At 30.5% G+C, this 60948-nt stretch overlaps 1 protein-coding gene across 2 annotated transcripts; it reads left to right on the forward strand.

The window, feature by feature from the left end:
* Positions 1 to 6728: 6728 nt before the first annotated feature.
* LOC107437772 (MICAL-like protein 2) lies at positions 6729 to 59676 on the forward strand. 2 transcript variants are annotated; one of them, XM_016049873.4, is made up of 6 exons: positions 6729 to 7263; positions 47842 to 48012; positions 49480 to 49528; positions 57363 to 57510; positions 58442 to 58539; positions 59030 to 59676. In XM_016049873.4, exons 2-6 carry the CDS (start codon positions 47861 to 47863, stop codon positions 59033 to 59035), a joined length of 453 nt encoding a protein of 150 aa, XP_015905359.1. In that variant the 5' UTR covers positions 6729 to 7263; positions 47842 to 47860; the 3' UTR covers positions 59036 to 59676. The 2 variants fall into 2 exon arrangements, with proteins under 2 accessions (XP_015905359.1, XP_071034774.1); XM_071178673.2 differs by lacking the exon at positions 6729 to 7263 and adding an exon at positions 42131 to 42328.
* Positions 59677 to 60948: the final 1272 nt, after the last annotated feature.

Raw genomic sequence — 60948 nt, forward strand, 5'->3', positions numbered from 1 at the left:
GAAAATGTACTTGTACTTTGACTTATAATAATATAGACGGTATGTAGATAGCAAAACAAGACCCAAGACTGTCGCCTTGTCTAGTTGATCAAAGTAAATATATAAATGACCCGATGATTGATTGTACAGCAATTTAGTTGAAGTTCGTATCAGAGTCCTCTTCTAGTTGTAAAAAATAAACGGATTTTTTTTAACTGAGTTCTCTAATGAATTCCAATGAAATCAAAGCACGGTATGATTAATTCAAAGATTTTTTTTTTCGCTTGTTAACAAAGTTTGAAAACCTGAAAGAGATAAGATGAGTTTGAAGAAGGATATATCATTCTACTATTTCTGTAGCTAGTTGCAACAAATTTTTTTTTAAAATTGCTCATTTAAGATCTGATTTAATGTTAGCTACTTATATGATCATCAAAAATTTCCTAGTATTTTGAGAAGGGTTTAAAATCATGAAAACAGTGGAGATTTTTCTATAATATTAATTATGTAGTACAATGAACCCGTTCATAAATAAGTTATTGAACCTCTTTTTTTTTCTTCTTCTTTTTAATAATCTAAACTATTGTGCAGTTTTTATTAAAATTTTATGAAGAATGTGTAAAATAAATACATATACCAAGCATTTGAGGATCGTACACGTATTATTCAAGCAAATGTAATTAAAAGAATGCATTTTTTTCTCTTGCTGAGAAGGTTAATTTAATTATATTTTCAATAATCTCTTATAAATTTAAACTGTAATAAAGTTTTAGAAAGAAAATTACGTTTAAAAAATTCCATGTTCAGTCTAGACTGTCAACATATGATGTTCAGGGTAAGTTCAACATATATAAATGTACTTTAAAACGTATAATCATTATTTTCTTCCTTTTTCTGACACGATCCAAGAACATGGTAAGATATTTGAATAGCTTTTTATCGCATTTAATTTTTAAAAATATTATAAAGCGGTATTTAGGTGCATTATGAAATTATTTGTTTCTTTTCCTTTTGAGATACTGCTTTCTGTGAAAGATATGATCAAGATAATGCCATAAAATTTGTTATAAATATCTATAATGTTCAATATTATTCTTGTAGGCAATCAAATTTTCATTTATTACGTGTAAAATAAATTAAAGTTTAGGAACTTTAAATATAGTCATCTACACGACGAGTGCTGCGACGCCTTTTTTCGCGACAAGAAGAAAAATCATTTAAAAAATTTCCCCTTTCTTATGGTAGGAATTAATGTTCCGTAGTCACTGCCTGTGACATATATTATTAGAATCATTGACGTAAAGAATGAAAACATTAAAAAGTATACATTAGTATTTCAAAATAATATTCAAGGTAAAAAATAATAATAACTTTATCAAAAATTGTCAAATTATTACAGATGTAAATGGCGTTAGTGAGTTCATCAAAATCAATGTGAAGCATATAATGGCATCATCCATGATAAGGTATTAAGCAAAATATCCTCATGGGTTGGAATCCTCTGGCCGTCAAATTAACCGCTGGTTTTTGTGGTTTTCCTCTTCATGTAAAGCAATTATGCGTTAATTCCATTAAAAAAAAAACCTTCCTCAAAGTTAATTTGTAACAAAGTTTGATCCAGGAGTTCCCTTGTCTTCTGGATTGGGTTCAAAACTACAAGGCTACGAAGTTGAAGATTGACAGAGGTAAACTGTCGGCTGTTCAATGTCGGTTAAAAAAATAAAATAAAATAATGTATTAAGTAAAATAACTGTAGTTTAGAAAAAGTGATTGCGGGAATATTTTTTGGAATTTATTAGTTATTTTAATCTGTAAATATTTTTAATCTATTATATGCGTAATTAAATTAGTACATGAAACTGAGATTCGAAGATAGGACTAAATAACCGTTGCTAACGCCTTATAGTCACTGGTTCAACTCTCAGCGCACACTGTCATTCTTCTTCTTATTCGCTTCTTTCATATTTGTAAATTTTTTTCTCCCTTTCTTACTAAATTCATATTTTGATAAATTGCCGATTATCTTTATAGTTAGGACTATAAGAAGGACGATAATCTATCAATTACAAGGCCGAAGTTCGGATACCCGGTAAAGCATCTATCAGCATTTTATTTTCAAATCGTGTTTTCTAAAAGATATTATAGGCAGACTTACTGATTAAATGGTGAGCAATGTCAGGAACACTCATGAAGTGTTGGTGATAACTGTTATTTTCATTTATCATTATTTTCAATCATTATTGAAAATTCTTATTTACCAATTAATGAAAAGTTGTACAAATAAAAAACAAACATAGATGCTTCTTTTTTTAACGCCAATGTGCTGAAACTAAAAAAGCAGATTTCTATAACATTATTCTCACTTTTTTTTTTACCGTTACTCGATACTATTTTTTAAGTGAAGAATTTTTACGGGACCCCGCCCGTTTACAGGCAATGCATATCATAGTCTTTATAACAGGTAAATATAAATGAGATTACAAAGTTCGATATTCTTTCCCGGAAAAAGGATATTGGTCTATTTACCATGTCTATAAATTTTAACGGAAATGTTCCATCTTCGTTCGTGAATCGATCATTTTTAAATTGAAATACACGGTAACAAATAAATTCTTCTACTGCAGCTATTAAATGTCATTTCATAATTTTCTTGTTATTCGAAAAATATTCATAAGCATTTAATTATGTAATACCATAAGGATAACAGAAATATTAATTAATTTACTAGGTAAAAAGTCCCAATTCTTGGAACCATTGTGACACTTCAGGGGAACCCCAGGTTCCACGGAACATTCTTTAGGAACGCTGGTAGCAGATAACATTTGTGAATACACAAGCACAGGACTGATTTACAGACCTGAGGCGAAGGATGCAAGACTTTTTAATCTCGTATTTTCCATTAAAAAAAAATTTTTTTTTTAATTTTATATTACTTCATGAATTTTTTTTCTAAACATTTTCAAGTGAAGTTTTTAAACTTTATGCGAAAAATATAATAAAATATTTAAAATAAATTGATAATTGCGACTTTATGGAGAAAGGGGTCCCAAGCACGTGCAACGAATGTCTCTTATAAAGCAGTCTTTGAATATCTAAAGTCGGGAAAATAAAGTTTTAGATTAGTAATATTGTGTTTTTAGAACAATTTTAAATCCTCTCAACGGTCCGCGTCATTGAATGTAATAGAATTCATCTATTGCGTAATAAATATACTTCTTAACTTCTTTTTCACAATATTCTTGGAAAAATTATTTCTTGAAACTGAATGAAATTTATGCATGATATTTTAATAAATCCGCTCCTGCTTTCTGCTCTTGTTGCTAAAGTATTAAAAAATAAATAAATCATGAAGATAATGAAATAATTTTGTTATAAGTTATATTTTATGAAGAAACAAGAGTTGTATTACATTGTACAAAAATTTGGTGTATAGTTGTCACCAATTTTGATCTTGAGTTAAACTAAACTCTTTTACAGTTTATCACACTTTTCATTTGATTTTTTACTGTTATGGTTTTATTTACTTATTATTGCTCGTTTGTTTATTGACTAAACATATTTTTTTCCATCCGCATTAATATTAATTCACGGCTCCATTTCAAAAAACATTTCGTTTAAAAAAAAAAGCGTATTTTTATTAATATGTTCGCACTGATTTTTCCAAAACAATTGTTGTTTCGTCCCTTTTATAATTTTTTTGCACTATAACTAATCTCTGTACCTAAAAATTTAAATAGTTTACCTCACCACCAAAAGGGTGGTGAGGAAATAATGTAGTTTTTAACGATATCTTTCCATAGCTCGTAGAAATGTAGTTTGCCATGATTTGCTCCTCTCGGCCATTGTGGTTTGTTTTGTACTATTTTCTCGGCTTCTGTGGTTTCTCTAGTTTTGATTCTCACCTTTATTTTTCTTTGGAAACTTTACATTTTATATTTCAGATCAATTTTCCTTCTTGTCAACCACGTCTGGCAGGTCTTGAAAATGGGTGCCTGTTTTTGAGCTCTAGAAACAATTCGAACGTTATTTTCCATTCATGTATTTTTGAAGAGAATGAATTTTTTAACCAGGTAATATCTTACCGCTTCAGTTTCCTGTTATTATTTATTTAATATCTCGATTTTATAGTATTTGGAGTGACGAAAATGCGTACAATTATTTGTAGTCATTATGACACTTATTAGCATCCACTGCAGGAAACATGAGTCTCAATACATTTTAAACACAAATATCATGTAAAGAGGAATAATGGTTTTTGGATACTTTTTGAAAACAAAGAAAACTTCATATTTCCTAGAAAGTTCCCAGATACTTTTTTACAAGATTTTAATTTTAAAAAAGGAAATAATAATAATAATAACCACTGCAAGTTTATGTGAAACGAAATGTCAAACCGAAAACTTATGAATCATAAAACTATACTTAACTATATACTTAGATCATAAAACTATATACTGTATTAAATACTTAAATGATCATAAAACTATATACTGTATTAAATACTTAAATATTGTATACTTAAATGATCATAAAACTACGTACTGTATTAAATACTTCAATATTATGTACTTACATGATCATAAAACTATAGACATGTACCACTCAACTCCATAACCAAATCTCTAGGCAAGCAATCTCTAGCAAAATCTTCACTATAAATCCAATTAAAAAAAAGAACTTGAAATTCCTCACGGAAAAAATAAAAAATATATTGTCAACCCCACTTAAAGGAATATCATTAGTTTCAGTCTACTTTATTCAAATAAGGGGTTATAATTTTTTTGTTGTTGTAGTTAAAATTTGACTTTGAAATGGTATGTTATAATATTTGAGGAGACAAACTATTTTAACGGTTAATAATTATTATATTTAGCTACTAGTGTAAGTATCCTAAATAAAAATGTCATTTACATTTATAAAAAAAAATTATCAATTGCTAATAAAAAGTATTACACATACGTACTGTAGTAAAAGTATTACACTGATAAAACAAAATTAGTTTTTGAAAAAAAAAATTTTTTTGCGATATATGAAGCTTATTATACGAAGATACTAATTATACAAAGGAAATTTAACATCGGTTTCGTATAAAATAAGTTCGTTCCATTAAATTTTATTCATATAAGCGAGTTAGATGTCGATTCTGCGATAGGGACAGTACAAACATTACATTAGTTTCATTAGCATATTTTTGAACTTTTTCCTCCCCCTTGTCAGCAAAAGTTAGCAAATCACAAACCTCTTTCCATGTTTACATAAGAAAATTGCAACCACCCTTAATTTTCTTTCTTTAACTTTGACTGTAGTAATCTAGTTTTAAGATTAAATTCAAATAAAAAATGTTACTTAGCATAAAGCAAAGTTTACGTTTACTTTATTTCACAAAATTTTGAGTAAAATATTTTAAGAATCTTTTAAGTTCAAAGCTGTAGGTCTCTGAAACTTCAAAAAAATTTTTCTCTTTTCTTCTTCTAATTTCTTCTTTCCCCAAATTCAACTTCCATTCCAGATTTGTAATTTTACCAGCAAAAATAAGATGTTTTTTTTTTTTTTTTTTAAATAAGATGATTGGCTTACGTGATACTTCTCCTCCTTTTAAGCAAGAATAAGCAAATCATCGACCATTACCCTTTGTTAGATGCTTATGCAATATTTCAATGAGCCCATTATGTAATTAAGAGGGGACGATAATATTGTATCTCCATTTACTTTTTTGCATTTAGTCAGAACTAGGGCAATATGATTTGAGTCACGATTTCAAATTTTTTCTTTAAATTAAAATCAATAAAATTATCTACTGTGAGGATATAATTCCGTAGAAGATATTTCTGACTTTTTTTTGACACCTGTATTATTTTAGTCATAAAATACATCGAATTGAAAAAAAAAAAAAAATGCTGTTGGATTAAGGTGCATAATAGCGTAATTTAAAATTAAAAAGGAAAAAGTGAAATACCGCGTTTTAAAAATTTAAAAAAAAAAATATGAGTGAGGCTATAATTAACTATGCCAAGCCTAGGCTAGTTCCGTGTTTCCAAATTGTTTAATTAAAAGTTGAGCGTTATGGGCGAAAAACACCACGATTTCTACGAGAGCACTAAGGTATTTCTGTAAGTTTATCTTGTGAAGATTCTGGCCGATACATACTTGGAAATAATACCAATGAACAGTACGATGTAACCCTGTCATCTTTGGAGGGAAAACACTTTATCATCCCAAATGTAACACATACTTATTTTTATATGAATATATACGCGTAGCATAGAGTATTTGAAAGACAGGGAATTGTGTGCCCGGCACTTAAAAGACTTCTACATAAAAAAAAAAAAAAAAAAAAAAAAAAAAAAAAAAAAAAAAAAAACTTTTTTTTTTATTCCTTGAAGTATTTATTTCAGAAAACGTCTTCACCAATTTCATGCTTGGTCGAAATTTTAATGAACAACTTATTCCTTAAGTGTCACTTTTTTCTCATCACTCCCCCCATATCGAACAAAAGAATACCAAGAACTACCAAACTTATCACCCACTTTCCAGTTTCCTCTTAATCCCACGGACATTTGCAGATCCCCTTTCCCCCGTATATTCTTCTATAGTTCCCCTGCAGATATGGGGTAGGGGATTTTTATGAAGGTAACCACATCCAGGGGGTCTGAGACAGGTAAACCAATGAATATTGCCCATAAAGAAGTAAATAAAGAAAAATGGTGTCCGCCCCACCACGCTGACACCCCTCCTGTCATTTACCTATTGTTGCTACGAAACGCACTGCTTGCAACAGCCCCATCATTTCCCCTCCCCTCACGGTAGGAGTTTTTATTATTGAAGAGTCGGCTGAGCAACAAGCTGCCTGATAGCGAAACACCCGCGGGCAGGGTCAACTTTACCAACTTCCTGTCTCAACCAGCTTTTTTCACAAAGAGAGCCAACCGTAAGCTCTGTTTGCGCTCATAGTAGTCCCTGTAGTTGTGGGAAAAATAGAACTGGCCGGACAGGCTGGCGTTTTTTGGCTCTCTTTTCCTTTGCCCGAGCGCCGATTGTTGTGTTTTCATCATCAGTCACTCTCTTCACTCCAATTCATGCTCTGCACGGCTTCATGATCAGTCGCTTGTTCGAAATCGTCTGCTCTTTTGTGTGTGGCCCTTTTTTGGAAATAAGTTGATTTTATTTTTTATCTGTTGTGGATTTTCCAAGTAGTTTGCTAATTTAATAGAGGAATTTTTTAGTATCTTTTATCGTCTGGTTTTCTGTTGAATTATCTTCCCTGGATCTTTTCATTTCAGTTTGGTAAGTATATTATTCTTTTATTTTAAATTCTATTAGTACGGTATTTATTAACTAATATTTCACAGATTTCATTTACTAGTTCAACTTGTAAGATTTATTTAAAATCCAAATTTAAAACAGGCGTCAATAAAATATCTTGGATTATTATTAAATATTAGTACCTTTGCTACAGTTGTATTAACCACTCGATTCGACAAGAGTAAACAGAAAAACTTGAATAAAGTATGACATTCCGTTACAAAAATTTTCAGCTAAGAATTATTTTATTTTAACGACCCTAAGTCACAAGTTTTATATATTAATTCTTTGTATTTATAAAAAATGTCAATTTGCATTGTTTAAAGATGAAAAGTTTAGTCTTTAAAATTGAGAACTCAATCTGATTTATTTTGCTATTATTTAAATATGAATTTCCTTTTTGGGATTAATGCATTGATGCAGATTATTAGTTATGAAATAATGAATTTGATTTTAGTATTAATTAGAAATATACTCCAAATCAACTCGATATTTCTTCATTTATACAGATAATATTTTCGTATGTTGTTAGAGTAAAAATTATTCCATTTTTTGCACAACTGAAATTAAATGTCAACTCGTCGAAGAATAAACAGGATTAAGGGGAAATGATAACAATATGTGAATAACTTTCATTCTGGTGATCGGATTTTCATATACCAGGAGACTATCTTAATGAAAGGGTATGCTTATTATTTAAGAAAACTAATTATTACCTATATCTTTAGGTATACCTATTAATCATCAGGTATGCTAATTAGTTAATACTAACTATTAAGCTGCAGAATCAGACACAAAATTACACTTTCTCTAAATATATATACTATTCATTTATTTTTTTGACGGATTCGTATTCTTGTTTATCAGAATATAGGGGATAGCCGCAATCTGGAAAATATAGTCTTCAGGGGGGGGGGCTGTCTTAAGTTTGGGCTTCTTAATATTGATTTAACTTTTTGCGATATCTTAGAAACTCTAAAGGACTTCAAAAATTTTGCACACAGATATAAAATTCGTTTCCATGTAAAAAATATTTTTATCTATCATTTATCTATTTTTCTATCATTACTTTATTTAATAGTTTCAAAAAAATTACTTGTGGGATCATACACAGATTTTTACGTAATTTTACATGACAAAAGGCAAACTTTAAACGAAATCGGTGAAAAAATTTTTGAGAGATGAAAATTTAAAAATGCGTATTATTTAAAAAATAAAATACTCTGAATCAATTAGACAGATTTTTTTTTTAAACAATTTTTATCTTAACATTTAAAATAATGTCCACACTTATGTATACCTTACAATTGAATATGTTTATGACCATTCTTAAATTAGACGATCGATACGTTATAAAGAATTATCATATTTCATGGAAATATTTTTAAATAATTAAATGTTATTAATTGTGTATAAAAAGTTTTTTGATTTTTTTGAAAAAGATCTTGCTATATAGCAACAAAAACAAAAAAGAAAAAAAACAAACACTAAGGATCCCTAACTATAGACCATTCTCTTAGCTGCTGGGACCACATTTTCTACATTGCATCCAAGATCTGCAGAAATAAAGACATGTGTCTTGAGATATAGCACGTTTTTTTGTGATTTGATTAATAGTTAATATTAATTACTTAGCATGTTTTAGATCAACTCATCGAACCATTTGAATTAGTTTTTAATACGTAAAAATAAAACTGTTAGAACGAAATATATTCAAGATTATATTTTTTAGGTACTTTATCTCTTTTGGCATGGTCATACATTTTATTTTATTTATTCATTTTATGTTTGAATTAATACATGCACAAAGATGTGAATGTATTTATTTGTATCTAGACACATGTGTGCGCTTGAAGTGAAACATGGTATGCATTGCTTCCCGTTATTTTTCACTAATTCCCATGAAAAATAAAGGAAATGTAGTTTGGATATCTGTTTATTTTATGGTTTCAAAATAATAACCTTATTATTATCATTACAATAACCTTATATTTTCATAATAACATGATATTTTTTCATTATAATAACCTTAATATACCTTAACTTCAAAATAATGTCATAGTAAAAATTATTATATGGTGTTATTTGTTATATAGGTTTAAAAAATATCTTCCGCATAACGACTTTTTAACTCGAGCTTAATATTTTTAGTTGAACAATGGGAAATTTAGCTAAATTTATTTAAAAGAAGAATTCTTTTATCGGCACTTACTTTTAGTGAGAACTGTTTGTATACAGATATTTGTGTGTGAATACCTGGAGACTAATTATTACTTTAATTTCTATCAATGTCAATTTATATTAGAAAAGCAGCAGTAGTCATCAAAGTAAGGAAGAGAAAGGGCCGTAAGATCGTAAATTAAATTTTATTTTTTCAAACTCAAGAAATTGTTGTTTATTATTGATCGCGAGGAACGCTCATATTTATGTATATTTCGCATCAATGCCTTCTAAATTAATCACTCTTCGAAATAATGCCTTAACTTAGGAGAAATTTACGTTTTTTGAGACTAAGTTTTTACAATTGTCAATTTTTTTTTTTTTAATTGATGCTCTACACTTTGATGTTCAAGTTCAGGTTTGTCTGCAAATGATAGTTGAAAGTAAATGTTAATGGCAGTTTTAAATAATACTAAAATTAAATTTTTTATCGTTACTAAAGAAAGTTTAGAGATTAGGATTAGCATTCAGAAGCTTATATCTTAAGCTCCAAAAGTGATGATCCGATCCTACTACTATCGAAAAACAGTATAAATTTTCGTTTTAGATTTTTTTTTTGAAAAAGTAATTACTATTTGATGAGTGTACAGTGGAAAGCGAATCAGTAAATGATATAATTTGATACCTAAATTGTTAGGGATGTGTTTAAATAATCCTAGTTGTCGAAATTTTGCTCATGTTTCGATTCTACGGAGTTAGTTCTTTCAAAATAAACTGCGCGTTGTTTTGAAGGCTGCGGAATTAAAACGAAGGAAAGGAGGCTAATCTTTTACGATGTGAAAGGGTGTTTGCGTAATCTTGCGATGCACTTGAACTGGTATAAAATGTCAAATCCGTTAGACGGAATACCCCGTTTGATGCTGACCGAAATAAACAACGCCCAGGAAACCAGTTTAATAAACGATTTGTTACTACTCATCGCAACTTTTCTGAGATCTTAATTGAAAAGGACCTGCCTTCCACCCGAATTTTCTTCTTTCTTTCTTTTAAGTGATATCCATGTCGGTTGTGAGACAGTTTTAAAAGGGCGTAATCGATAAGAATTAGAGGGCAATCAATCGAATAAAAATAAAGAGAAAAAAGTATCTCCACTTTCATTTCTGTTAAGTTTAAAGTCCCAACGGGGCAATAATTCAGCTAAATATTTTTTTACTACGTATACTTTTGCATCCAATAGCAGAAACCTCTGTATTAACCTGCAGCACTACGATATTTTTTTCTTCTTCTTTTTTATAACCGGCGTTGAGCAGCCGACCCAATAATGAGTTTACGATTATTAATGTTCATAGTCTTCAAATTTGGAACCCAATTCAAAAGACAAAGGAATTCCTGGATCAAGCATTGAAGTAAACTATTCTTCGTGGAGGACTTTTTGATGGAACTAATTCGGTTTTACGATGGAGGGGAAATCCACGAAAACCTTCCCCTGTTAGCCCGAAGACAAGGGAATTCTAACCCATGATCTGTCTACCATTGAGGAATTTTTACGTCAGCACTGTGGTCGTTGCGAAACGGGAGCAGAATTTGTATCAAACAGCCGCCGTTGGGATTCGATCCTGGATCATTGGAAGGCGAATACTTTCACCTCAACAGCCGCGGCTCATATGAAAATATTTTAAGATTTATCTGCAGATTTTGTTGTCAGTTACTTGCATTTACTAAATTTTGCAGCCGTGCAGTAATTCTGCTTTCTGAGTTTCGCCATGTTTGAGGTTCAAAGTCAGTATATCAATTTCTACAAAATAGAGATTTTTTACAGTTTCCTAAATGCAAATTTTTTTTCTCTTGTCTGAGGTATAAAGCACTGTGTTCGTCGCTTGGGAAAGGCACTATAGCAATAACAGTAGTATTAAACGTGTAAACAACTGGTTCTCTTAAAAAAGTTACATTCGTGACCTGGTGACTTATACCTCTATTAAAAATTTTCTATTCGGTGAAATTTTTTCCAATTGTGATTGTAGTTTTCACAGTTTAATGCAATCGCGTATCTAGTTTCATTTATATTTTTGTCCCTAATAAACAAACATTAATGAAGTAAAAGAAACGAGCATATTATTTTTTCATTATTTATTTCAAATTATTGGTGTTCCTATTGTTTAACGCTGTATTTTATAGTCATAATGCATTTAAGTACTATATGAAAATGCAGCCTACGAATTATTATTATTATTATTATTTTTTTTTTTGTTACTGAATTCTGTTGTATAGTGGTTTTTTAATTATTGACGGACTTAAATTTATGCTTCAGAGGAACAGCTTGAGCCTATTTTTAAAATTGACTACTCTACTGATTTTAATGACATTTTTTATTAAACTTCATTAACCCTTTGTGGTCATATTTTGTTGTTAAAAATTTAAAATCGATGGTAGAAATATGGTTGATATGCAACCAAAAAGGGTTAAAATTATTTCAAAAGAATGATTTAGAGTAAAAATAATAAGTTTTCATTTCATTAATTAAAAATATCAATTCATCTTTATATATATTTCTCTTACACGGCTACAAAAAGGTTCTCATTCTTTTCACATTGGCAACAAAGAATTGACATATCAAGCGTGAGAGCTGTCATAAGCATAAATATTCATGCTAATAATTAATGATGATTTCAGTGTATTGGATAAGTACCGAATGTTATAATAATTATCGAACTTCATTTTTGCTCATAGTTATTAAAAATGTCCAGATAATGCATGCCATTTAAGCATTAATTATTATTACATTGAAATGATTATTATTAATAATCATCACTTATTATCAATAATAATGAACTTATTAACGGTTCGTGTAAACGATGACTGAGTTCTCGTTTTTTAAAAAAATCAGGATTTGTTGAACTCTCTACTAAAGTTTTTCCCAACAAATTTAAAAGAAAGTTTAAGAAGCTTATATATTCACTATAAATAAACACTCGTAATGCCCAGAAATGTATTTTTAAAATAAATAAATAAACGTGAAATATCCTCTTTTCTTAACCGGACTCTTTTTTGACAACAAAAGGTACCCATTGTTTGTTGTCGTGTCTTTTTTTGTATTCATTGACTAACCGGTTTTCGACTGCAGGTCTGCTGCCTGTTTAGAGAGAGAGAATAAAAAAAAGAGGACTTGTGAACGTTTTCCTGTGTTGTAGTGTAATAAGCGGGAAGTGAGGCGATGCGAAGCCCAGACTACTTTACCTGCTACTTTTTTTGACATCTTCCGTTCACTGTGTGTCCCAATCTTGTCGTGGATGTAATTTGGCGATGTCTGAATGATTGGTGGGACAATGCATTGGAAATAAACTGGTTTTTTATTTTGGAATATTTTCCACTGGGATGAGTTTCTTTTTATTGCTATTAGTTGTGCATAGATTAAAGTTGCTGTGTACCGTTAATTGAAGAGTTTAGTGGATGAAGGTTGTGTGTAATATTTATAGTAAATAAGATTTCAAGTTTATGCTTGGCTCGTTTTTATGTGAAAGGTAATCAACGAATACCGCACTACAAACTTTTAGCGATAGTTTAGTAATGGAACAAAGGTGAAACGCCAGCTAATTTTTTCGAATCTGATTGATCAAATCCATCAGCCTATTTATTTATTTATTTTTAATACTTGTATGCAAGTATGGGGCCGTTCAAATATTATGTAAGCATATTTTTGGTAATTTTGTACTTATTAGCAAAAATAAGCAAATGAAAACTCCTCTCCCAATGTGTGTAAGAAAGTCGCGACACCCCTTTGGTTTTTTCTGCGCTTTGTTAGGTGTTCAAGTAATATTTGAACGGACCCTGTAAATTGAATCCTTCAATCAAATTCGAAGTTTAAAACAAATTCATCTCCTAAAAAAAGTAGTGGCCAGAGTTCATAAGTAGTTAGTAATCACTACATTTGAAAGATAATTAAATAAATTTAAAAAGAAACAGTTGTAATGGAATGCATTCATAATAAAGTAGTAGTTACAAAATAGTTTCTTTTTTGCCGCTAATGACAATAAATGTTAAGCCTAACTTCTTTTTTTTTTTCATATCCGATCTCTATTTGGCGAATTGTTCGTTCGAATGTTAAGCATTCCCACTATTCACTATTGACGTTTTCAATTTAACTATTAATTTCCATCAGAGACATTTATAAGGTTGTCGTCGAATTTATTTTTTTTCTTTTTCAAATGCACTTGGAACAATCTTCTTCCACTTAGTAAGCACTTAAAAGATAAGTCTCTTAGTACCCTTATCCACTAGATCATCTGCTAGAAATTTAATGATTTAGCGAAATAAATCCATGTGGGCAGTCAATTTGAGCGGATCAACTGACTTAAAGTAAATATAATTTTTAGAAAATTGACTACTTTTTTAATATATGTCTTTTATTGTAGATAATATGGAGAAAATTTATTATTTTAAATGTTTTACGTCAAGTTTTACCATTGGTTGATATTTCATTGCCTTCCATGCCATATAAAACTTCTTCCTCTCTTCTCTCAAAAAATCTGATATTGAATTGTAATGAATGCCTTTTATTAATTTTAAATTTTTTTCCTTTACCAAATCTTAAATCTCTACATCATATACTGTTAATCAATATTTAATTCTCCTTTCTATTCGGTATTCAGTTTCTCAGTAAAAGAATTTAAAATGAGCTTCCTCTAATTGCTCATTTTTCGAAAAGTTTTCTATCAAATCCATTTTTTTATTTATTATAAAAAAGGAGGAATTAGTTTTTCTGTAACCAAACTCTTTTAATAATTTGATAACTTTCTAAAAGATTTTCTCTTATAAAAGCCGATATTTTTTAGCCTAAAAAAGGATACTGTAATGATATCGTATGAAATTTTAGCATAATCCACCCCCCCCCCTCCAAAAAAAGAAAATAGTTGTATTGAATTAATTGCCTAGAATTTGATTTAGGTATCGAACAATCCAATAGAATTTTTTATGATTACGTAACAGTCATGCGGAATTGATTGTTTATAAGTTCTTTTGTAATAATGAATTTGAATTGCATTTGAAGAGCTTGGGACATTACAAATGAAGGTCAAAATTTTTCTGAAAGTACTATTTTCCGATGTGTAATTTTATAACCGTCGTTGAACAGCCGACCCAATTTTAAGTTTAAGACTAATGCACAACTCCGTATCCTTGTAATTTCGAACCTAATCTAGAAGACAAGGGAACTCCTAGATCAGAGGTCGCCAAAGTGGTCCATATAGACCCCCAGGGGTCTATTTAACCAAAGCGGGGGTCGATCTGAGACAGGGGGGCGAATGGGGGTCTATCCGAATCGGAAGGGTCAATTGTGGGTCGAAACAAAAAACAGTGAGATGCAGGATTAAAATCCAAAGCCATCTATCTGAACCTTTCATTACCGAAAGAGGCCTGCGCCAGGGAGACTCTCTTGCTTGTCTGCTTTTTAACCTGGCATTGGAGAAATGCATTCGGGATAGCGGATTAAACCGAGGAGGATCTATTTGGAACAGATCTCTCCAAATCCTCGCTTATGCGGACGACATTGATATCATTGGAAGATCAGAACGGGCTGTTAAAGATGCCTTTCAAGCCCTTGAGGCCTCTGTTATAAATATGGGCCTTTCCATTAACGAAGACAAGACCAAATTCATGGAGTTTTCAAGCTCAACTGTAAACTATAGTGAACCTTTGCAGATAAACGGACATTCCTTTGAAAAGGTTAAAGAATTTTAGTATCTTGGTACAATTATCAATGATCAAAACAAACTGAAACCTGAAATTGACAATAGAATCAATATGGCCAACAGATGTTTTTTTGGACTAAAAAGTCAACTAAGATCGAATTTTATTAGCCGAAAAACAAAACTAAAATTATATAAGACACTTATTCTGCCTGTCTTGCTATACGGAAACGAAACCTGGACTTTAAACCTTGACGTACAACGCCCGATAGAAACGTTTGAAAGAAAGATACTTAGAACTATCTTTGGTGCCATACCAGAGGGGGGATGTTGGCGAACACGGTACAACTTTGAACTTTATGGACTCTATAAACATCCTCAAATTATGCAGATAATCCGAAGCAGCCGACTAAGATGGCTCGGACATATATGGAGAGGCTCTGAAGATAGCCCTGTAAAAATTGCCACCTTCAAGAACCCTCAGGGGTCCCGCTCTAGAGGTAGACCACCTACTCGATGGCTCAAAGACACTGAAAACGACCTCAAAGTCCTGAAACTTAAGAACTGGAGGGGAGTTGCCATGGACAGAGGGAGCTGGAGAAGGCGTGCTGTTGAGGCAGCCAAGGCCTGCAAAGGGCTGTTGCGCTCCTGAAGAAGAAGAATACGCAAATCACACATACCTAATTAAGTATGTGAAATTTGTGATTTTTTTTATAATTGACTCAATATCAGTTTCTTTATAAAACATAAATTAATAAACGTATATTTATTGGGGTGAAACAAGTATTTACGTACCACCGCGCAGTGGCACGAACTCAGTACAGTTTATAAGTCATATGCATATGTGCGCTTGTCCAAATGTCACGTGTGACGAGCATTGACGTTACAAATGCAGATATCATACGCAGTTTCAGCTATCTTTGCAAACTGTGTTGAATATTTGCAGTGTCATTATTAAAACTTTTACAGTTTTGGATAATTAGTTATTGTTTCGATAAAACCATTCGTTTGGTTTAGATATCAATTTTAATTATCAATGCACAAAAAAGGGTAAGCATTAATAATATGGATTAGTACAGCCCGCGACAAAACTATAGCACACTTTGTATTTTTTTACAAAAATTACAAAATTGACCAATTTTGACGAAAATTAAAATTGACCAATTTTGAACCCAATATAGCGAACCTTGCAAAAAAACACCAGGCACACCCATCTCATTGATGAAGAAGCAGTAAATCTTTAGTTACTTTACTTATTATATCTACTTATGCATAACTACTTATTATTTAATAATAAGGTATTTAAATTTCAATATTAATGTATTTTTCATGAAACTATTGTTACACAATGTACTATTAATTTAATAAATGTTTAAAATCATAAAGTAAATGTACAAACACAGTATCTAATATTGTTTTATTTTAATTAACAGAAAATTACTTTTGCGGGGGTCGATGGAGATTTCGAAGAATTATATGGGGGTCGATGATCAAAAAAGTTTGGCGACCCCTGTCCTAGATCAAGTATTGGGAGAAATTTGCCTTCGTGGAGGACTTTTTAGTAAAACTAATCCGTTGCTTTAAATGGAGAGGAAAACTCCCATGGTTAGCCTGCCTGCAAGGAGACTCTAACCTATGATCCATCTGCCTCTGAGGATATCAGTACGAGCCGGGTGCGGAATTCGTATCAACCAGTCATGGTTAGAATTCTAACCCGGTTCACCTCATAAGGGGGTAAGCGCTCTATCCCCTGAGCCACCACATCTACCAGTTAACGGCTCCTCGATGTGCAACTTATAATTTTCTGAAATTGCCTCTAGATGACAGCGTTGAAGAAAGATTCTCTTAAACAATTTTAAAAAAAAGCTTATTAATATATTGTCCCCTTCAAGCCCTTAAATTGTATGGAATTGAAGACTATATTATTGTTTACAAATCGCAAGTGTGGTATGGAAATTTCCGCAAGGAAATAAATATTAGCGCAAATATTTGTGACGGTGGAATTAATGCCCGAATCCGCCATAATAAATTATTTCTGCTATAAATTTTGATTAAAACTCTTTTCAACAAGCTGGATCATAGCATTCTGCCACTCAATAAAAAAAAAAGAGAAAAAAACGCTGTCTTTTGCACGTGCCTGTCAACGCTAAAGAACTGGTATCATAACTTCCATGTTTATGTTTTCCTTATAGCTGCTTCTCTTTAAATTATAAATCCCTCTTTAAAAACTCTTCCTCTATTTTTTTTTCTCTGAATAGTAATGAATTGTATTTTATGGGACTTAAAAACGTCATATATTTCACCATGAAATACCAATAATAATAGCATACTGTGTGGCGAAGGTTGCGACCTCTGGGCCGCGAGGCTCATCCCTATTCTTTACCACTTGCTTCGAGATATTGTGTTACCTCTACCTTCATCTTTATAATACCTTTATGAAACAGCTCTCGGTCAGTTTCCTTAAAGAAACGCTTGGCCGATCAAGTTTCTCGCATCTCGGTTATCTATCGGACTTCGAATCTTTATTGTGGTATTGGAAGCAATTTGGGGATTTGCTGAGATCTGGTCTTCCATAAAACATGTTTGGCAATTGAAGAAATGGGCCTATTAAAGTTGATTTCTTTGAGGAAAGGCAAAGAAATAGTTATATCTTCGAATTAAAGAGTTCCATTGAGAGGGTTGTATTTTTTTTTTTTTTATTGTTTTAGGAAAGGTGCTTTTTATGGGGTGGTAATAAAATAACTTTGTTAACTTAAGGTTCCCTGGTGAGCATACCGTTCGAAAGAACGGAATAAAATTGCGAATTAAGGTTTCGCTTAATAGGTTTTGCGGAATAATCGTTTTTAACACTCATTAGTATTAAAAACGATGATTCAAGAATAGAGTTAAAAGCTTATCTAGCTTTCACAGTTACGGTTACAATGAATAATTGCTTTTAACACTCAAAGGTGTTCAAAACGATTGCTGTTACCGGAACGGAATCTTGATCTATTCAAATGGTAATACATACCTTTACCGAAACGAGGTTTTAATTTATATTTTGTTGACGTTGTAAAAGCATTTTTAGTATAAAAAAGACGCCAATGTACCCTAATGAAGAAAATGGTATGTTAATTTATTTTATAACCATCGTCGAACAGCTGACCTAGTTTTGAGTTTACGACTACTCTATGTTCAACTCTATTGCCTTGTAATTTTGAACCCAATCCAAAAGACGAGGGAACTCCTTGATCAAATATTGGGAGAAATTTCCCTTCGTAGAGGACTTATTGATGGAACTAACCCACATTTGCGTTACACGGAGCAGGAAACCTTCCGCAGTCCGCTAGACTGCTAGGGGATATTTTACGGGATTAGGGGATCTTCACTGGTAGGTGCGACCCAGGTGCGGAATTCGTATCTATCAGTTGATCTGTGATTCAAACCTAGGTCACCTCAATTGGGAAGCGTGAGCTGTATTCCCTGATTCACCGCGGCCCAGAATAGGATATTTTATAAATTTTGGACATGTCAGCGATACAGCTCTAAGCAGGCTTCGAAAAACGATGAAAAAAGAAGAAAGCCTTGGTATTTTGCATCTTGCTAAACATCAATTCTACTTTCATTTTGAGTTTTTCACTTTGAGAGGACCTTGTTACTATGGAGAAAAAAAAAGTAGGTGTGATGTCATTTAAAACTTATGAAATTTAGTAACTGTAACTTTAACCGTGAGAGCTGGATAAATTTTTTAACACTACTCTTGAGAGCGTACTTGATAAGACCTTCAGATAAAATTCTTTATTCCATTCCTTTAAACAGTTTACTTACATTCGGGACATAATTTGTTAAAACTGTTATTGCTTTACAGTTCTATTTTTGGCACATTTCTGCTTGAATAATTTTGAGTAGTGATTAATTTGTACACGAAAAATAAGAGACAGTTTGTGTATTCTGACAACCTATTATCAGCTTATGTAAGATTAACGTGACTGTCACAATACTGTCAATTGAATGCCATATTTTATATTATGGATTCATACAATCAAATCCGTAAACTTCATAGTATTTGTAAGTGCATTTTTATCTTTTTCTTGCAACTAAAAAAGGAACAATAACTTATTTCTTAATGATTAAATTTCAGAACACTGAAGCATCCTGTCATACATTTTAATATCTTATTAATTCTAATATCCTGTACGTATGGCATGCATTAAAAAACAGCAAGGACACATTTTTTAAAAATGGAATTCGTGCATTGCATGCAAAATAACACATTTTTTTTTGTTTGTTTAAAATTTTTTTTGTAAACTTGTATCTCACCCTCATTGGAAATTTTTCCAGACTGTGACCACTCTGAAACTACGCCTGAAACATCTTGTTTCTGAATGTGAAATTATAAAAATATATAATGAGTATTTAGAAATTTATTGTAACCTAAGTTCTACTCGAAAGTTTCGTTTCGAATGAGAATGCGTTATTTACATTCTTTTTAAGACTATTATTGATTAACAAAACGTCTCTTTTGTCTTAATCAAGTACGACAATAACACAATTCGAAATCGGAATTTAAACTCAAAATGGTACCTGAATTCGAAATTCATAACTGAATCTTAATGCTGTGTCTTAATCGAAATCTAATTCCGGATAATTTTTACACTTGGTTGAAAAACCGGGTTGCTTTATGACTTTAAAGTTGTGAGAGATATCTAATCGAGCATGAAATATATTTCGTTATTTAAACATAGTCATATCCGATATCCATCTCGTAATTCAGTGGGAACTAAGTATTTAGGACAAAAGCGGATGAATTTCAATTAATGCAATCGGAAGACATTTATCCGCAACAAATACTGTTTTCTGAATAAATTGAGAAGTTAGTGGGAGCTGTCTTAGATGTTTTTAATTCAGATTTTTTTCAGCTGTTTTATATTCAGATATTTTTATAAACTAAAATGTTTCCCAGATCTCAAGTACAGTGGGCTAAGAAAAAGTGTAGCATCCTGAATAACTATTTTTTTTTCTTCTTCTAAAGAGTGGATTTTCACATACTAATTGCCGATTTCAATAATTCAAAAGGTTCAACTGGCCGAGCCTGGTTGGTAGGGCACTAGGCCCATGTCCAAGAGGTCGTGAGTTCGAACCCTGCCGGCAAAAGACTCCCGTGTAGTATATGGTGACTGATGCACGTTAAATCTGTCGAGGCACAAAGTCCTCCATGTTCCCATAACAAATCATACCTCCGGAGGTATTGATCTAGGAGTTTCCCTGTTTTCTAGATTGGTTCAAAATTACAAGGCTACGGAGCTGGGGCATTAGTAGTCTTAAACCGAAAATTGGGTCGGCTGTTCACCGACGGTTATAAAAAGTTTTTTAAAAAAAAGGTTCGACTTCATATATGCTAATTAATTAGAGCTAAATATTAAATATTTTACGCGAAATCAGACACAAAATCTAATTTTACTATCTTAAACATACCTTTACTTACTTTTTTCACAGCACATACCCTTTTTTTTTTTTATCGATTTTTGACAAAAAATGAGGGAGTAGCCACTACTTCAGCCCTTATAATTTACTTTTTCTAAACATCTATGAAACATTTTAAGCGGATTAAAAAAATTTGGTCTACTATTACGATATTTGTTTGTTTTTGCAATTCAATTTTTTGACCATTAATAAATTAAATTATAATAAATAATCACTAAGAATTATTTTTTGCTAGGAATTAATTATCTTTGTATAAAAGAGTTGTACAGTTATGTGGAAAAATTACGTTAATAGAGCATCTAACGTAATGTATAGTAATAACACTCTAAATTATTGGAACCATAGTTTCCAGATCGTATCTAATCACATTTAATTTTGATGTTAAAAGATCCAAATCCGGCGAAATAAAAGGTGTGTATATTCGGAGAAAATGCTTTTTTAAGTCTCATTTTGTAATATAATTCATAGTTAGACCTTATTAATTGGCTTATTTTAAGTTAAACCATTGAACCAATTAAAATTTTTTTTTTTTTTTTTTTTAGTTCGAGGAAATCTGATCATTTAAACAATAAAACAATAGTTATTCTCGGGGAATTTCTTTCATTTCTCCCCCCCCTCTCCCCCCATTTGCTCACAGTGCACACAACTAAATGTAGATAAATAAAATTAGTTTTAAACTAAAATTTATCTTTTATATGGGAAGCTAATTTTATGGATGAATTTAGTGTGCGATGATTTTCTTAGTGACATTCGTTCAGTTTTATTCTTAACTAAAAAAATTTGCATTATATTTTAATATGCATGCATGTCGCCAGACTATTCAAAATAAAACGTTCTAATGTCGAAAGTGATTTTTTTTGTGTTTACAGTGTGTCGAATTTCATTGAGATCGAAATAAAATAACGAAATAAATAGTAATATAAAAAAAAAAGAACAAATAAACATTATCATCGGGTTGTGGGATACATAAGCAGCACATACAGTTTTATAGTACTTAACTATAAAATTTTGTATTATATTTTTATATGCACGCATGCGTTCAGGCGATTCAAAATAAAACGTTCTAATGTCAATAAAGAAGTTTTTTTTTTCGTGTTTAGAACTATGAGTGTGTCGAATTTCATTACGATCAAAATAAAATAATGAGTAGATTAAAAAAGCAAATAAAAATTATTATCGGGTTGTGGTATACATAAACAAAACAAGCAAACAAAATTGTAATATTTGTTAGTTAAATCTTTTATTTATAACTCCTTCATTCAATTAAGACGGATGTTTAAAAAAAAAAAAAACTTCCCTCATATTCTGCGAAATTTTTTCCAGACTGCAGAGTGCGGTTTCTTCAGAAAGATCAAAGGGAAAAAACACGCCAAATGCAGCAATAAGCGGCCAATTAGAGTTTTGTTTCGTGTTTTTGGGTGCAACGGTCTTGGTTTGTTGACCGACGAAAAAAGAAAACTTCATGAGAAAAATGCCATGCCGATTTTCTTTCCTCTGTTTTAGTGGTTATGATATTTTGTCATTCAAGATTAGCCTTTTTCTTATCTGTTTATGGGTCCTCGGGGAGATTTTGGAGTGATGGAACGAGATGTCTTTCATGAAGTCGAAGTGAATGTCACTTCCAAAACTCTGTTATCTCTCACGTCCTTTCTGTTTGCAACTCAATACGGACATTTTGGAAATTTGATAGTGTTATTTTTCTAAGATAACATACATGTGCATTATTTCTATAAAAGAGACTTTCCTTAAGAGAAATGTTTCATTATTATTATTATTTGTTCATCATTTCATATCAGTGGACTCGACACCGTAGAAATTTTTTCTTGGCTAATTCTGTTTTATCTCGATTGGTAATTTTAAAATTGGAAGTATAGAAAAAAGTGCGCTCAGATAAATCAAGAGTAAACTATTAAGCTGCTATGCTGATCCCCCCCCCCCCGTCGAAATGCAAACTAATCATGGCAGGATTATTTTCCCACTGAGTAATTCTGTTATCTGCAATGGGATACCTGAATGTGACGTATTGTGGTATCTCCATAGAGTTGAAATACCAGTCTATGGGTATCTCGATCCCGATTGGTTATTGAAACATGGCATTTGTTTACTTTGGCAACTGTTGTCTCCATTCTATTTCGAGTAAGCCAAGCCTGCCAAGTATCAATTCTCTACAGTGACACATTCTCTAGTATATCAATGCATGTACTGAGAATTTTTGCATAATACTAAAGTACCATCAATGGACTACTATAGTTTTCAAGAAAATGTTTGAAAAGTCTAATAATATTTTTTTTAAAAAAATGTCTATAGCAGAGTATAATAAACTTCAAAATATTATTTCTGAAAATTTCAAATCGTCAACCAAACAAAACTAAATCACCATCCGCACAATAATTTAGACGCAACTAAAATTATGGTATATGTTGAATCGCTTCAACAACTCGGTTTTTCAAACTAAGAAAGAAATATAAATTCTATTTCAGATTATATACTTTTGTCTATTTCATATTTTTCAGTGATGCACACTTTCTAACACAAATTACTGACTTAATTTTAAACCAAACAACTAAGTTAAAGAAATTTTAATGTGTCTGCCATTCGTCATAATTTAATTGAACTAATCTTTTGTTACTAATATCCTGACTAAACGACTCGTTTAGTTGCAAAACTCCATGGGCACTATCTAGATTTCGATATATTGCTAATGTGGAATTTATTTTTACACAAAATAAATAATAGTAATAAATAAATAAATAATCAATTAAAATGACCAACTATAAGTAAGCGAATTATAGTATATTAACTAGTCTAGGCATACTATAATAACTAGTTAATGATATTGATGTATGGTAAGCAACAATACCAATAGTGGAGTTAAAGATATGATAGATTATTATCTCCTTATTTTAAGGTCTATAAATAATCTATTTCAATATTCATACTGTCCCCCAAAAGGAAATATTTAGGTATAACTTGGCTGTAGGTCTAGCTGGATATAGCATATAGAAAAAACATTAATTATTTTTTTTTTTATTAATACAAAAAGCTACTTCATTTAATGATTAACTACAGATTCTAAACATTGTAAAAAAGTATCTTTTCGAGTCTTTTAATACTTGACCCTTAACTGCAACCTTAAAACCCGGAATTAGGAAATATTTATTTTATTTTTTCATCCTTCGAACACGTTTTTCACATAAATCTGTCATCTGAGCGTGAGAACTTCCATTTCAACTGTAATTGAAGTCTCTTAATGTCCGTAATTATCAAATAGTAAGTGTCACATGAAGTACCCTTTTATTGGTGACTCAAAGCGCAGCATTAACTTTTATTTTTTTTTTTCTTCGGTGAATTTACCATTCATAGACTTTATGATATCTGTTGAGGTTGCGTGTCTAGTCAAATGTTTAATGTCTCTTTTTTTCTACTTCGCCAAGAACCTGTTCGCTCTGTTTCTTGCGTTTGATGGAGTAAAGATGTCTAAACAACATGTATTTCAAAAAATTTTTCGTCATTTTTGGACAGAAAATGGAGCAATTGATTTGTCAAAATTGATATTTTCGTGACGAGAGTAAAATGTTAAGAATTCGGGATAACTATCGTTACGTTCACTTGCTTCGTTTATTCTTTTTTCTTAAATTGTCGTTTTCAGATAATAAACTAGTATCTATAAGTAATCATTTAGAAGGCTGCCGTTTCCATTGTGCGGAAGCGGCCAATTTAAAATTTTAGAACATTTCTCTATAATGATGAGCTAACATACAAGCAACAGAGAATTATATATATTTTTTTTATTCTATGACCCGTTAACTTTCAGTCCAGATCAGAGCCATGGTGAGTCTGTCGAAGATCGATTAGTTTTCACAAGCTTCAAAATCTGTGATTGGTGCAAAAATTTATGTTTGACGATTTCATTTTTGACTGCTCCAATTTCCAATAAGCATTGATTTAAAAAAAAAAACAAGCAAATGTTTTCTTAAGATTGTTCACTCATTTAAATGTTCTAAATTGTTTGTTACATTTGTGTTTAAGATTCAAACGAATGTTGGTACAATATAAATCTGTACTACAGCGTGTTTTTTATTTATTTTTTATGACTTTACATTTTTTGAAGTTGGTTATAAAGATCATGTTTTACATTGAAAAGATTCATAGCATTTAAAAAAAATCTCGAAACTACTCTTACATAGAACCGATGAATTGAAAAATCAATCAAAAATTAAGTAATCAGAAAAAACAGACAGTAATCACCATTCGCTGTTTTCTGCTTATGAAGCAAGAACTCCTTCTAATTAGGTTTCAAAATTAGTTTCAATACAACAGATGGCGTTCCTAATTAAAAATTTATATATTAACTACAGCCATCAAAATGAAAACAATTTATAGGAGCAGACTAATTGGGACAAAAATAATATACCCATGTAAATACGGTTTAACATGCAGCTAAAAACATATTCTAGTAACTAAGTTGCGAACTTAGATGCTATTTTTTCAAACGATAGCTAATAGTTCCTTGTTGCATAACAATATTATGATGGTCTTTATTATTATTTTTTTAATCAGTCAAATTGCTTAATAGTCAATACTACTTTGTCTGTGTTTCCCAAACTTATGACTTTTGTGTACCCTTTCTAAATTTTTAGTAAAGCTGTGTACCACTAATAAAAAAAATGAATGTATTTTTTACTATAAAAAAATTACACAATAGTTAAAAATCACAATTGGCTGTTGACACCACTAATTATTAACTGTTAACTCTGTAAAAAATAGCCAATAGAAAAATACATAATCGTAAAATTTCATGGCTAGCTTTGTTTTTAAATAAAAGTTTTTGAAATTTTCAATTGTTGCAAGATATTTCGCATAAGAACGCGTATAACTCCCCCCCCCCCAAATTTTTCGGAAAATATTGCTATTAAAAGTGTTTGCTATTATTGCTATTATTTTTTTTCTTCTTAAATGTTATTTTCAGAGAAGAAGAGAAGATTTTATTTTACTAATCCCATTAAACTATACAGCTTTATTACGCCAAGTCTAAAAATTTCACAGATTTTAAGAAGTGAAGACGAACTAACTTACTAAGAAAAATGATTCTAAGTGCTTTAATTAACAAGTAATCGATGAGTAACCTTTTCAAAATCACTTTTTTTAGCTGCATTTTTAAATCGCCAAGAGTGAGAACTCTATATTTGTCAATGGTGTTCAGATTCCGTCAAATGGAAAATTGCTGATTTTTAAACTAATTTTTTTATCTCAATAATTTATGGATTTTTTTATTTATTTATTTATTTTCATCGGCAGTGATGCATGGTGCAGTTAATTGGAGATTAGGGGTTGAGAGACATTAGGAAGAGTGCTCCGAATAATTCAAGCGTTGTGAGGATTTCCGACCGCTTTTTGGAAGGGGTCGTGTGAAAAGTACATAGTAATTTAATCTGCTTAACAATTGTTAGCATTGGTCACTAAAAACTATAGAATTAAAATGTTTATTTTTAGCATTTCCGTTAAATAGTGCGTCTCAAATAAACACGGTACCGCGTGTAATACGGAAGCTATATTGTAGTTTCACGCTTTTTGAGTAGCAAATAGAAAAGAATCTAATAAATAAATTGAAAATAACTTGTTGCTTCTAACAGACTATTAAATCACAGAATCAACCAATTATTAGTAAAAGCTATATAACATCGAGATTCCTGAGGTAATTTCTTTTTAAAATGAGAAATGCAGATAATTATATCTTATCCTCGAAATTTCTATATCACCATCAGAGTGAAATTCCTTGGAATTTCACCGTGTCTTCGTATCGTTTTACATTATCGTCAAATTATTTAGTATCTACGTTTTGTTTACTATGATGTTACTACCTTTTGTTTTATCTTCTGCCCAGTGTTGATTTTTCTTTTCATTTTATGAACATGTTAGTTTGTTGAAATAGTTAGTTAGAGGCAGGAAGTATTAGCAGAATATTTATCCTGAAAATGATGATTAACTGTAGTTGAAGAATTGGTTACTCGTGAGTAACGGTGCTGGAAGAACTATGCTGATAAATCATTGTAGGAAATTATTATTGTCCTATTTTTCCAATATTGAATTTTATAATTACAATTTTTTTTAAGACTCGAATTCTCAGAAACAATTTGACCGATTTTACTAAAATTTTGTATTTTGCCGTGTAAAATTTGCAATACTTAAAATAATGTAAAAAAATGTATACTTTACAGTTCAAAATTAGGACTGTTATTGAATAAATAATAATAAATATTTACTAAAAATTATTTTTTGCATGGGATTATCTGTGGATAAACGAATTTTCTAATTGTTTGCAAAAATACTTCAATTCGCTTAAAAAGCTCTTGAAATATGACGAAATAAGTAAGAATAAAAATTAACAGCAAGGGATTCAAACTTTGAACTGCTTTCCGTAGACTATTGGGACCATATTTTCCTGATTGTGGCTATCCCCTATATTTTGGGGGTTAGAAATCAGAATCGGTCTGGAGAAAAAGGTATATTTACTGAGAAAAAGTACGTTTTTGTGTGTTCGTAACTTAACTTAAAATGTAATCTGCTCCAATTAATTAGCATATTTAAGGTCATTCTCTCGAATCATTAAGATTGAGCCCTAGAACGTGAAGATCCGATCATTAGATCAGAAGTTATTCAAAGTACTCCATTCTTTTATTTATCGTACTGTACATATCTTTGCAATGTATGCCTATTAAGCATAAGATATCTCATAAATGGAACTGATTTGAATAGTTGAATCGAAACTCAGTAGCTATCTAGATAAATTGATAGATAATACTAACTGCATCGCCATAACAAAAATTTTATTATTCTTCGTTGGAACTAATCGTATGTGCCTTACAAATTTACTTGCTTTAATCGATATTGAAGAAATATTCTTTAAAAACATACAAATTCTACAAAACAACTTGTATGATATGTTCACCGTATGCCTGTTTAATATCTATGGCATGCCACTTCCATATATGATATACTATTCGTTAAAAGAAGCATCATGCTATGCAACCTTGATTATGCGATGTAAGTTAATTAATGTTAAGCAATATTTGAGTATACTTTAGCGACTCCCCTTGTAGGTGATTAAAACTGGCTAAAATAAATATAAAGCTTTTCTTGTTATAAAGTATTTAAGCTCAAAATTATCTAGAATTTATGACTCCTTCTTGCTTATTTTTATTCCCTTTTTATAAATTGACAGCAATGTTCGTTTAAAATATTGCAAAATATTTTTAAACTATGCTATGCACACGTGTTTTGAAACAGATGCTTTGATGTGCTTGTTCTTATTATTTGTTTATCTATTGCACTGAAATTAAGTTGATAAAAATATTATGTTGACGAAACACGGCTATAGTTAGTAATCTTACTGTCAAAAATTTATTTGTTCCATTTAAGCATTGAATCAAAGCTAATAAGTATGCTACGAAGCATTAAATAAGTATTTCCCCTATTTGTCAGCCAAATATGTATAAACGACTTATAAATTTTCGTCATAATTAAAATTCGGCGAATACTGATCTTTGACATACCTAAAGCCAACATACCTTGACTAGTACTGGACGATGAGATAAATATATTATCTCGATACATATTTCCAAGAAATATCGATATATTACGATACATCGATACTTATCGCGATATTTTTTCACTAATTTAATTAATTTTATAAGAATTTTTTCATAGCTAAATAATATTTATTAACACGATAACGGAATCGATTATGAATTATTTTCAAGATATTATAATAGTCGATAATATCGTATTCGATAATTATGGATAATATCCGCGATAGTATCATATTGAATGTTTGAAATAATATCGTATTCTACGGTTATCGTTATCGATAATACTATAGTTTATAAATACCGTTTTTGATAGTACTCGTGAAATCAATTGGATATTTATTGTTACTGACTATGAATGTTTACTGTATTATCGTTGGTGATAATTATTCTATTTCCGATATTTATTTTATTTTACAACCGAGGCTGAAAAGTCGATCCAATTTTGAGCATACGACCGTCAGTACCCAACTCCGTAGCCTTGTACTTTTAATTCCAACCCAGAAGACAAGGGAATTCTTTAATCGAGCATTGGGACAAATTGGATTTTGTGAAGGACTGTTTTGATGGGAAAAAATCCACATTTGTGTTATATGGAGAGGAAAACCTACCTCGGTTAGCCTGACGAAAAGGGTGTTTTATTTTATAACTGGAGTTGAACAGCCGTCCCAATTCTGAGTTTATGACTATAAATGTTCTACTCCGTAGCATTGTAATTTTAAACCCAACCCAAAAGACAAGGGAACTCCTGCATCAAGCATTGGGACAAACTAGTCTCCTTGGAGGACATTCTGATGGAACCAACCACCATTTACATTTCGTGGAGAGAAAAACCACGTAAACCTCCCATGGTTAGCACGACGGCAAGTGGATTCTAACCCATGATCCGTCTGCCACTGAGGATATTTATGTCAGCATTGTGGACGGTGTGAGCTGGCTGCGGGAATTGTAGAAAACAAATCAACGCTGGGATTTCAACTTATTTTATATTTAAAAAAGATATATGATTCCGGAGAAGTTATATATCTTATTTTTTAAACAGTTTATCAAACATAACTGGAAACTTCCCACGCCTAATGTTAAGAAGCGGAAATCTTGAACTTTTTTCTTCCCTACCCTTTTTCACCTCCAGTTCATTAAGAAGAATAAAAAATGGCCGGATGGAAGAAATTAAAGAGTTCCGGTATAAAGCGAGAACTCGATACATCTGAAGAAGCTGCAAAATTGTTCAGATAAATTAAAGAAAGAAAAGAAACCTGAGAGAGAATCAGTAAAAAACCAGTTATCCTTTTGTAAAAGCTGCGTGATCGGAATATTTGATTAGAGAAACGCATCTAATGATGTCGACATGATGCCGAAACCATTTGAACGTTTTTGTAAATGATAAAAAGATTTCTGTTATTACTTGTGAATTTTTCATTCCGACTTCCGATGAACAGGAGTTTATGGTTTCTTTATGTCATCGACGTCTGATTTAATGTGCTGATAATTTAAATGGAAATTTACTGAATTGTCATTATTTACCCCATCGCTTTATTTGATTACGTATTTTCATACTCGTTTTACGTACTAACGTAGTGAAATGTTATCTAGTTCCGGCTCTTAAAGTTTTCTGAACTTTATGAAAAGATTATCCTTTCTCTCTCTTTCGATTTATTTATTAATTTCAGAGAAATAACATTAAGGAAATATTGTAGGTTACAGTTAAATAATCGGGTTATTTGATAATAGAGACAGGCAGTGCATTTTTATAAATTTAAATACTATGATTCCTCGTATTTTTAGTTTAAAATAGTTAGCGATATTTTCCTTTACAAATTTGCTTTGTCTTATTGTGTAGCCATTTCTCAGTTTTTTCAAAAACCATCCGTACAGTGATGGAACTGTTGTTAGGACTGGTTCAACCCCCAATGGTGACTTGAAGTCCCTCTTAGTGTATCTGTGAAATAACATTTTTGTATGAAAGTTTCTGTATAAAAATAAATTCAGCATATAGTCTTGCATATTAAATTTAATAATCCAATTTATATCATCCTTATTTTAAACATTAAATTGCATATTTTACATCGGTGAAAAGTTTATTGTCCTTTAAGTAAATCCATTGCCCAGTGCAGGGGGGGGGGAAAGGACCACCATGAATAACTTTTGATTTAATGATCGAATCTTAACGTTCCAAGTCTCAATCTTAATGGTTCGAGGGGATGACTTGAAATATGATAATTAATATGTGCTGACGCTATCTTAAATTATGAAATCAGACTCAAAAACGTACTTTCTCTGAATAAACATACCTTTTTTTCCCGATGAATTCGGATATTTTGACCCCCAAAATATAGGGGGTAGCCGCAATCTGGAAAATATGGTTCCAATAGTTTGGTCAGGAGAGTGGTCCAAAGTTTTAACCCCTTAATGTTAATTTAACTTGTTGCGTCTTTAATGTTAATTTTACTTATTGCGTAAAATTTTTTAGCATCTTGAAAAAATTTTAAGTGAATTGAAAAATTTTCTCACACAAATATAAAATTAGTTTGCTCAAAAATAATTCCATGCAAAAATAACCTTTATTAAATATTTATTATTTTTTATTTTATTTAATAATGGTTGAAAAATTTTGAATTGTAGGGTGTAAAATTTTTCGCAGCATTTCAAAGAATATAATTTTACATGGCAAAATACAAAATATGAACAAAATCGGCCGAATAGTTACCTGAAATATCTGACTTTCTAACTTCCCAAAAAATGCAACTAACTTTTTTCTTCTTTTAAGAAAAAAAAATGCATGTTTATTGAGGTATGTATTAAATGTTTGTCGCAATTTCCCCTATCATTTATCTAAATGTTTAAAAAAATTTTTAGAAATTTAACTGTTCTCCCTTGCCATTAAATAAATGAATAAATAATAATAATAATAAAATCTGAAACGAATAGTGTTAAGTAGTTAAGAAAGTAACTTAGTTCTAAAATTTTTTAAAAAAACCTATTAACAATGAAAGTGCTGCCCTTACATTTCATACAATAATGCAATTGTTGTAGTTATGGTATGTTGTATAATTACTAAGTGTATTTGGTTGAAATGAAACCAATTCCTAATATCACAATTTAATTTCTCCCCCCCCCTACAAATTTGAAAATTATTGGCATTACAAATTTGAAAATTATTTGAATATCTTTTTAAAAAATATTTTATCTTTTTTTTTTCCTTTAGTACTAAACGTAATAATTAAGTATCGTTTCACCGTCTTTAATGTATTACGATCGGCATTTGTTTTTTGCATAGTGAATATAATCACGACCTATCTTATTAAAATAATAAATCTTATCTAATTGCATGCTTAGTTTTTGGTCTCTACCATCGAATTGCTTTCAAAATAATTTTTCAACCTCATCTAGCGTTTTTTTTAATCGTTTATTCAAGTTACAATTAACAGCTAAACGAAAACTGGCATCGTTTCCTGTTTACACAGTTTTTCCACCGATGCCATCTTTTAAGAAAAATAAGTAATTAATAATCGAAGTCAGCGAACTTGATCGCTGACTTTGAATACAAATAGGGGCAAGGCTGCCAGTTGAAGGGAAGTAACAAAAAATTAATAAACACTTTTCGCTCTATATTTGGTTATGGAAGTGTTTTTTTCTCGCTTCATATAATCTATGCAAGCTATATCTCACTTTTGTCCTTGGCCCTTACCTTGTAGAAAGAAAAAAAGGGTTAACCAGTTCGATTATCGAGTTCGTTACACTCTGTAATCGACCTTGCCGATGTATCTTTTGTTTTAAGTTATTAAATAAAACCTTAAATAATTACCTTTGTTGGAAACACTCCCTCGAAAAATGCCCTTGAGTCTAGTTGCTAATAAGATTTTTAAAAAAAACATTTTTTTTACCACTTAAGGTATTTGAGGAAAGAATGTAATTATTTTCCATCAAATATTTTTTTCTTAAATTTTTAATTTAGGATTTTTAATATCCTAGCTATTATGCTTTCATGAATATTTCAACGATCACAGTAGAATATTTCAGCTATATTAGGATATTCCAGTATCGGCATCTGTTCGCGCCAACTACAATCGCCAAAGAATTTTAAACTTGACAAATTTTTTAGAAAAATATATATATGTACACGTTTGGTCGTAAGTAGAGGCGAGTTGTACCCTTGGAACTGCTGTGCTGCTTTGTGCTGTCTGTATTTCTATTTGACAAAGGTTTAAAAGCCTAAATTGAGCACACAAGCTCAAAATTGAGCCTGCAAATGTATGAATTCCAATAAAAAAATATTTTGGCGTTGGTGCCGATACGGAAATCTTCCACTGTTTTGAATAAATTTAAGATTTTAATATATAATTACTATATCAAATTTAAATAAATTATTAAATTTTAATATATAATATGTATTTTAAATTTATTTGGAATATTGCTTCCGGAAAAAAGCGCTTGTAAACTTAAACTTTAATAATTTTTTCTTTTCATTTCTCTTAGAAATAGTAATTTTAAATAAAGTGTAGAACCCTTGGCATATTAATTTCAATATTAGGACGACTAATAAAAAACATTATTTTAAATTTTTTTTTTTTTTTTTTACCAGTTTCTACGTTATGAAATTCTATTTAACAGTAAAATCTAAAAATTGAAAAAAAAATTCACTTTTTAATATTTAATTGATGGGCAAATAAGCCTTACTTTCTTTGAAGTTGACAATTTTGCACTAAACTGTTTCTCAGTTTTGTTTTTGATACGTATTTTACAATTTTTGAACATTTCAGCTACATAACAACAAAATATAGAGAACCATTTTGTTTTCTACAGTGGGGCATTTATCTCCCAATTCATGAATTATTTATTCAATAAATTTATCAGTTGAAATTTGCCGACGTTTTAATTTTTATTTAACATCCTTTCAATTTGGTTTTTCCAAAATGGATTTTAAAAAAACATATTCAAAAAATTTATGAACATGTTGGTACACGGTAATAACAGCCTTTAGTTGTATAACCAGAGTTATTTTCTTTTGACAGAAAAAGTATTGTCTTATGCAGAGCGTTTTCAGTGACTAAGAAGAGTTTCGACTCATGATTATTATGTGCAATTAGGCATTATATAAGGAATTTTGTCATGAGCCAAGTGACTTTGAGTTCCGCTTTTACAACGTCTTGACGATTAGGAGAAAAAACAAAAACAAAAAAACTTAAAAAAAGTTGTTCCTATCCGGTATCTTATCTCCTTTTGTGGGAAATGACTCTTCGGCCCTCAGTTTTCATATCTACTGTAGTTATAAACATCTTCTTTTATCACAAGTTTTATACAAAGCTGCACTGGGTGAACTGACTCACATCAGCTGTTTATTTTCAAATCATTCATTTCTCTCATCATCTCATTCTAGCAATATTATGTCAAAGAACGATAGCTGTTATCCATGTTTAGAGTTAAAATTTATCTTTTGCTTCACTTCTTTATTTACAGAAAGAAAGAAAAAAATCTTTTTTGATAGATTGCCTTGCAAGTTAACTTAGAAGAATGCCAGTTTCAACTTCTTTAAGTTAATCATACGCAACACTAAATCTAAAATTTGTAGCATTCCGTACAGAAACTTAATTCACTTTTTACTAATCTTAGAACATTCACTTTTATGATATATTATAAAAGGCTTAAGTGAGGGCAACATATTATAATATTATAACCGTCGTTGAACAGCGGATCCAATTTTTTTGGTTTTACGACTACTAATGTTCAACTCCAAATCCTTGTTATTTTGAAAATTCTGGAAGTCTGAATGATTTCAAAATGGTCTCTTATCATGTTCTTTCACTATACTTGAAGTTTAATGTGAGCTATAAAACTGTACTTTTAACTGTCATTAGATATCCCATGTCTATTTCTCCTCTTAATTTTTCGGTAAATCATGGCTTAGATTAACTTAGTAGTGGATGGTGGCTTAGTAGTGGACCATAGATTAACCGGATCGGTCTATTTAAATTTGTTGTATTCTGTACTTCGTAGGTAACTAAGACGATACCGTTAATTGGGGCCTTCTTAAACGAATTCCTAGTGCACTTTAAAAAGTAATTGTTTCCTAAGAAAAAATATCAAAGTTTAAAATCGAATTACTTTTAAATTTTATTTATTTATTTTATGCTTTTTATTTTATTTAAATGAGTGAGGGAGGGTCTATCTTTCTCTATATTTAAGTATTAGTATCCTATCGCCTTTATCCATTACTCTAGATTCCATGGGACAAACCAAGTGATTTTTCAGAGAATTTAAAGATAAAAGCGAATTCTTGAAGGTGAAAAAGAAAAATACATAATCTTCAATCGTTCGGTGAATTGGCACTCAACATAAAAAATTAAAAAAATGTCATCAATTTCCTAACTTAATCACTTGATTTCGATTTAGAGTCTATGTGTAAAAGGACAAGCTATTACAATCGTTTCTCATTAGCGTGTTTCGTTTGTGATGTGTTACGTTTTCTTCAGAATCTCAATCATCATTTTTAAAGATTTATAAAGTTGACTCACAGGTCTGCAATTTAAAATTGTTTCTATCAAAAACATTATTCAAGATAAGGTATACGTCGTTTTCTTTTTCCGTTCTCTTAGAAATGAGTTCAAAGATTTATTTAAAACAGTGCCGGAGGTTTAATGTATTCATTGCTACGAAAAATAATATTCTGTCGCTGCATGGTAAAAGTAGGTTACCTTAAAAACAAACTCCCAAACTTCTCCTGTCTGCCTCCGAGACTCCTGTTGACATACACCAAACACACCACTAAAATCAATCATTGTCTCTCAACCCAGGAGGCAAACGAGTCTACTTCCACCATTTTTTTCTTCTTTTTCTACCCTTGTATTGACACTCAATTTCGCATCATCGTAGGAACTTAATTGCTCTTGAATCATAAACACTTGCCCGTCTTCGTAGAAATTTCCGTTGCGAAGTTCATTGCTTAAATTAATAACAAATTAAGTGACCTAATCCATTTTATAACGGAATAAGGATTTTGTTCCACGGTGTTCTGTTAAACCTAAGTTGTGATTCATTAGGTTGTTATATAACTAAATTTGTGAATGAAATTATGGATGACAACAGGAAAACCTTTTCAGATCTACACATTAGTGATCTTATATATAATTTTATTAGCCATATTTACAATTTAAAAAAACCTCTTTAATTAGTTCCAAGAAATGAATGTTGTATCGTTGTTGCTGTGAGTTGTAAAGATTAATTGCTTTTTTTCCGACATCAATGGAGAATTAGTTTAAATAATTGTTTAAAATCGTCTGCCAACTCTTGTAAATATAATAACTGCAACTCTGACTAGTTGCTAGGCAACCAAACTACTTTTTCTTGTTATTAATGTTTTTTTGTTTTTTTGTTTATCGTCTGTGTATGTCAGTGCTCGAACTAGCAAAATTTCTAATGCTAAATTCTCTACGTTTAATTAATGAAAAATAAATAATTAGATTTATAAAATCGACCCTTGGGGTGGCTGAGCCGCACAAAAAAGATTAAATGAAAATAAAGAGTTGAGTAAAATATTAAATTGGAAACCAATATCTCAAAACCTGGAGAAGACCCAAAAGGAAATAGTTAAATGATGCATCAAAAGATCTAACCATAATGAAAATTTCAAACTTAAAATTTAAGGCTAAGAATAGAAAGATCTGGAACAACCTTGCTCAGCAGGCCTAGGCCCTCTATTGGCTGTAGAACACGATATCGAGTGATTAGGTAACGATCGAGCGATCGAATTTCCCTTTTGGTTTTCTGTTATAACTAAGTCATGGTCCAAAACTAAACTTTTGATCTATATTAAAACTGACAACGTTAAACTTCTGGCTGAACAAAATGTTCAGCTGTATTGATGATAAGTTATATTATTAAGTTACTTATCTTCTATTATCAAAGGGGGAGGGGGGAGTTATAAACCTAGATTACTAAACATCCGTCAAATAGACTCGATTTTTGACAGTTTCTGCATGTCGGAATGTTACAGTAGCACTTAATATCTTAGAAGATTAGAAATGTCAAAATGTATCTCTTATCTATATTTTAATACAATGTTTCCCTTAACTACGCTAATTTGTTTGGCACAAAGATTAATATACAACGAATAAAAATAAACATATTTTTAATTTGTTGTCAATAAATTGAACGGTTAACTACTAAGTGACACTGATTTTAAATGTTAAAAGTAATCTAATGTTATAAAGGTAATTTTGCTCAAATCTTAAACCGTAACAAACGTTAATCGTTGCCTAAACTCTTATCAAACTTACAGAAAATCAACGAGTTTATTCTATCACAAATCTTCCGCTGTGTTTTGTTATATTATGACAAAATTAGTTCAGCAACTCATGCTGCTGCTAATTACTTACCTTAAAGATGATGCTAAAACTGACTTCTAAGTTCTAAACCACGGGTCAGTAAAACCAGTGGTCATATTCTTCTCTAAAGATAGCCCTCTCCAACATTAAAAAGTGGAAATTGTATTCTTTGTTGTTGTGAGGACTGCATCGATTGTTTTATCGTGACTCACGATTTTTTTGTTGTCACTTTTCCTTACCGTAAATGATTAATAGAAGGACAATTCTTAAAAGATAGGTCGTAAAATTTTTCAACTGTACCCATTGCACTGAAGACAAAAGATGATCTATCTATATTTGCTATCTTGTATTTTTGGTAGACTCATTTTACCTCTTGGAGACCACTTAATGTTGCCCTGAATGTCTTTGCAATAGAGGTTTGAAGTGCTTACGACAAAATAAATAATAAATGCCTCATCTATTGAGTTTGAATTTGTTTATCACTTTTTTTCGAAGGGCAAATTTTATTGTAACGTATTATATGTGGATGATTAATTTTAAGAATTCATCTATTGAGTTTGAATTTGTTTCACTGTTTTTCGAAGGGCAAATTTTGTTCTAACGTATTATATGTGGATGAATAATTTTAAGAATGTATAACTCTGGTTTCATTTTATTATTCTACGAGCCTCCGTTTAGTCCTAAATTTGCTTTCGAAAATGGCATTGAAGGGGGCGATAACTCTTTTCTTTTATTCCTATCATTTATGCTAGAGCAGAGTTCTAACTTACAATTATTTAATTTTCAAAAATTAAGCATTTATAAATTATTGATGGATATCTTGCCCTGCGATCTTCCTTTTCACATTTCAAACATTTCGCGTCTTTTCATTAAGAGCAGGATGATGGAATACGAAATACTAATAAGAGAACAGTTAATGTTCGGTGTTTCAAGCTTTCATTAGTCAAGTAATGAAACCCACACAGTTTGATTTAAAGAAATTTATAAAATAGATTTATATTTATACTTGTAATTCAATTCTTAATGTAAAGTACATATTAAGAAGTTGTTAGAAGTTACTTGGACATCAGGCTTAGATTAAAATAAAGCGGAATATTTAAACTTAACAATTAATTTTAAATGAAAATAACTTAAATATATATTTACTTTTACTTCCTGTAAAAAAATAATAATAATAATAATAAACGCAGAACTGAACACATTGCACGGGGGAACAAACTTTTTTTCGCATACAAGTTATTGATTTTACCTAATTCGGAAATAAGATTTGTTTTGCGCAGATTTTTTTCAAAATGATACTTTTAGTTTAATTTACTTTATGCCTGAGCATACTAGTTTATAAAGAAGTATAGGTTGTATATGCATACAAATACACTTCTCCTCTCCTTTGAAAATAACATTTAAAGCTAAGAAAAATTGTTCTTAACGCATGGCATTATAAATTGAAATGTATTATCGCCTTCCTTCTACTACTCCCTACGTAACACAGACGTAAGAGTATTCAATAGTCACTTGAATGAATTTTTAAAAAATCCTGGTTTGGGATGTATTTTTAAATTGGATAAAAACTGTATCGTGTTGCAGATTTGAAATGAGCGATGCGAAAATGTCCAAGATCTGTTAAAAAATCTCATGAAACGAGAGAAAAAAGAAGAAGAAAAAAAAACAATGTTCTCTGGTGTTATAGTTTATTTGTAATGTATTCTGTGTATTAAGTCTGTAACTTATATTAGACGGTGCTTATGATGTTCTTCAACTGTGTGATATAAAAGTATTGCAATCACATTATTATTTACTGGTGCCGTTCTGCAACTTTAGTCCCATCATTACAGTTGCAGTTGCACAATTTAAGTCCCAGTTAATGTTTAACTTTCTTTTACTCTTCAATTAAAATTTTTGATGAATTAAATAGTTATTTAGTTGAAAAGTATAGTAGTGAGAGTGAATTTTAGGACTTGAAGAATCACAAAATTAGCTTTACAAATACAAGCATAATATCTCAAATGAAAAGTTTCAAGTTAATTTGAAATAAAATTCTAAAAACTTCAAATCGACAATTTTAAACAACCAAAATGTTTAATTAAAAAAATCTCTGCAAAGGAAAACTTCCCATGTCTACCTTTTCTAAATCTTTAATTTAATGTTCGTCATAAAATAACCTGGAGGTCGAATGATTTGATAGATTAGACAGAGAAAGAAAAAAAAAGGTGAACCATTGTTTCGAGCCACCGAACATGACTCTAAGAATAGTAAAAACCGGTAAGACAAAAAGTTAAAAGTAGCCTAAGAATAAGGAACGAATTCGATGTCAAAACCTTAACTTGGTACGTCTCTAATTACGACAGATCAACTATCGTCACCAACTTCACTTCTTTACTTTTTTTTTTTATTCTTACCCGTTCTTCCAATAGGGTGCAATTAGTTCTGCTTTTCGTGATTGTACCTCATCAACATTGTTGGCGAAGAAGTGATTCAAGTCTAGCTAGAATAATAAAAATAGTAAATAAAAACTAGGAAGTCCTACTCACATTTTTTTAAGTGATCAATTATCTAGATCGCTTTTCTTCCTTGTTTAGTTGAGCTACAACGTCTAAGGCAATCCTCTTAGTGTGGGTATAAAAAATACAGGGAAAGAAAATACCGTTATAATAGCCTTAAGTTGTTAAAAATGAAATAATTTTAACTACTAATTGTTAAGCTTTTCAGATTTTACTAAATCTAGCTTTTTTATGTTAATGCTTGAATGAATATTGGCATTTAGGGAAAAGAAATAATGCCTAAATGAGTGGTGTCAGAGAATATGTCAATCTTGTTTATTAATAGCTCCTTGAACATGGTAATGTTCTGAATCAGACTTATGATTCTGAAATTTTAATGAACCATACATGACTGAAACATTTTAATGATTGGGTAGTTAAGAATGTTCTAAAAAATATTCTGAATTAAAATACAATTTTAGCAGGTTATTAATTTCATTAAACAAAGAACGTCCAACTTTATCTGTTCTAAATTTAGAATTTGGCATTATAAAATGTATTATACAGAATGAAGTTTTTCATTATTTAAGTTAGGTCATTATAATTTTTAAGAATATGCCCCAAATGCACATGCCAAACTTCGTGTACATTTAATATTTTTGGACTGTTGACTTAAATTCGTCTAGATTTCTAGCTTGGGGTGTTTGAACTCGAAACGTCAACAGTGAACCAGAGCTCGCCTCTAAAACTCACTGGATGAGAACTAGGATGAACCATCATTGCGGTGTGAATTTGCAGTAACCAGAAATATCTGAATCGTTGAACTTGGAAAATGTTACATAGCACGTTCTAAAGGATTGTAATTTTTTTTTGCATTTGTATCTAGATTTACGATTATCTTTTAAGCAACTGGAAAATCAAGTTTTCAAAAACCAGATAAAGCTCCAGGACAAAAAGATCTTCTCGACTAGTGGTTAACTGACAAAGCATTTCCAAATTTTGATATTTACCTCTAATTAGTTTTTCTTAGAAAAATTGGTTCTTCTTCAGATCTTTATAATAGTTATTATTATTTGAATTGAAAAAACTCGCCTTTCCCGAGAAATGTACCACTTTTAATATGATGCTCCGGCTGATTTTTCTTTCTTTTTTTAGAATGCAAGCTGACATTATGTAATTACTTGTCTTGAAAATGTTTTACAATAGAAGGCGTTGTGAATAAAAAAGGGCGAACGAATTAATCTAATGCTCCATTTCCTTGCTCATGATGTTTAATGATACTATATTGGTGAAGCTTTTTGTGGAACCCGCCTTTTACCTAATGACAAAAAATTAATGCTCCACGTTTTGTTTTCTGCAGGGAGTGAAACATGAAGGGTAGTTTTTCATATTAAGCTTTCTGTACCTTTTCATTATGCCTTTCAATATCTGTACCATTTTTATCTTGTTATTGAGTAATTCAAACCTCCATGCTCTGTTACGTTTGGAAGGGTATTCATTAAAGATATATAAAATTATTATCTTCCCGACTTAACGGAACAATTTCTTGTTATACTCTATAAAAAAGTGAAAGTACAAATGTTGTTGGTAGTGCTGATAGATTAGGAAAAAGAGCCAATTCATTTGATGGATTTATTTACTTCATTTGGTCAATAGAAGACTATTATACAAAATATCTTTTCTCCGTTCAAAATAGCTCTATTTAAAGTTAACTAAATAAAAGTTCTAATTTTTTAGATTTTTAAACAGGTTATATTCAAATTACAAACCTTGTCATGAACTTACAAATTATTATTTTTTCTCATTAAAAAAAAGAAAGATTGTTTAGCATGAACATGATCCTCTCCTATGCTCTTCAATTGTGAATATACATCTAAATTGTGCTATTCAGTGTTACGTAACCTTTTACATTTCTGTTCTGAATCATTGAGAACCTACATTTCAAAATCATACCGATTTCATACAGTTGAGCAAAACAGTTCAATTTAACTCACTAATTTCCGAAAGCATGGAGTAATATCTTGTCACGGTTAGCCATCGATTCAAAACGCCAAAATTGAAAAAAAAAATCTATAATTAGTGTTTAACCACCTACACAGTATTATTTCCAGGGTACATTAGAGAGCAGATTTTCCGGACTACATCCGATTCGGATAATTGAACAACTATGAGAATGTTATTTTGTAACTTCCTTTCACACCTTTTCCAGGCTATAGGATCGGCAATTGCATGTTAAAAATAGCGTGTTTAAATTTATTTTGTTATTATTATTGTTATTTTATTTTATTTTATCATATACCTGTTCCTTTATTAGAAACTACTTTCTATCAACATTGCGTAGGGACCGAGGGTGTGCGGTATTGGTCCTCGTTAAACTGTTCTTCCGTAAAGTGCTCGACTTCGCGTGCAGGTCGTCGGGCTAACGAAGCGGGGGTGCCATCCCCTCCACAGAGGATCAAAATTGGGATGGAGTGTCTTCGGATCATCCTCAGGGATGTTTCGCAGACCGTCGCCAATAGCCCATCGTGCAGCTCTAGTGCGACGTAAATGAACTGCAACAACAATCTACATTGAAACTGAGTGGAACGAATGTGAGGTTCTTTACAATGTTACAAAGGGGCAAAAGAATAGATTTTTTTGACCCCTTTTAGATAATTTGAAAACAAAGAGCTTTCGCGAAAAAAAATCTTTTGAGGAAGGTGGGAAAAATATGTGGTCCTTGTACGAGTCGGATAATTGGACAATCCGATAAATCGACGTCCGAATGATCGATGCTATAATGTAAATGTTAGTTTTATAAGTACTATGCATTATTTTTTTGCAACCAAGTATTTTTAAACCCCAATAATAAAAATTAATAATAAAATAAATTAACTATACTAACTTGAGAGAAATGACTTGATGCGCTGTCCACCTGTTTAGCTTTTCACGTGACAAGTGGATGAATAACAAGTGAATAATAATAAAGAATAACTGTGGAGGTCACTACTGAGTGGGAGGTCGAAAATCCTTCATTCGTTTGATCCGAAAAAAAAATAAGGGGGACAAAAACGTGTGTAGAAAAAGAAAAAAAATGGTCGATTTTTTTTCTTCTTTTCTCTACCAAACTCACCTGGTTACTGCCTTTAGACAGCACAGGGGCTCAAACTACCTACCTGTTTAAAACCGTTGGGGGCCTCTTTGAGGTAAAGCCGACCGGGCGGTTTATTGCCAAAGATTTACGACAACACCTCACTATCGGCTTCAATCTATGCTTCGGGCCCTACTTTACCCACAGACTTACTTCTTTCAAAAAAGTAAAGCTCAATTCCCCCTTCACCTTTTTCTCTATCCTTCAGGTAGCCGACAACTTTTCACTGGTAAGTTTCTTACTATAACACACCCAGTTTCCTAGAAAAAATGAAATAAAAAAACAACAAAAATACGTATCGTTTGACGTGCCTTTCTGATTGGTTTTTAAACTGTTTATTTTTCTTGTTTCATTTGATATCTTGTGATCTATTTGAAAAGTAATGCAACGATTTCTAATTAAAGCTACCGTTATTTCGCTCCATTTCAAAATAATGTAACTGAATAGATAGAATAGATAGGTGTTATTGTGTTTCATTCCTAATTTTTCAATTTATTTCATAATCTCTCTGTTTAGAAATAGTTTAGAGTGGCTTAGTCCTTGATTTTTACTAACTGCTTAACCATAATTGTTCTTTGCTTGGAATTAAAACGACATGCTTATTTTTTAAAAATTTAGCTTGACAGAATAAGACGTAAATAAGAGCCATATCGCCTTTTATACTTCAGAGCTGTTCTTCGCACAAATCCCTTAATTCTTTTATGAGCCATTTTAGAGTCAAACTTCATTAACTGTAATCTTTTTTGTCACAAATGCGTACTCCCCAATGTTTTTCCATCCTCATTTTAAGACGAAAACGAAAAATTAAAATTTATAACTACACCGATTAAACTTTTCAGTTAGTTTTCGAACGGCTTCAGTTTGAAGCTGTCTCCCGAAAATCGAGCCAATGTTATAGCGATGTTAAATCCGAAATTACTGTAGTTATTGGAATGGAAATTATTTTATATTAAGTAAATTCTATAAAATCCATCAAATATTATTTTTAGTGAAAGCTAATCTTCTAGATTTTTCGTAAGTATCACATCACATAATAACAATGAACTTAGATCTGTAATATTCGATGTACTAGGTCGAGCTGGATCTCAATATCTTAAAAACAAGGGATAGTTTGAGACAGACTGGTATGGAATCGGAATTGTTAATGATAGCATGGACTAGGCCGGAGTGTATTCAACGTTGCATTTTTCTCTTACCCTGACACTCTGTTGTCTGTAGATTCTAATTGCAATCAATGCAGTTTACTATCATTATCCGGTCGGCAATTGACTTTTTCAAATGTTTGTCAAGTTTTAAAATTCCATCTTCTCATATTTTTATGTATTCTTATTTTTCGTTTATCGGATTATTACGAGTAGGTTTTAAATTAACGTGTGAATCTTACCAATGTATTTCTTTAAATCGCTCAATTAAGTATGATATTAACTTCTTGCGGGAAGAAAAAAAACGATCTGTCAATTCAACTACAGTTGTGTCATTTAATGGCTGATTTGTTGATCCAGCCATGTGTAAAACACGTTTATTTAATCAACAAAAAAGGTGGTGATAAAACAGCATGTAAAGATGATAAATTATGCCCTCTTAATCTTTCTGCTGATAGTTTTAGTTTTCGGCTTGGCTATTTTCGCACTTACAGCATGGGTGACGCCAACATCAAATGATAAATTAAAACTGAAAACCTTTCATGCATTGCATGTTCCATAACTTGTTTTTGACGTTCGTTTAAAGAAAAATATTTAGAGATGATTCAAAATCTCTTTATGATATATATCCAGTATAAAATGCGCAATTATATGGCATCGAAGGTTATTCTCAAATTAGTCACCGCTTTGATAAACGACCCATTCCTTTATTTCCACGAGTTATGATTACTTCGATGATAAAGTGAAATTAAAATTACCCGCTTTTCTCATTTCATCTCTCCATATTTTAGGTCGAAGGTTACTTATCGCTAAACAATATTAATTTTCTTGATTTATTGGTTTGCTTTACGAGTTAAATGGCTGTTGATTTTGATTTGGCCTCCATCAATTTATTTATTTATTATTTTTTTTAAAGAACTACCTTGATGACCGGAAAATTGTTCAAAGGCTTTAAGAGAAATTTTTTTTTGTCAGAAACAAGTGTTGTCATTTTTTGATGAGGTCAATACCTGTTATTTCGAGGAAAATAAATAATGTGTGGCATAGATTATCGAGCACTTACTTATAAATCTAGACTGAACTATTAATTATTGAAAACTACTTTTTGATAGCTTTATTCTGAGGTTCGGAAGGGCATCAGTTCGTTTATTACTTTTTCTTTCATAAATGTTCGTACGGAGAATGTGATGAAATGAAATGTTTTAAACTCGGTTTTATTATTTTAGAGACTTAACACCATCGGCTGATTTTTCCTGTCACATTTTACCCTTTAAACCCAATTAACTTAACCCCATGATATACGAAAACGTCTGGGAGACGTCATTTGTTTCTTATATCAAAACAATAATTGACGTGTCTCAGACGTCTTCAACACAGAGATGCCATCTTGCTCCAGACAGCAAATAAATATTTTAAAGTGGTAGTTCATCAATTGCGATTCTTGGTTTAATAAATGCAATTTAGTAGATTTTTATCCACCACTATTTCTAAATAATTCGTAGGCTTATATAATTCACCACTTTATAAGTAACTGACCATAGGCTGTTTAAAGAATATGATACTTTAGTTTGAAATTAAAAAAATAATAATAAATAAAAAATTTTGAGACAAACTATTCTATTATGATTGCAGATTGTGAAAACTATGGAATATTATTGCAACACATTTCTTCACACCAAAAATATGAATGGAATACATTCTAATTCTTTATTATTAGGTAACACATTTGAATATGGTTTTGGTATGAATATTGTTGCTGTTTATTTTTAAAACCTGCAAGACCGCTAGCAGAATTTACAGACTGAATCTGCAGCACTATTTTCATAAATCCAAGTTTGCGATTTGTACGCAGTCAGGTAGTGAATATTATTATAAAAATTAAGCTTTATTTAGCAAGATTTGCATGAAAAGGTTACTTGCAAATTACGCATAAAAACTTTACGTTGATGGAATTTAAGTTGAATTTTATACTATGGTACTAAAAAAGAATTAGATCTTTCTACAGTTAAGTCTCTAATCAATTAACATTAAAAAATTATTTTTCTCCTTGTTCTTTGCAGTGTTCTCTCGATTTTCAGCTTTTTCATTTTTATTCGATAAAAGTTAAGAGATTTTTTAAAAAGGGAGTCTTAGCAATTTTACTTGAGTTTGGCGCAGCATATTCCCATCCTATTCAAGTCAGGTTAACGCGGTTGATTGTACCTTTGAATACTGAAATCTTGCATTATATGTATCAAAATCCTTTCGAAAAATGCATTTAAATAGTTACAACCGAATTTAGAGCGATTTTAAAATGATTTACCATTTATTATTTATGGTTATTAACTCAATGAGTTAACACAGGTTATGGATAAAACTCGAAATGTTTATTTTATGCATTCTAAAACAGCAGCAGATAGTTTATAGTAATATTAAAAGATCGGGAAATGCAAGCGGGTTAATAAAAATATCAAAATTTTGTTTAGCCTTTATCTATGGCTATAGACATGAAAGCTTTTAATATTTTTTTATGAGATATTTTATATCTTCGGCTACAACTACATTACTTCAATTTTTTTAAAACTTCCCGTTTTATCAAATAACTATCTATTCGTCGGGCGTTCCCCTCAACTGTTAACTTTTTTTTTACTGTTATTAAATCGGTTTTCGCCTTTGTTCCACCCTTGACCCAGTCTTTAGGCGGGCGGGTTTTTTTCTTTTCCTAATAGGTCAATCTTTGTATACAGCCTGTACACCCAAACCATCCACTTTACTACGGATTTTTTTTTACTCCAGCAGATGTTGCCTTAGATGAATGGAATTTTTTTTTCTTCTGCTTCTTATAATTTTCTCCGCTTTTTATTTGATTGGAAAGTGGAAAAGAGGGTTTTTTATCGTCTGCCTTCGATTGTACTTTCTCACGCGACTTATTTTATAGCGGGAATGATGGCTATTGTGTTGCGGCGTTGCAAATCGTGAAGTTGCAATTCGCCTCGGAGGTGAAAGTGTATATTAGATTTTGGTTCCCTCTCCCCTCCTTTCCAGGAAAAGTTTTCATTTCAATAAAGGTTAACATTCATTAGTTATGGGTATGTTTGCTTGTTAGCTTAGTGGCTATCATCGTCTGCGCCTGGTAGAAATAAGGAAGTGTGTCCCACATTTTCGTAAGCATTGTTCGTTAAGAGGGTGTTAACATATGGAATTTTAAGTGATGTTAATTTCCCCTCGTTTTTCCGTGTATAACGTATGATATAAAAAACTTGGTGGTAAGGTAATATGAAGGGAAAGAGAGTTGAAGTTGAAACTTTAATTTCTATAAGACTGTGTATTATAAATTTCCACGAAGAAGATATTCTTTTGGAATATTTTGTATTTTCCTTCTTTACACAGAACCTCTGAAACTCTTCAAGGACATTTTTTCCTACTATTTTCTTCCCTGAATTTCATTTCATTTCTTTTTCTTGTATTTAAAAAAAAAATTAAAAAAAAAAGGATTTAAATGTGTTTTGTAAGCATCGCTCTCATTATATACTCTTACCTATCTTTTACTTTTCTAAGTAAGCTGCTATTGGCGATATCATAGAACAAAATTTTGTTCCATGATATCGCCATAGCAACCGATGATACAAATTCTAACTTACAACTTACATATTCTCAAACAAATAAAAAAATAGTACTTTTAACATCGTTATTTTAATGTCGTCTGGCGATTTACTCGTATTCATTTGCTGATTTTTATCAACAATTGAACAGGTTGAAGAGAACATGGACCTCCATTGCCGTGAATGAAGAGACAATAGCCAGTGTATATCTCAAAGGGACATACAATTGTCTATTGAGTACACTAAAACCTTAAATGTACAGAGGTGCCAACTTGCTCCGGACAGTAAATATATATTTTAAAGTGGTAGTTTATCAATTGTGATTCTTGGTTTAATAAATTCAATTTAGTAGATTTTTATCCACCACTATTTCTAAGTATTTCGTAGGCTTATATAATTCACCACTTTATAGTAGTTATGTCATGCTATACCTTTCAAAAAGCAAGCAAAATTAGTCAAATATTTGCAAAATTTAATTTGTAGTTATTAACCGCTTTTTGAATCATTTTGGCGTGTCCGGAGCAGTTGGCAACACTGAATGTATTACTACAATTTTAAATAACAAATGCTAACGTAAACAAATGCCACGCTTCAACAAGCAATCAGGATTGAGATATCCACACTATGTCACTTGCAGGTATCCCAATCCCAAATTTGATTTTTGAAAACCTTCTGGAATGTATGTCACTTAGCACTATTAATTAAGGTCTTAGATGTTAGCAATCTAACTGCTGAAAACGAGAAAAAGTTCGTGGTGCATAATTTTACACTGTTTTATTCAGATTTAACAGACGTATAACTAGAAACGCCATATTAATCATTTTTAATTATCATAGCTGTTTTTATTAAAGAATAATTAAACACATTCTGTAAGACAGCCACAACGAAAAATTAAGAGATTTGCTACTGTGTTGTTTCTAACCTTTCTCTCTTGTTATTTTTATAAAATATTTTCTAATACACATCTTCTTAAGAATTTTGTGGCAAATGTAATTAATTTTCAATCTTTTCCTTTTCAGATATTTTGTTGTTAGCATAATGGGTGAGAAACGTGGTATGAGAGCATTGGAGTTGTGGTGCCGACGAGTAACGGATGGTTACAGAAATGTCCGAGTCAATGATATGTCCACCTCATGGAAAGATGGTCTTGCTTTCTGCGCTTTGATACACCATTTTAGACCCGATCTTATGTGAGTTTTTTTTTAATTAAGTTGTGAGTTCGTACCAGTTATTCAAGCATGTTAGGTTAAGTTTTGCCTATCTTTTAAACCTAGGCATGCTAATCGTGAAATTGGGGCAAAATGACAATAAAAAAAAATAAATAAAATAAAAAAAAAAATAAAAAAACACAGTTTATATTTTTTAATTTTTTTTTTGGGGGGGGGGAGAGTTTTTGATACCATGCCATGAAGAATTACTTAGACTTTAGAACAGACAAATATGTAGCATAAACATTTGAAAAGTTATTTAAAAAATTTTTTTTTAAAAAAATTGCCAATTTAACGAGATTTTTCCACCTGGATGGAAGTTATTAATATAAATCAATAATTCTCAATTTTTTAGCATTAAATTATTATCTTTTTATAGCTTTGTCTCAAAAATAAGGTTCTTAAATTTTGGCCTTTCTTTTCTTTTCTTTTTTTTATTCATTTTGGCAAAACAGCTTTGAGGAAAAAAAACACTATTTTAAATGATATATATGATGATAAAATAACAAATTCGCAGAGCGCAACTACACAGAAATAACGTTAAACTAATTTACTTCCGGCATTTCGTCTTCAAAACCCTATCATTGTCTTTATCATTCAAATAAAATACACTAATAATTATTTAATTGTTACAGTACAATTTTCTTCTAATGTGAAGAACTAAATATAGAATATTACGGCTAACATGGGTTTTTAAACTATATTAGCGATACTTCGCTGGCTAAGATAAATATAGTTGCTTCTAAGCCGCATGGTTGCGTAAATTTTTTGTATCATTAAAATAATTGATTTTTTAGTTTATGTGGACCATAAAAATTTAAATTCCACTTCTTGACTAGTGGAAATTTTATTGCTTGTATACACGTACAACAAAGTAGGCTTAAACTCTAAATGTTTCATAACATTCTTGTAGCTAAAAACGATGCTTACAAACAATTAATATTACTGCTAATAAAAATTATGTTTGTATTATATTTTACTCTATGCTAAGATAAAATATTTTACATTTAGTTGGGAAAATCTTGTAGCTACAAAATCTTCCCAACGGTATTATACCATTATATTGTAGTTGCATAAATTCTTTTTTAATATTAGAATTTTAGCTTTTGAAAACCTTAATAAAATTTAAATTAAACATTTTTAGTCTGAGAAACTTAGTTTGAATTATTATTACTTTTACAAACTGTAGTTATTTTTATAATTATCAAAATTGTTTCTTAAAATAATTACTATTTTGTTGTACGAGTACGTTTGCCGCTAATAGGCATGAGTCATTTTATTTATAACTATAATTGCTAGAATAAAATTCCTCAATTTAGATCTTGCATGATTATTAATCGCACAAAAAACTATGTTTATGAATTGGAAGAATTAACAAATAATAATAACAACTTTAAAAGTTTTTTTTCCTTCGGTATAATTATGACACACTTCTCTTCTTTTTTGCAGTGATTTTGAATCATTGTCCAAAGAAAACATGCTGTATAATAATGCACTGGTAAGTTAAATATTTTGTAAGTTGTTTAATTCCTTCTGTACCACTCTGTTTATTATAGTTTCCTTGAAATGTCACATACCGTTAATCCCCCTCAATCTCATTCATACCAATTATGGAAATGTTTGAGATAATTTTAACAATACTATTATATGATTACACTAATGAACAAAAATAAACATTTGTTATAGTTTTTTTTCTTCTTCCAACTAACTTACTCCATTGTTATTCTTCATTAATTTTTTATCTTTACACACATTTAATATCGCTTACACCTTAATCTTTCTTCGATATCGGAGATTTTGTTCTCAAAAATGATCAAAGCATTTGTTAAAAATGACTTAGATAATTGTGTTTTGAGGAAAGTTATACGAAAAATAAAAATCATAGTTTGTTAAATTTTGTGTGTCAAATGTTCTATTCTCCATTTACTAAAATTTAAGAAAAGCAATAAGTCTGTATAATTGCGTTCCCTTAGCAAGTTTTTTTTTTTTAAACTTTTGTTTAACTTTATTTATTAACGTGTCATTTGAAATTAGTTGCCATTCTTTTATTCTTTAAGTTTTATGTTTTTTTTCTTCTTTTAATTTATTTTTAGCTCCTATAGTAATTTCTGTAAGGTTTGCCGAAGTTCAAAAAATATTTAAATCCTGAAAAATTTACATTTTTTATAACTGTGCATCTTAAATAAAAGGATTTCCCAAATTTCGTTTTTAAACTTTTAAATATTTTGTTGAAACTTATTCAAAGCTGCTTTTGTAGCTTTGAAAAAAAAGTTTTGCCAAGTTTAAAATATATTCAAAATTATAAAAATTAACATTTGTTAACCACACCACAGAAGACGTTTTAACGAATAAAATGGAAAGAAAAGCTAGTTAAAAGTAATATTTAGTGACTTACGGAAATGATAACTATATAGTTCTCTAATCGTTAACATGGGAAACTGGTGAAATAAAATTTGACTCCTGAATACCCTAAATCTACGGTTCTAAGAAGATATTTCTCTGAACTCAGAGGTTCCGCGGAAGTATTACACGGGTTCCTTAAGTTAGGATTTTTTTTCAACCATTAATAATTATATTTAGATCCAATCAATTTTCCAATGATTCATTTAATATTTCGTTTGTTTATATGAATTGACTTATATAAAATGCTAATAAAAAAAATTTAAAATTATTAATGAATTATGAAAAGAATATGCATTTATAAGAATTTCCATTAGTTAATTCTCTTTGAGATTTTCAGTTCAAGATAAAAATAATAATTCAAGAATAAAGAAAGCGTTTTTTTTTCCAAGCGTTCATATCAGTTTTTTTTTTTAAAATCATAATTCAGTTTATTTCATTCATTTTTAGCAAATACATTCCCCAGAGCCGCGATGGCTCAGGGGATAGAGCGTTCGCCCTCCAATGAGGTGAACCGGGTTCAAATCCCAGCGAAGGCTGGTCAATACGAATTCCACAACCAAATACAGCGACCACAATGCTGACGTGAAATATCCCCAGTGGTAGACAGATCATGGGTTAGAGTCCCTTTGCCGTCAGACTAACCATGGGAGGTTCTCGTGGTCTTCCTCTCCCTGTAACGCAAATGCTGGTTAGCTCCATCGAAAAGTCCTCCACGAAACAAATTTCTCCCAATACTCTATCCAGGAGTTCCCTTGTCTTCTGGATTGGGTTCAAAATTATAAGGCTACAGATTTGAACATTAGTAGTCGTAAACCCATTAAATTGAGTCGGCTGTTCAACGACGGTAATAAAATAAAATATAATACATTCCCCAAGAGCAAATTCATACTATTACGCATTTTATTCTTCACATTAAACATTTTTAGTGATTGTTTCTTTTGTTATATTCACAGCTGATTATAATACTGATAATGCTCTTTTTCATAATTCCGTCATAAGGAAATCGATAATATAGGGCTCCATAACACGCGCGCACACACAAAGAAAAAAAAAAAAAAAAACAGCTGCCAAAATTCACATTGAAATTACATCTCTAAATGCCAATAAAAATTATCCATTTCTTGTATTGAGCTGATAAGCTAAGTCCTCAAAACGAAAATAAACGTAATTGCTATTTATTTCTTATTTTATTTGTAGGATTGTACTATATAATGCAATTACATTTTTATAAAATTTATATTTTCAAAAATTTGAAGGAAGAAATAATCGCTTTCGGCCATTTTCTTTAAAATTAGATAAAGAGAGAAAAAACGAGTAAAAAGGATTCAATTACATAAACGTTTTACATTATTCTGCCACGCCAGCCGTGAAAAACAAAAGAGTAACGATTATATTATACTTTCTTTTTCCTAACATCGTAATTCATAAGCAATAAGTCTACAGTTACGGTTAAGCGGTAGAGCTTGTCATGAAATTAAAGAAAATCGGAGGAAACAGGACTTTTATCCATTGGCTTGCCAAGTTCGCTATTGTAGTGAATGTTTTTCCTTAAAAGTCTTTTTTAAAATTTCAGGTCAAGTACCTTTTTTGTGAAAAATGTGTTTGATTTTGAAATCAGTCAATTGAATAAAGACATTTTCTTTTTAAACGTTATTTATATATTTTCCTAGAGTTATCGTGGTTTTCACTAGCGAAGATCTGCTTTCTTTTGTTTGTTTAACATTTTTCCCCATCGTAGTTGAATACTAACCTATTTACTTGCACTTCAACAATTTAGATTTTTTTTTTTTTAAATTTATTTTTTATTTTTTTTATTATTATTGAGAACGAGAAGTTTAAAATATTTTAAATTAACGAAATTTAACTTTAACCTAAACGAAAAAAAATTTAAAATATTTTAACAGCTATTCTCATTTTAGAAATCATATTATCAATCTGAAGTTCAGCTACAAGTTAAATTAAGTAATTTAATATGACGAAACCACAATACGGCTTTTCATAAATATATTTTCAATAATTATTAAGTTAAATAATAAAAATTAATAAATAATTCTTGAAATTAAGTTTTTGGTTGACTAAATTAAATAGTTCGAGACATGCAACAAGGGTAGCCATAGAACAAGGAAATCAGGAAAAGTTAGAGAATTTAATCAATCTGGAAAAAGCAGGGAATTTAAGTCTATTTGGAATTTAAAACCCAAAAAAATTAAGAAAATAGATAAATTTATGTTATTGATATTTTTTATTTATAAAACTAGTCTTATATTAATTTTAAGGGAAATTGCTTATTTTCTACTTAAATACATGTACTTTTTAGTATATTTCATGTTAAAAAATAAGGCATAGCACTGATATCACCACTGAGGATATTTAACGTCAGAACTGTAGTCGGCGCGAGCAGTGTGCGGAAGTCGTATCTCTGGGATTCGAAATCGGTTCACCTCATTGGAAAGCGAATACTCTATTTCCTGAGCCACCACGGTTCTCCTCGAACCATTTTATAACCGTCGTTGAACAGCCGACCTGATTTTTTGTGGTTTACGACTACTAATGTTCACCTCCGTAGCCTTGTAATTTTGAACCCAATCCAGAAGACAAGTGTTTTTTTTTTTTTATTTTACTAATTAATAAAGCATTCACGTTGATTAGTGGATTGCGCGATGGTCTTTCTATATTAAAAAATACGATAGTATAATCCATTTGGGAGAACAGTAGTGAATAATGCGTAAAAAATGTTTAAAATGCGAAATGAATTTATATATTGATTTTGATACGCACCTTTTTCAAGAGTATATATTAGTTTTTAAAACTTATTTAAATCATTGAAAAGACTATTTTGAACTGTTTATTTCTTTAAACTCGCATTTTAACTTTTGTCCAAAATAAAAAAAGTTCTGACAATATCGTAGAAGACATTACAATTAAAATTAATTTATGTTTCATAAATTAGCATATTTAACTAACTTGGACAGAGTGTTTTATTAACTGTTAAGAAAATATTTGGGTCAATCATTTAGGACAAAAGCAAATTCATACAGCACGTTTTAATTTTCTATAATTCCAAAGGAACAAATGTTTATTTTCCACTTCGGAGTAGAATTAAAATTGTCGAAATTATCTTCTTTTCAGACGTTTTTAATACAATTAAAGATGAATAAAAATTCTTCAGAATAAAGGCCAACGAAAAGTTTTTAAGAAATATGAATAATTACGCATTTAAGTCGTTTTTATAAAATAAAAAGGGAAAATCATTTTTACATCATTCTACACTTTTCTTTATACTTAGCAATTTGTTTTTAATGAACCCTTCTCTTCAAAACATCAAAGCAATTATTTCTCAGAGGCGATCATTTTAATTAACCCTTAAAGATCACTGAATAAAATAATACATAACTCGAAAGACATGCAATTTGAAAGGAACACTTTAGATGCAATTTGCTTGCTGAAAAGCCGAGGCATTTTCAATTATCTCCTTTTTTTATATACACACGATTCAATTTATTAACATTAGTGACACACATATTTTTTCTTTCACCTTACAAACAGAAAAGGTGAATCCTACTTTTGTTAATAAAAACGAGTTTCATCCTTTAGACGTTCTAAAGATCTAGCTCAATTACTTAGTTTTGTTTACCTATTAGAAATTCTCTGAGGGAGTCCACAAAATCATCCTTTTGTGTAGGGCCCATGTATTTAGGCCATGCCTAACCCGTTAGTGAACTTTTACCCTACTAATGTCAGGAATCGTTGATAAAAGCAATCTACATAAAACGTGTAAAGATCGTGCAAGAATCGTTATCTGTTGTAAGTGAAAGTCGGAAGTAAAAATTGGTTTGCACGCTTTGAGACCTCCTGTATTAATTGGTAGGAATTAATGGGGTTGGGCGGCGAAGCAAGTCTGAAGTAATTTAGGCAATTTTTATTATGTTTTCGTGATGCCACCAATGTAGTAAGCAGAGAGTATTGTGAACTTATAGGTTGGTAGGTTTTGATCTTGGTATGAATGTTTGTAATTATGATATCGTGTTTGAAAGGGAAAAAAAAGAAGACATCTCTCTTTTTGTTTAATAAGTGACTTAAAGTTGTTATTATTTTACAAAAGCCGAATTTAATTTGCTTGCATTCTCTTTATAATTACTTTTCGAAGCATCTACTTTTAAATTTTTTTTAAAAAAAACAACTGAAAAGTTTTTATTTAATGATGGAAAAGCAGTACTTTTGTTTAAATCATTTCGTGTTTGAACTTTTATCTCGTGTCTTTAGTCTGAAACAGGGGAAATTTGTTTTCCATTTTTTTAACACGTTGAATGCCACCGGTGACTAGCACTGAATTTGTTCGTAGCGCTGCTGGGGTCACCGGTGACCGTCGAAGCCAAGATTATTAGAAACACATAATTCGAGTAAATTTTTAATGCTTTTAATTTTTTAATATTATGGTTTGAAGAAATTAATGCAATACATAATGAGAAAATCATTTTGGCCAGACGGGCTAGCCATGTAAATATTGCGTGGCATTCAACGTGTTAATCAAATCTTAATAAAGGTGATGAAAGAATAATTATCAAAAGACGAAGCAATTTACGATTTTTTTTCACTGTGTTGATTTATGTTAGGAAAATTCTGAAAATTTATTGTTTTATGTTTACAACTTAATCCAAATGATCTTTTCCATCTGGTGAATATATTTAAATTTTCTCAAATTACTGGATTCTCTGACTGGAAGGATGAAATTATTGTCTAATTAGTTACGTAAATGAAATTATCGAACTATCGAAAATTATATTACAATCTTTTATGAATAATTTTCATTCTATTTTTCTTGATAAAAAACCTCTGAATTTTTTTAAAAACAGATTTTATGTTTACACAATTTGTATCAAAAAACTAATGGCAATAAACTGGGATTAAAATATTCCGTTGTAAATCTGAATATTCATGTTTGTTCGGGGTCTTTTGTTTGGGACTCTCATTCGAATCAAAATGATTTAAAGAGGTAATGAAGAATATAATGATACTAAATTTGGTAAAGTAAGATGAAATGTAGAAGTACAGTGCACCAAAGAAAAACGGACCACCCTAAATAACTTTTGATCTAATATTCATGTTCTAGGAATCATTCTTAATGCTTTGAGGCGTTGACCTCAAGTAAGCTAATTAATTAGTGTAGGCGATTTTTTTTAAATTACGAAATCAATCACAAAAAACGAACTTTCTCTGAATAAGCATGCCTTTTTTCAAAACGAATTCGGATTTCTGACCCCCAAAGTACCGCAATCTGAAAATATGGTCCCCATAGTTTAGTCAGGAGAGCGATCCAAAGTTTGGACCACTGAATGTTTATTTTAGTTTTTGCGTATTTCGCCACGTCTCGAGAAAATATTCGATTATCCAAAAATAATTCAATGCAGAAAATAAATTTTTTTTTAATATTTATTATTTAATTTAAAATTAATCAAAAAAAAATTTGAATTGTAAGGTATAAAATGTTATACATCATTTTTAACGTGTGTAAATTTACATGGCAAAATTCAAATTTTGAACGAAATCGGTAGAATAGGTTTCTAAGAAATCGAATTTTAAATGTGCATTTTTCCATTTCTCAGGAGCTATTCAAAAGATTTCACTCAAATTTTGTATTTAACCATGTAAAATTACATACTTTGAAGTGACGTAAAACATTGTATACTTTACAATTCGAAATTTTCTCAACCCCTATTTAATAAAAAAAATAATAAATATTTACCAAAACGTTTTTGCATGGAATTATCTTTGGATAAAACGAATTATATAATTGTGTGCAAATTTTTTTCAATTCGCTTAAAAATTTCTCGAGATATTACAAAGTACGCAAAAACTAATTTTTTTTTATTGCGGCTAGCCCCTGAATCCCAATCAGAATTAAAAATCCGAATTCATCGATAAAAATTATGTTTTTTTCAGAGAAAGTACGCTTTTGTGTCTGATTTCATAACTTAAAATATCGTCTGCCGTAGTTAAATAGCATATTTGAGGTCACCCCCTCGAACCATTAAGAATGAGTCCTAAAATGTAAACATCTGATCATTAAATCAAAAAGGTGGTCTTTTTTTTTTTTTTTTTTTTTTTGCGCACTGTAAATAGTTATTTAAAATTGCCATTGTTAAGCAGAAATCGCCTGAAGAAAAGAATGGAGCGATCGAAAACCAGATTTTCAAATTTTCAGGTAGCATGAAAAAATTAAAATGAGGTCAAAAATTTTTATTCCATTTCTATCGAAGTATATTGAAGTAAAAGTAAAGAGACTAATAGCTTCACTCTTGAGTCTGATTTGCAAACTGAGTCTGATTCTACAAAAATTCGTAAATATTATGGAATCCCCAGGACAAAAAGTTAAAGAAACTCTGACACATTTGCTTTCGTCCCAAACTTTCAATAGCAAAATTTTCCACTTTCGCCATCAACAGCTTTTAAAAAGAAAAGAAAAATCGTATAAAAAGCGCTGTGTATGTTAGCATAGGGTTTCTATCCATCTTACTCTATTTGTGGCCAGATATTTTGCCTCTTTCCTCTTTTCAATTCGCTTACAATCAGCTCCCAGCGTCAAGTATTTTTGGTCTTCTTTTTCTATTGCCTTGAGGATTCCCATCAAAAACTTGCTTTACTTGAAATTTTTCAAGTTTGCGCAGAACATGACCAATCCATTTCCATTTACGTTTTTTAATTCCCAGATCAATAGATTTCTGTTTTGCTTTTCTAAGGATTTCTGCATTACAAATTTTATGAAACTACTTGATACGCAAAATTCTTCTTAAGCAGTTGTTAATAAATATACTTGAAGTTTTCTCGTGTTATTTTTATTGCAGTGCTATGTTTGAGATCCATATAGTAGGACAGATTTAACATTAGTAATAGAATAGAATGATAAACTAAATATTTGTAATGATTTGTAGGCTTTCCAAGTTGCTGAAGACAGATTAGGCATTCCAGCTTTATTGGAGGCAGAGGACATGGTGAAATATGATGAACCAGATACCCTCAGTATCGCTACATATGTTTCCCAATTCTATCAATTCTTTGAAAATGGCGCCTCCCACAAACGTAAGTAGATAACTTCCATTTTTATTTTAAACATGCATTTTTTAATAAGTATGTATATTTGTAAAAATTATTGTGGAATACTTCAAGGATATCTTCATAGTCTGAGTTTCTCAACCTATAAAAAAGATCCTAACTTCAATTGACTTCTGGTGTATCTAAAATTAAAGGGCTATTTATTTTTCCGCTTTCACTGGAAGATATTAATTTTTTTTTTATTTATTATTTAAAATTTATTTTTATGATTTAATATTTTATCCTGTATTTAAAAAATAATATTGACCATCATTAAACATAATTAACTTAAACATCATGCATATAAAAGTTCTGATAATCATTAGATGTGGTTTGAAATGCTAACGAAATCCGAAAATTTCTGTTTGCAGTCATCGATACAATTGTTATTTCACTATCAATTAGAAAAACTTGCCCCATAAGGAGCAAATCTTAATCTGAATCATCTGAATCGAATTCAATGATCAATTACTTATGTAGCACTATCTGCAATTCCGAAATATAGCACGATCAAATATTCTAAGGACTGTTAGCTATTTGTTAGCTAACATAAAAAGAAAAAAGTTAATTTGCACACATACTTTAGAAATATTTATACATTTTTGTACAAAAGTACAACAAATAATGAGAGGCCAGGCGAAAGACAGTTTCTTTATATTACCTATTAAATTTTTTAAACAAATTTGAATAAAGACACGAAAATAATAAAATTTTATTAAAATTCTGAAAATGAATTTAAAAATAAATTGGGGTGGGCATATTTTGTTTCTATTTTATGAAAATCACTATCAGCATGATAGTTTTGCATGAATTAACTCACAAGCATAAAATTGAAAATAATATTATATATGTATGGTAGAAAAAAATATTTACTGGTAGATGAAATGAGACTCATATTTTCGTTTCGATTTTCTTCCAGTCGGAGTTCCTGCACCAAAGCCTGTGAACAGCCGTGTAACTCCTTTGCCTTGCAACCGACCTCCTACCACAAGTATTCACACTGGACCCTTGAATAAGGTATAACCTGCTTTGTACTGCATTTTGTTTTTCTTTCTTTTTAAGAAAGGAATTATTCAATTCAAATACAGGAACGAATGTAACTGAATTCTATATTTTTAGTTTAGACGTGAGATTGTTAATTCTTAAGCAGATCATTACAAACAGTCATGAACATAATTCTATACCTAAAAAGACCTTGTAATTCAACAAAAAATGCAATCTGATAATCAAATATAATAAAATAATGGTATAATTCCTGATAGCAATTTTTTCTTTTTTAAATTCCTAACTTCTACAATTATTTGTCGATGACATTTCATAATAAATATACTCGAAATTGTTTCTTTTCAGTTTTTGCCTATTTAAAAATCATGTATTTAATAGTTCGAAAATTAATATCATTATTTAAACATGATTGCTATTATAAACTGTTTAAAACTTAAAAATATTTTCTTTCATTGTAACAATTTTTTTTTTATTAAAGAATGTTTTTTCTTGTATTTTTCAGCGCTGATTTTGATGCAGTGAACTTGGATAAAAGCCTAAAATATAAAACTGTAGAATTATTGCTCATCACCATTTCTGAATAATTCACTGAAAAAACCATGTTATTTTCTTCAACATAACTTTTCACATTTAGCGTCTTAAAAACATTCATTATCATTATCAGTGATTTTTTTTCTCAAACTATCTGCATAGATTTATGTATAATTTTATACTCATGCCTTTGCAATGTTTTTGTAAATTAGTTAACACTGCAGCCCTTATGCAAAGGCATCATGTTGTGCATATTTTTTTACTATAATCAATTTGTACTGTTGTATCTTTTTGTAGTTCAATATAATCTGTAGATTCCTATTTTATTTGCTATATTGTTACGTATATGTTTTCATTGTGTTGTATTTTTTATTGATCCATCAATAAGATGATTGTAACATATTGATTATGATAGATGATATAAATAACATTTTAAATTAGGTTTGTTAAATGCTAGTTCTTTTAAACTAGAAATTTCTTCTTTATTAGTTTTGAAGTAAAAGTACCACCTTTTATACCTAAAGACTGTTTTATTAATAGACAATGCTGTAAATATTTTTGGATACATTTTATTGTTCCTCAGTGTTTTGTTGTATAAATAAACATATTATAATCAAAGTTAGAATGTTTTTGCTGCCCAGTACATTCATTATTAACAACTTGGAATTATGATTTGAGTTAAAGTCAAAACTCTTGATAGCTATCACTTTAACACTAGAAAAACGGATGAGGCCACTTTGGTTACTCTCGTTTTTTATTGCTCCTTAATTGAAAAAAAGGATCGAACCAAAGCCATAGGTTCTTGGTTCAATCCTTGGGCCGGGCAAGATTGAATCAGCCTTTCATCCCTTCAGTGGGTCGATAAAATGAGTACCCAGCATGCTTGGAAACTATACACTGGGGTTTCCGCGTTTGGCTGACCACCCAGCCGGAACATCTGCTCTTGCACCCCAGAGTCAGAGCCCAAGGTCAAGAAAACTGAGATAGGCGCAGTAGGTATTGGCCCTCTATGGTCTGTCGCGCCACTGAGTTTAGTTTAATTTTTAAAAAAATTTCAAAAAGTATTTCAGACTTTTCATAATTTGATCCAATCGAAGTACTTATATAATCCTTCATGTGTTAATCTTATAAAAACGTATCTATACTTAGAATGATACCAGCCCCTTAGGTATTTTGGTAGGTATCCCATAACCCAGTGTTTCCCAAAGTGTGGTACGGGTACCCCCAGGGGTACGGGAAGAGTTAAGCTGGGGTACGCGTTCTTATACAAAATATCTTGCAACAAACGAAAATTTTAAAAACAAAGCTAGTCATGAAAATTTACGATTACGTATTTTTCTATTAGCTATTTTTTGCTGAGTTAACAGTTAACAATTAGTTGTGTCAACAGCCATTTGTGATTTTTAACTTTTGTGTAATTTTTTTATAGTAAAAAATATACATTCATTTTTGATTAGAGGTACACAGCGTTACGAAAAATTTAGAAAGGGTACACAAAAGTCATAAGTTTGGAAAACACTGCCATAATCCTAGGTAGTTCTGGCTATAAGGTACTCTTTGGTATATACAAGGTATCAGAGTTTTATTTAAGAAAAACAAAAGGGTTTCAGCATATCTATAATTATTATTTATAGAGAAAAGGAAACTCAATTATCTAAAAATCCAATGCATATGTATATTTAAAAAGCCAGTGTACCGCTTGTTCAAATATTTTCGTTAACTAAATAGAATAAAATACTATAAAATTTAGATGATCAAGTTTATAATGTTTTCATTAAATTATGATGATATTTTAAGATTTTGGCTCTGTAATTGATCTACACACAAACAATCTGGAAGATTCCAAACTAGCTTCATCAGTCTTTCTAATTATATAGCAATGTTTAGTCT

Source organism: Parasteatoda tepidariorum, chromosome 6 (assembly GCF_982258835.1).
Source record: "Parasteatoda tepidariorum strain Cologne lab strain chromosome 6, Ptep-v5.0, whole genome shotgun sequence".
Lineage (NCBI taxonomy): Eukaryota > Metazoa > Arthropoda > Arachnida > Araneae > Theridiidae > Parasteatoda > Parasteatoda tepidariorum.

Bases quoted from the DNA above. Each gene is read 5' to 3' on its own strand.
- LOC107437772 (XM_016049873.4), top strand. From the start codon at position 47,861: ATGGGTGAGAAACGTGGTATGAGAGCATTGGAGTTGTGGTGCCGACGA. The intron at 48,013-49,479 runs GTGAGTTTTTTT...TCTTTTTTGCAG, and splicing joins CATTTTAGACCCGATCTTAT to TGATTTTGAATCATTGTCCA. The intron at 57,511-58,441 runs GTAAGTAGATAA...ATTTTCTTCCAG, and splicing joins AAATGGCGCCTCCCACAAAC to TCGGAGTTCCTGCACCAAAG.